This window comes from Cyrtonyx montezumae, unplaced genomic scaffold (assembly GCF_038088225.1).
Source record: "Cyrtonyx montezumae isolate F1298 unplaced genomic scaffold, pur_monq_1.0 scaffold_21, whole genome shotgun sequence".
Classification (NCBI taxonomy): domain Eukaryota; kingdom Metazoa; phylum Chordata; class Aves; order Galliformes; family Odontophoridae; genus Cyrtonyx; species Cyrtonyx montezumae.
The window spans coordinates 907,264-958,112 of NW_027071948.1; the positions used below are offsets into that span (position 1 = coordinate 907,264).

At 51.7% G+C, this 50,849-nt stretch overlaps 3 protein-coding genes across 3 annotated transcripts; 2 read left to right on the forward strand and 1 right to left on the reverse strand.

Annotated features, from left to right (window-relative positions):
- Window positions 1–3,217: 3,217 nt before the first annotated feature.
- WRAP73 (WD repeat containing, antisense to TP73) lies at window positions 3,218–15,420 on the forward strand. The gene is made up of 12 exons (XM_065737904.1): window positions 3,218–3,347; window positions 3,918–4,070; window positions 4,623–4,739; window positions 9,994–10,066; window positions 10,456–10,559; window positions 11,253–11,339; window positions 11,786–11,920; window positions 12,012–12,089; window positions 13,333–13,438; window positions 13,938–14,063; window positions 14,463–14,654; window positions 14,979–15,420. The coding sequence occupies exons 1-12, from the start codon at window positions 3,279–3,281 to the stop codon at window positions 15,086–15,088; spliced, it is 1,350 nt and encodes a 449-aa protein (XP_065593976.1). The 5' UTR covers window positions 3,218–3,278; the 3' UTR covers window positions 15,089–15,420.
- Window positions 15,421–16,179: 759 nt separating this feature from the next.
- Window positions 16,180–18,664, reverse strand: TPRG1L (tumor protein p63 regulated 1 like). Its single transcript, XM_065738264.1, is given in 9 exon segments — window positions 16,180–16,183; window positions 16,617–16,647; window positions 16,650–16,682; window positions 16,685–16,874; window positions 17,468–17,621; window positions 17,833–18,009; window positions 18,264–18,355; window positions 18,433–18,576; window positions 18,578–18,664. Coding segments are annotated over 9 exon segments (912 nt in total).
- A 361-nt stretch (window positions 18,665–19,025) lies between these two features.
- Window positions 19,026–50,483, forward strand: MEGF6 (multiple EGF like domains 6). Its single transcript, XM_065738265.1, has 36 exons — window positions 19,026–19,076; window positions 19,214–19,226; window positions 20,164–20,346; window positions 32,769–32,891; window positions 36,394–36,519; window positions 36,601–36,723; window positions 36,805–36,927; window positions 38,167–38,304; window positions 38,435–38,557; window positions 39,109–39,231; window positions 39,713–39,880; window positions 40,042–40,173; window positions 40,268–40,396; window positions 40,956–41,084; window positions 41,170–41,304; window positions 41,472–41,606; window positions 42,525–42,650; window positions 43,239–43,370; window positions 44,473–44,601; window positions 44,698–44,829; window positions 45,069–45,197; window positions 45,313–45,441; window positions 46,040–46,168; window positions 46,907–47,035; window positions 47,113–47,235; window positions 47,755–47,883; window positions 47,954–48,082; window positions 48,250–48,381; window positions 48,462–48,590; window positions 48,832–48,960; window positions 49,028–49,156; window positions 49,234–49,362; window positions 49,544–49,672; window positions 49,755–49,883; window positions 50,094–50,222; window positions 50,293–50,483. Exons 1-36 carry the CDS (start codon window positions 19,026–19,028, stop codon window positions 50,346–50,348), a joined length of 4,461 nt encoding a protein of 1,486 aa, XP_065594337.1. The 3' UTR covers window positions 50,349–50,483.
- The last annotated feature ends 366 nt before the right edge of the window (window positions 50,484–50,849 follow it).

Here is a 50,849-nt window from a genome sequence, read left to right on the forward strand (position 1 = left end):
TGCAGGGCAGTCGTTCTGATGGGGCAGTCCAGCAGAAGGAAATCACATCCTCCTGGAAGCAGCAGAAGCCCTTGGCACAGGTTAAATGAAAGTGAACCAGGAAGAGCCTCGTGCACTAATTCTATCTTTATGGAAGTATTACTACATGACTTGGATGAAATTACCTCCCAGTGCCTGTCAGCTATGCAAATGGCACAGGGAGGTGACTAACCTGAGGCGGAACACGGCAGCAATGGCACAGCTAGAAAGCAGTCACAGCATAACCAGGCTCTCTGCCACTTCCAGTCTCTCACATCAGCCTGGAGGATATATAGCCTCTGCCATAAAGGCATCAGCTCCTTGACGTCACCCCAGCACCTCTTCCCAGCACAATCTGAGGAGGTAACACCTTGACTTCTGCACAGAAGGATTCTCTAGACAAACTTCTGCCAGCAGGATGATTTCCATGATGGCACCTCCAGAGACATACATCTGCTCCTTAAGCTGATGATCTCTTTGTCTAGGGAACAGTGCAGCAGTGGACCTCTGTCCCTTCTGTCTCTATGCAGTACAGATGCCTTGGGTGAGCAGACTGCCTGGGGTGACATTCAGTGGTGGCTGTGACACAGGACCCAATGGGAGGCTGCAGCAAGGCAGTCAGGCTGATTTACTGCAGGCATTTGGAGGAAGAAAGATGGAAACATGCAAACTAGGGGGCTCATTGCATGAAGCTGATGCTGCTGGTGTGATCTGCTTGTTTACACGTGGGGAGCTGCCTCCCTGCATGCCTTCTCAAGTGATCTCCACCATTCGCTGGATTGTTGCTTCCCTCTGTTGCTAGTTAGTGCATTGCAAGGAAATTGCAAAGTGGGTATAGACAAATGTACCACGTGCATACAGAGGGGAATGAAGCCTTGCTGGGAGGTGATGCCTGGCTGCTGAGTTTCTGCAGACTCTAGAAGGAGCATCTTCGATCTTACCATTAACTTTAAGCCTTAGCTTTGCCTGTGGCTCTTTCAGCAAGTAATAACACATTCAACATAATCCTGCCACCTCTAACAGTCTAAAATGAAATGTGACAAAATTTTTTAGCCACCTTAATGGGAGATAAATGCACACAAACCTGTACAACATGTCTCTTTCTAATTTTTAGAGACTTTTGGCCCAGCCTGAGAGAAAAAGACCTTGGGAACCAAAAGAAGACACACGTGTCAGTAAATCTGCATTGCAAGGCATCACTCTTTTCCCACGCAGTAGAGTGGGCTGCAGTGGGAGCACACAGCTGGGATTGGGACTTCTAAGGGTAACGGTTAGATATTCCTGATTCTCACAACAAAGTGCAGTGTTCTGCTTGACAGTTTGTGAGCTTATCTCCACACCTCCACTCCTCCCCTCAGCTACACACTGGGAACCATCCAGCTCATCCAGCCTGCAGCAAACAAGTGAACATTTGCAAAATACTGGCACATCCCAAGGTCACAACGCTCCATCCTCTTGCTCACTTGAGTAGTAACTTCACACACACAAAACATTGCTTACAAAACTGACCAAAAGTAAAGTGAGCTTTCCAGCAGCACACTCAGATCTCTGTCTAGTAGTATATTAACATCAGCATTGCTGGGGGAACAGGACACAGTGGAGCAGCCTGAGATATCAAGAAAACGACCAAAATCCACTCTGAGTCGACAGACAGGTGCTGTCCCTGCACCAGGCACCACAACCCTGCTGAGCCTGGCAGCGAGCAACCAGCCCCAGCATCCTGTCCGTGCCAATCCTCTTGTCCACTTTTCCATTCCAGGTTTGGCTGCTTTTTCCTCCAAAAGTGCTTTCACTCTGGAGCTAAGGCACTTTGGAGCGAACTATCCAAGATTCTTTAATCTTGAGTAACAATTCCACAAAGAAAAGCACCACAAATCATCTTCCAGCCGCGCCACTGAGCAACTGAGAGAGGTTCTGTGCCGAGGAACACACACACGCAAATCGTAAGGAGTTTCCCTTTGTCTTTTTTCTCCTACCTGCTCTGGCTCCCCAGGCACTTCAAGTTCCCCCGGAGGTCTCCCGCAGACAGGAGCGGCCTGGGATTGAGGATCTGTTATTTACTGCACTACAATCTAGTAGCGTCCCGGTCGCCTAGGCAATGACATTGGAGCTGTTGAAAGCTATGTGAAAAGTGAGGCAAAGGCTTGTGCACTCCCTTCCTGGAATACAAGGCAGTTACAAAGGGGTGGGGACAGCTCAGCCAAGCGTGCAGGGGAGTTAAGCTGGTCACCAGCCCCAAAACGGGGGCAGCAGCAGGGCCACACAGACAGCTGTTGTCAAGCTGGGAAGGAGACTGAAACCACCGCTCCAAAGAAGGCTTTGTACCCCACCAGACTGCTGCTCTGGAGTTGTTTGGATGCTCGTATTGCTCACCAGGCCCAGTCATCCCGCCTGGGGCACAGCAGCCCAGAGATAGTCCCCAGTGAGCAGCAAGGCCAAGAGCCTTCTTTCTCTCCTGAAAGCCCCACGGTATGGATCAGAAGATGGAATATTTGTGTTTAAAACCACCAAGCAGTGGCTTTCTCCACCTGCGGATGCAGTTCTCTGCTCTCTACGCTCACCCAACGTCTGCTGACACCGTTTCCACAAGCCAAAGGTCTGCTTTAGCAAAGCATAGCTCCAGACACAACTTCCCACACTCAACCCCATAACAAATCCTGATTTGCGAGGTCGGTGTGGGGTCATCAGGGGGCAGAGCAGCAGGCCCTGGGTCGGCTTTGGGCAAAGAGTGCGGCCTGCCCCTCCACTCGTGGGTCTTTCTCTCACCAAGCTTTAGGATCGCCTCTTTCTAAACACTCCGTGTACTGGTTGCGACTCATCTGCAGCTCTCGGCCTCTCATTTCCATCAGCAATTAGCCGGGAAGCGGGAAGCACGACTTGGAGCAGGCCGCAGCACGCCGCCTCTCCGAAACGTCTCAAAACCAAATTAGTGGGAAGTCTGCTAATGAGGGAACGGCGCCGATGACTTTGGCGGGCTGCAGGGCGCGGAGCCGCTCTCATTCCATAGCTCATTTGCATAACAATTTCTCACTCGCGGGGACTTCCCGCCGCCGGGCGCTCCCAGACACGGAAACAGCCCTCAGCGCGCGAAACTACGACTCCCGGCATGCTGCGCGGCGCCCCCTTCTCTGATTTGCTGTCCCGACAGGAAGCTACCGCCTTTTCCGCCGGCCTCCGCCCTGAGGTGCGGGCCGGGGAGCGGCGGGCGGAGCGGGCGGGTTTGAATCGGTGCCGCTCCCGGTCCGGCTTTGCGGGTTGCCATGGACTTTTCGGAGCTGTTCAAGCTCTCCGGGCTGCTCGGCAGGTTCTCCCCGGACGGGAAGTGCTTGGTGAGCGCGGGGCGGCGGGGCCGGGCCCGTGGGCCGCGTAGTGGGGGCGGGGAGCGGCTCCCGGCGGTGCCGCGCCGTTCCTCCGGGGGTTGACGAGGTGAGTGGCACGGCCGCGGCCCTGCTGAGGCGGTCCGTCCGTCCGGTTGGTGGCTGGCTGGCTCTGGGAGGCGACGGCCTCGCTCTCAGTGCTGCAGCGGTGTGCGCAGCACTGTTAAGACTTAAGAGGCTGTTAAGAGGCCTGCGGTCAGCACGGGGCTTAAGTTACTGACTCCGAGATGGTTAATGGCGTTCCCACGGGACGAGGAATCGACTTTTGGAAGAGGAGGTTTAGTCGTGCCTAACAAGCAGCCATGGAGCTAATGAGTTCGGTTTTTAAATGACTATAGACCCCCCCTACTGGCTTAACTATTTTTACCGTAGTTTGTGTTAGAGCGCAGCTTGTGTGAAGCCTTTCCTAGGGGTGAATACTGCCCTGTCAGTGGGTAGTGCAGCGTTCTGTGGTGTAGCACATCGAGCTTCTCAGGTCCTGTGCTGATGCTCTAACCCAGCTCAGTTCCTGCTTTTGCTCAGGCTTCCTGTGTGCAGTACCGACTGATCATTCGGGATGTGAATACCCTCCAGATCCTTCAGCTGTACACTTGCCTGGACCAGATTCAGTACATAGAATGGTCATCTGATTCTCTTTTTATATTGTGTGCCATGTACAAGCGAGGGATTGTTCAGGTAAGGACCCAGGCAGAGCTATTTTACGTTCTGTCACGTGGGTGTGAACAGCAGTCACCAGTTCAATGCTTTTGCTAAAGAAATTGAAAATGTTACTGATAATGTGTGGTTTGAGATAAAGCACTATGCTGTAACTTAAAAAGCTGTGACCTCATCTTAGCTTGAAATCAAACTGAGAATGAAAATATGTAGTAAACTGATTTAAACCAAAGCTAGAAAGTATCTTAGGAGTTTCTTCTTTCAGCAGAAAACAAGCGCATGCAAACTTGCCAAATGGTCTAAAGCATGTTTTATAAATTGCTGGATATAGTCAGAATATTTATCAAAGAAAAAGCTTACTTTACAATTTGTATTAACACATAGAGGTCTGGGGCTTACTTTTGTAGTGGAATCCAGCGCCAGTCTTTCATGGCCACGGCTTTCAGAGGTTTCTTGCCCTCTCTCGTCTGTGATGCAGGAACTTTATCTCAGCTGAAGCGTATTCTTGCAAGAAGAGTTTTCAATGAGCTGTTTGTTTGGTGCACTGTCTGCTTGGTTTCCTCCCTGACCTAGGTCTGGTCCTTGGAGCAGCCAGACTGGCACTGTAAGATAGATGAAGGGTCAGCAGGATTGGTGGCTTCATGTTGGAGTCCGGATGGTCGTCACATTCTCAATACAACTGAGTTTCATGTAAGTGTGAAGTCATGATTATTCTCCATGGTATCAGATGTTACTGTCTGCCCTTTGCCTCTTAAAATAACCTGAAGCTCTTAAAGCTGTAGTGGTGGTAAAGAACAGTTTTCTTATATCCCCAGAGGTAACCTATATTAGTTCCAGTTCAGATGTTACTCTGTTAACATTTAATTCTCTGGAGTTTGTTAAGATATAAAATAGACTCTTAACTTATACAGATAAAATCAAGTGCTTAAGTGTAGGATTAACTTTCATTTATGAAAGCAGTTTTGGTAACCAAATATGTTGGTAGCTCAGAGAAATCCACAGACATCCAAGAATGACTTTTTAATTAAAAAAATAAATAAATTAACTGGTGAGTGCTTACAGAAGTGCTTGGTTTTTACACGTAACAGTCAGAGGGATGTTGGTAAGCACTTAGAAGAACTATGTTCTGGAACCTGGGTAAAGATGTAGAGTCCAGATCAGTGTGTGTATGCTGAGGACTTGGAAGGATGTGGAAGTCTGACTCTCCACCTTTTTTAGCTGATGATTGATGGGATTCAGTACAACAAACAGTCAGAAAATAGCTCGGAACCACATGCAAAAAGCTTTTCTGTTTAGTGTCTTTGACTTTTTCAAAACAAGTTGGATTTGAAATGATGCATTGTTGCCCTGAATTTGGGTATTTCTCTGCAGGATTTCCCTTTTTCCATCCAAATATCTATCAATGGGTTACAGGTGGGGGGTTTGTCATCTGTGTGTGCATACTGGAGTTAGTGTAAGTACTGATGCTCTCAAGGGAACCTGTGAAGAAACACACATACAGGGTGGAATTTCCTGGCCAGGATTTTTGGTGCTGGCTGAGGTAGAGATTTTCTGACATTTTAGATCAGGGATGTTATGGAGTGATTAATTTAAACCTGAGTTTATCCAGGAGCAAGCACCTTGATAGTGATTAGAGTTGTAGCTCTGGACTCACATTTTAAGTCAGTGAAGACATGCTGATGGTCAGGCAGGAGTGTTGTTGTCTCTGTAACCCAAACTGAAGGCTGGTGCTATGTGCTACAAATGAGTTCCTTATGGCACATTCGTGTGGGGGTGGACTAGCAAGTATTTATTACCTCCCAATAGAACTTGGTTTGACCTTAGAGGATTTCATTAAGCCTTTGCCAAGTTGGCATCTGTGTTGGGATAAGTTTTCTTTCCAGCTGTAAACAGGTTGCTAAATTAGCTTTGTCAGACAGCTGCCTGGGTTGTAGCAATGTCTGAGTTGTGTTTACTCTATAGCAGGCTAAATCCATGGTCTGGTGGGACAGGCGTTAGCAGTGCTCGGGACAGAAGCTGTCAAGATACTTAATATTGGTGTATTATGTACATTATGAAATTCAGGGATTGCCTGGGGGGCTTTTGGTTTCCTGTCAACCAGTGCAGTTTGGCTTTGGTAGCTTGACATTTTCAAACAGCAACAACTAATTACTCATGCTTGTAATTCTTCAAGTTAACATATGAGCTTCGTTGTAAGCTTGCAAATTACTTTAATTTCTACTAGAGACTTCTTTAACCATATGGTTGTACTAATTCATTTCTAGCAATCCATGCTTATTATTGCAACAGAATTTATTCATTGGCTAACTTGCAGTGAGGCTTTTTGCAGTAATATCTTTACATTTTTGCATAACGTTCATAGCGAATGATGTTATGTTTTCTCTTTTTTAATATGACTGCTGTGCAGTCTCTAACTGAAGAAGATTGCCTGAGAATTCTGCCAGGTTCTGAAATCCATTGTGGCTCACTTATCTTCCGAGATGAGCAGCAATGCTCCCAGGGTATTTAAATTTTAATGTTAACAGAAGTCTGCAAACGTGATCATCTTACTGCAGACAAGTCTGTAACAGTGTGTAGGTCTCCCGAGCCCTAAGAAATATTACACAGTGTACAGTGATGTAGAATGGTATGGATAACCATCTTATGGATAACCACCTTTACATGAACACCACAATAAACAGTATAAGGCAACTAAGTGGTATGGTCTGGTGACCAGGAGCATATACAAACTCTATTCTTTCCCTCACAGTAGTCTGGAATTGGAGGAAGTTGGAACTTGGTATCAGTGTTATTGCTTTGTGTAGTGCCCTGGAAGGCAGGTTGCTGTCCCTTAGCTATTGTTTGTTACTGTATTTTGTAGCAGGTGCTTCCTCTCCTGCTGAAGATGCTCTGTTGTAGTGTATCTAGCACAGCAAGCTGCTTGCTGGAAGAGTCTGTGTTATTGGTTCGTCCTGTGGAAGATGTCACACCAGGTATTGTTCCTCATTCAGAGCTGCTGTTCCACACAATGTGTAGAGTTTAAGCAAGAGCTGCAGATAATACAGAGAAAGCAAATGGGACTTTAACTTATCCCAAACTTGAAGGCCTTGTGATAAAGTGGCTGGAGCTCATCAGCTTTGTTCTAGAGTGTTTCAGTTAAGACCTATGTTTTGAAATGACATGTATTATACTTTCTCTAGATCCACTTTAGTACTGAAGCATTAAGAAGCTTCCTTAGAGCTACAGTGGGAGAAAAAATGTGTGTGTTTCTGTGTATATTGGAGCTAATCCTTAGTAACTGGAAATGGCTACGTTGGTCGAAAAATGCTCTGTGTCGAGGAATGCGCTCTGAATAATCTTCTGAAATCCGGTGCTGACAGACACTGCTATGTAAGGAGGCTTTGTGACCCAGTCAAGTCTGGGACAAAAGTTGACAGTCATTTGAGATGCAAGGTTGTTTAAAAGTGTGTTTTTATCTATTGAAAATCACCAGTCCTACACCTGCCTATAGCTGTCAACATTGGCCATAGTCCTGAACCCAGCACTGGAGACTGTTTATCACGTTACCATCTAAATGCTTTTTATTTCTCAGCTGTTTTTAGGCTATTTTAAAAATGCTTCTGCTTTTGGTTTGATTTTTTTTCCACTGCAAAACAACAGCTGAAAACTTGTCAGACTCTATTATCGTTAGGATTTGGGTCTGACAACTCCAGTTAATGTAGTAACTTATAGTAAAAAGGGGAAAGTACCCCCAAAATGGGCAGAAAGGGATGCCTGCCATGAGCTTAGCTGAGCACAGGCTGTTCTGCTGTGAAACCTATTGTTGCTTCCCCAAAAGCTCTGAAAAATTAAGAAAGAACAACAGAACTTATGTTTGTTTGTTTTAATTTAAGCATATTTGGCTTTCTTTTTTCATCCTCTGTGCATTTTGTTTCTGTCTCTCAGTTCTCCCTGCTAGCTGTGAAATAATCCTTCTCAGACTGGGGCACTGGCAGCTTGGGTAGGACTGTAGATATAACTTTTCAGTTCCACCTGGGAAGGTGAAGGCTCTCCCTTTTTCCTTGTGTTTAATTGTAATCCCTGTTAGTGTCAGATAGATATGAGAGCCGTAGGTGAAGTATACAATATAACTTTCCAGTTTAGGAAAACGTTTATTACCATAGACAAATTGAACAACTCACAAGAATCCTAATTGTGGAAATCAGAACACTTTGCTTTTGTAAGTGTCTAATATTGGTCCCAAACTTTTTAGGTTATGTGTGGTGTGACTTGGACAGGAGGTTGCCATGAAGCCATTGCAGAACTTACACATGGTCTCCAACTTAGTTGGTTTATGAGTCTCAGGCAAGGCTGAGGTGACAGTAAGAGCCCTGTGCTGCTTCTCACTGAGAGATTTCCCTTCTGCTATGCGCTTCAGCAGTAAGGTTTTGCCTTTTTTGAGGCTTGGAGTCCTCCTGTAGGGTCTGGGGTAGCAGCGTGTGTGACACGCAGCAGGCCAGGTGAGTTGACTGGGGCCAAGTGGCAACACAAGTGTGAATTTGGATGCCTTTGTCAGGAAAGATTACAATCCAGACCTCAGCATTCAAAGCTTGCAGCTGCTAAGCTCGTATTAAGTGGCTGTAGAATGTGTTGTGTGTGCTGCTTGTTTTGGTCAAGGGAGGAACAGCAGCAAGTACATTTAACACTGCAATTAATAGGAGCAAGCAGCATATCACTATTGCAGCTGCTGTAGAAGAATGTGAGTAGGCATTGTGTTGGTATTTTTAAAGTAAATCTTGCCTGAAGAGCAGACTAACAATGCTGTATTTTTGTATGTCCGGAAGTGAGCAGTTGCAGTGATAAAACTTGATTAATGTTGTTCATCTTGTGGATTCCACTGGGATCCCTTAAACTTTAAGGTGGTACTATAGATGTCTAGCTGTAATCCCATAGCTGTTAAATAAAGGAAGAGATAATAAAGGCTGCATTAAATAGTGTGGTTTTTTTACACTTTGGGCATATGAAGACTGGAATCTGATATGGCCATTGCTCTTTCCTGTCACATTTTAAAATAGCAGTTTTGTGTATGTGGTCTTCCAAAGTCTTGTAAGTTTCTTAAATATATGTTAGAAATGAGTCAGAACAAAACAAAAAAAAACAGGTAATGATGCTCTTTTGCTTTTGGTTTTCACGTTCCTGGAGAGAGAGAGGCAGTGTTTGTTAGGAATCTGTAGCTTGGTTTGAACACAATCTCAGTTAATGCCCCTGCTGGTAATTGGTCTGCATTGGGTGCAGGTGGGTGATTGAATGGTAGATGGTGCTGAAGTTATACTTCTGTAGTGAATCAAAATTAACTTGTTCAGTGGTCTTGGGAAAGATGGTTTTATGACTGTGGATATTAATTGCAAAAATAGTCTTACCTGTGTCTATTCTAGAATTTCTTACCTTGGTGCAGTAAAACTATAGGAGAACATGGGATGAAAAACATACCCTGGAAACATTCCTTGCTCCAGATATAAATGCAAAGGTTCACATGACATACTGATTAATGCACATATGTCTGGTGTGGCTGCCGTTGCTAAGGGAGAGTAAGTATTTGTTTTTAATTGAATAATCTGCAGATGGCAACACAGAGCTTCCAGAATGCAGGCTGTGACCTTGAAGAGCTGTGGAGGGGCTTGTTTTGCAGCTGACTGCCTTCTTTGCAGTTTTCATGTTCTGTGGATGCTCAAGTCTCCAGGAATACCACAGGCAATGGTGTTTAATGCTGTGCTTTTGTCTTTTAACTCTGATTCTTTCAGTAGCTCTGTAATGTGGCCTTCTTGTGGGTGACTGAGAAGGGAAGAACAAAATGTAAATCAGCTGTCAAAACCGAGCGTGTGGTTGGAAGTTTAAAACCAGAACTAGGTTTTAGGGGGGGGAGTTTATGCACTAACTTTTTCAGTCTACAAGAAGCAAATACTTCCTTGTCTTTTTCTCTCAACAGCTGCGAATAACTGTGTGGTCCTTGTGTACTAAATCTGTATCTTACATCAAGTATCCCAAAGCTTGTCAGCAGGGTAAGTGTCATTGATTTCCCACAGGAATGGGATTGAACACAGGGATGCATTTCACTGTGATGGGTACCTGGGTGCCACCTGCTGTGAGTGCTGCCCTGGGATCCGAGCAGATCCAGAAGAAATATAATGGATCTGTGTGCCTGTTCTACACGTCCTTCTGTTGTGCTCCCTCCCTGGAGGGTCCTGTAAGGCAATAGATTCAGCTGGATGTGTTGGTGATGATGATGACAATGTATTACACAGAAAATAAGAGGGGGGATGGGGACTGACACGTTTTTTGCCTCCCCTCTTACTTCTTCGAATTAGGAGTAACTACACTTTTAATTTTTTTTTTGATGAATCATCAGTTATTGTCTTGTTCTCTCACTTTCCTTTCTGCCCTCTGGCAGGGATTGCTTTCACCAAGGATGGCCGCTATATGGCAGTAGCAGAAAGACGTGACTGCAAAGACTTCGTTAGCCTCTTCGTGTGTAGTAACTGGCAGCTGCTGAGGGTAGGATGTGTCTCTGACTTCCACTGCTTCTGCGTGGGCTACAAGCATCTGTTGCACACTACTTTAAACACCATCACTTTGCTGCTCTAGTTTTAGACTTGCCATTGCATTTTCTAGCCAGCATCTGGCTCCTTTGCTGGCCTGCAGCATGCTTCCATAGCAGAGGGATTCTGTTCAGGAAGCTGTGTGTGCTATGTGTGCAAAGAATCTCTGCTGGCATGCAGAAGTCCCACCTTTAAATGCAATACGTGAACTTATTACCATGGCACTGTTTGGTGTAAATGATAATGGAAGTGTCTGTAATGCTAAATATAAAATATAAATATAATGCTTTCTGTTTAAAAACGTTCTGTGAAGTATGTGCACTAGCATGTTTAGGAAGAATCTGAGAAAATAAAAGCCATTAATGACTAGTCTGTACATGGGGTCACCTCTGGTTCAGGAATTCTGAGTCTTAATGGAATGCAATGGAGAAATCTGAGAAATAAAAAACCAACAACCCAGTTAACAACCAAAAACAACAAACAACCCCACAGATAAACTAAGAATTAATCTCTTCAGTGGTAGTAATTTCTAGGCTAGCATATGGAAAGGCTGTTACATTTGTGGTAGCATTTGGGAGGATGAAACAGGATTATATTTAGTGTTCATTAGTGCAATGCTTCCAGTGACATTTTTCTCTTTTGGGGGCAGCATTTTGATACAGAAACACAAGATCTGTTTGGGATTGAGTGGGCTCCTAATGGCTGTGTTCTGGCAGTGTGGGATACGTGCCTTGAGGTATGTGGAGAAAGATTATTTCAGAGTTGTTTGTTTTTTACAGCTGCTATGCGTGAAGCAATAACTGAAAATGTGTTGTTAATATTTTTCTAAACCAAAGTAAGATGAGCTCAACTCCAAGGAAACATTTCAGAATGTTACACCTGTGTGGGTAATGGGCATCCTAACAATGTGTCAGACTTATGTGGGTCTTTAGTGACAATGAAATAGGTTATTAACATCTAACTTATGCAAAAGTGTATTTGTAGTTTTGATTGGGAACACTGTGGGAGCTGCTATTCAGATAAATGATGAAAGAGTTCTTATGTAAAACAGAGTTACTTCATATTGCATGAGAATTTAAGAAGTGACCCAAAAAGCTAGTCAGGAATATGTAAATGTTATTTTTTCTGATGGCTGTGAAGTTATGGGCATTGAGACCAAACCAATTAATCAATCTGTTTCAGTACAAAATATTGCTGTACTCCCTTGATGGCAGACTGCTGTCCACGTATCGTGCTTATGAATGGTCATTAGGCATAAAATCAATTGCATGGAGTCCCAGCAGTCAATTTTTGGCAATTGGCAGCTATGATGAAAAGGTAAGAAATAGAAAAGAGAAAATTAACCTGTCTAAACCATTTGCAGAATCTTGTCCTGACCACTCTGTCTGGCAATGTCTTCTTGAATTAGGTGCGTATCTTGAACCACGTAACCTGGAAAAAGATCACAGACTTTGAGCATCCAGCAACTGTTGTTAACACAAAGACTGTAAGTATGGATGCAAACTCTGCATCATTATCAGCACTTTGTTGGTGTGGCTGTTTGTTTCCAGAGATGCTAGCAAATCCATTTCATCCTGAAGGCTTTGCTTTTATTTTCTTCCCCTCCTAAGCCCTAAATAGCGTTTGGCAAACTTCTTAGATACTTGAGGTTGTAAGGGAAAAATAAAGGAATCCTTTCAGACTTTCTGGGTTATGCAAACAGTTTTCAGTGTGAGCAACAGGAGATTCTCCCAGGGCTTCTGCCACGTGCCAGTGCATTTTACTGTAGGTGGTGATTGCCTTACAGATTAGGGGATGTGGATCATGAGGGCAAACTGGGGAACTTAAGAGAGATTTCTCATCTTTATGCAATTTGCAGCTTTTAACATTATTTTGACTGAGTTCTGATTAGATCTGTCTTGTAGTTACAAGCTCATCGAGCTCACCTCAAGAGCATTTCCTGTTAAGAATGCAGGCAAAGAGATCTATAGCTCTTGTTTCAAAAATCACAAGCAGTTTTCATTCTTCAGGGTGAAAGGAACACACGGTGCTGCATGGCACTGCAGTTAGGACTAATCTTCCATTGGACAGACACTGTAAGAGTTCACATGGGAGACAGTAGGTCTGTGAAACTCCCATTTCTGTGCTGATGCATCTTAGCCAGAAGCAAGAACTTTTCTTAATTGAAAAATGACCTTTTTTTCCTGTGAAGTATAGAACATGTAATGGAAGACAAATGGAAATAACTCTGCTGATCTCTACTACACAGACAAGAATTCCAGTTGGTATTTTTATCCTGTTTGGAGGATGAGGAGTTATACACATGCTGTGAAAATGGTTTTTCTTCTGCAGTGTTGCATTTTGTGTTTATTTATGGTAACATAAGAGTAAAGGTTTCTTGTTAAACAAATGAATTCTATATTTCCATTGCATTAAAATAATTTATTGCACTGCCAGACGTAGGTTTCAGGAATACTGAATGAGGTGGACTCATTCTTCATGGACTTCAAAATTCATTTACCTGCCAGAATATATATATTTTTAATCATGGTTCCAATAGACAAATGAGTCAGTGAGAATGCAGGACACAGTGTTTGCCTGCTTGAAGCCCATCTCCTTCACTGGTCAGCTAGGGATGCTGAGATGCAATACCCTTGAAAATACGGAGTAAAACACTTGAGTTAGTGGATGTGATTTCTTAATAGCACAAGTTCAAACCCTTCTCAGAACTGTCACTTGTTTCTTTGTAGATCGTGTACAAAGAAGTGGAGAAATCCCCACCTATTGAAACAGGGAGGCTTTCTTTCCCTCCAACAAGAGCATTGGCTAGTTCTGTCTTCAGCACACAAAGTAAATGTAAGCCAAGGTTCAGTGAAGTAAGACACTTGAGCTTGCCATCTGAAGTCTTTCTATAAATAAATGTTTTGTGAACGCTGATATCAGAACAGATTCTCAGTAATGGTCAACAATGCATGATCAGTATTTCTCTACTGTTTTCACTGTTTGTGCTACTGTCAAAGTAATTCACCTTTCCTTGCACTGGTGCTTGTTTGAAATACTAGCTAAAAGATGGTGGGAAAACTTGTTCTTACCTATTTTTCATAGTTTAATCTCAGAGTTGGGATTTCCAGTCCTTTTTGGTTTTTGTAGAAGAGTTAAGAGTAGAAAGCTGACCATAGAAAGGTGCAATGTGTTAAAAACAAACAAACAAAACCTGAGGTTTCTGATTGGAGCATCTTGCAGAAGAGTAAAACGCTGTCGTGTTGTGTCAAAAGTGGGATCTTCTTAACAGCTGGAATTAAATACTTTGTCCATTCAGGCTTGCTAAGTAAAGTACTTTTATTTGCAATTCCAGATGACATTTCCCAGGTGCCAGTCTCTTTCCAGTACATCAAACCAGTTGCTGATAGAGCTAATCCTAAAATGGGGATTGGGATGCTGGCATTCAGTCCAGATAACTGTTTCCTGGCAACCAAAAGTGGTAAGTTCCTTGTGCCCTCTGTTAAAGGAGAAACCTTTCTGTTATACGTGCATTACCTTGAGTTTGGCTTTATTATTTAATAACAGTACCCTGCTCTTTATATTTCTTCAAATATATATGGAGCCACTGTACTGGAGAATGAAGTGCACAACTCCTTCCTGCATGTGTCTCTGGGAAGGCAGAGTTCTCTGTAGCCTGTCATAGTGGGGCTTCTGATAAACACAGATGGTCATGGGGTTAACACTCTATGTTCCCCTTTAACAGAGCATAACTCATAATATGAGAATAATTCAATAGAAAACAGTGAGGACTGGAAGGCAAACTGAGCTCTTCTAAAGAGGCTGTGAGACCTGCTTTTCCTTCAGATATTCAAATGATTTTCTCTTTCTTTTCTGTTAGATAACATTCCTAATGCTGTCTGGATCTGGGATATTCAGAGACTGAAGCTGTTTGTAGTGTTAGAGCAGCTGTGTGCCATCCAGTCTTTCCAGTGGGATCCACGGCAGCCTCGACTTGCTGTGTGTACAGGAAACAGCAAAGTCTACTTATGGTCCCCAGCTGGATGTGTGTCAGTACAAATTCCAACAGAAGGTAAAGCTTTCTGCAGTGCTCTCTGCAAGCCATTATCAGCTTCTTCTTTACAAATTATTTTTTCCACTTTTAATTTGGCCCAGGCATTATTATGTAAAGACTTAGCTGTGACTTACAGCTTCTTACAAGCAGGTATTTCCATCCTTAAAAGAAATTTGTACATTATTTGCACTGGTCTCTGCTGTACAGATTGTCTGCTGTAGCAGTAACAAAATCAGATGTGCTATTTTAGAGCTTCTGAGGTGGGAGGGTATCTTTTTGCAATGCATGCAGCTTACCTAAGAAAAGGTGACTGAAATAAGGTGCTTTTTGCTGTTTCTGCAGGTGAACTCCAGATTGTCTCTCTCTGCTGGCATCCTAGTGGAGATTCCATGGCACTTCTGAGTAAGGATAACTTTTGTGTGTGTTACTTAGAAAGAGAAGAAGTGAAATAACCATCATTGCACTAAAAGTGCTCACAAATCTGAGGAAGAATGAGGAAAGGGGTAAAGCCCAACCTGAAGTGTTTCTATTTATAAATTATTTATTTGAAGGAGCATAACTGAAGTCCAGTCTGTAAAGTGCTGTGAGTGTACCTGAACGATGTCATATCTGAGGTGTGGAAAAATGAGGTCTGGGTTTCAAGCAGACTTTAGTTGTGATGTAATTAGATTTTCTTGCAATTTCTGTCAACTGTGAAAATCTGTTTTTCTAAAACTGTAGCTGAATGTACATAATGTATAGACACTATTTAAATTTGCTAATTTCCAATAAATATTTTGATAATTATAAACTCAGTATGATTCTGACTAAAAAACTGTGCTATTAATTTGACAGCTTCGATCTCTGCAAAATGAATGAAGAATGTGTTGAGGGCATTTAACTTCCCTGAAAGGTAACAGTTAAGTAGACAGCTTAGAAAATGCATTGAGAAGAGCACACAACTTGTTGTGTACTGCACTGTTATTTCACTTTTATGTACGTTTCAGAAACACACATCAAGGTCACAAACATGCTACAGCGGCACAGTATTTATTCAGCTTTGTAGTTGTGCAGACAAAAATGATGTGTATGGATCTCAGACCACGACAAAGCTTGTTACAGTAATCTCTTCTGGCTATAGCATCTCTCCCCTGCTTCTGAAATTCAGTCCTGGAGGTTTGCATGAGGTTAAGTGTAAGGATGTGTAGCATACAATGCTTAAAGTTCTGTCTCTGTTAGGAAGTCCCGTGCTGCTGCTGCCCCAAATTTGAGTGGAATTAAGAAAACTGCCATGAATATAAATGTGATTAAAGTAGGGTTATCCTTATAAAACATACTTCCTATAAAGGCTCTGAAGGAAAATGTTTGCGATGCTTTTGGCAATACTCTCTCAAGACAGCAAAAAAAAAAGGTACAAAATGGCAAGTCAGACTCAGCTGAGAAGGAGCTACTTTTACAGCCAGCTACTAAGTACACTTTCAGCCATGTGCCTGTTACCAAGTAATAGTTCACAGCCCCTGCTTCTGAGCAGGTGCAGCAGTGCAGCTGCAACAAGATTTGCTGGCTATCTGGCAAAGAACAGCTGTTAGGTTTGAAAGCTGTGGCAGTCTTCATCAGAATGCTAAGATTACTGTAACTCTGGGACACTGAAACCTCTAAGCAATACAAATCAATCCCAAGCCCCACATGATTTAGGGGTACAACTGTCACCTGGCATGTGTGCTACACAGTATTTTGGATATTGTTTGTAGCAGATAAAGATTGCACAGGATGAACGGGGGAAAATGTGCAGTTAGAAATGGAAGAGAAAGCAGTGCTGCTTGCTGGCCCCTCTAAGAGCTGTTAGTTAAACACAGAATGCAGGAATGGCAGCACTGTGTGCTGATCTGCCTTGTGCATTCTCCATAACAACCAGGGAGCCCCTGAACTGCTGGCTCTGCAGCCACCTCCTCTCCTTCCCCTGCTGCCTTCTCTTTGCTCATCCAATACTCTGCCCCACACCTGCTCTTCCCAGGAGGATAACATAAAATCACTTTCCCTTAAAAGGATCAAATGCCATGCATTTTAAAACCCAATTTTGCCTCTCGTCATGGAGTAGCCAAGCTTGGCCTCGTTGTTGATGAAGGACATCAAGCCCACGTAAGTCTCAATCAGGAGAGGCCTCTCCAGCACCAGTACAGAGTTGTCCCTTCCTGGCACTGGCCATTCCTTGTGGGCTTTCTTCACGGCTTGGATGAGCTGAGTTTTAAAGTTTTCCAACTGAAAGATAAAAAAAATAACAATCACCATGACAGTTTCTCCATTGCTTAAAAAGCTGCCATGCTTTCATAGGGAAACAGTTACTGAAGGTGTAAAGGGCCAAGGCTAAAGCTGTGGTTGCTGTGACTCTCACATCCCATAATGAACTTCACATTCTGACAATTATAGCTGATGCCACTTACAAGCAAGCGGGCTGGATGTGTAAAAAGATTTCTGTTCTCCTGCCATTAACATTGGTGCTGAAGTTAAGTTACTGTAAGAGCAACCACTGAAAGAAAAGAGCTCCCAGGTGGAGGTTGGTGTTAGCAGCTACGCCATGTGGTTAATTAGCTCCAGATGAAGGTCAGCCCTTTGCCTGCAGGTAAATGAAAGCAGGAATGGCAAAAAGATGCATTTGCTTTTGGTTTGTACGGGACTCCGCACTTCTGAGAGTTTCAGCTTCCCTTCTGAGTGAACCAGCTGGCCCAAACTGATCCAGCAGAGGACAGGAGGATGCCTCCTGCAGCTGAGTCCTCGGGTTTAACTGCTCCTGCGTGAGGAACCCACACCACGACACCGACAGCCACGTGGAGCAGCGGAGGCCGTTCCCTTACCAGGCACAGCGATGCGACCTTCTCGGCAGCGTCTGCCATCGGGTGCTCGGTGAAGGTGGCGTATGGGACGTTGGTGGACCACGGGTTCCATCTGTTGAGGAAGGAGGCACGGCTCTGCTTGTCCCACTGGATGCGGATCCCCACTCCTTCCCTCCTGGTGTTGAAGACAGCGGTGTTAATGCAGTACGACCTCAAGCAGAGGTCTGAAAGAGCCCTCCTCAGAGCTGGCAGCTCCAGCGAGCTCCTCCATCGTCTGATGGCGGCTGAACAAACAAAATTGGTGAGCAGCAGCAAAAGGGAGAGCTCTCAGGGCGAAGGCTGCCAGCACGACATGCTACAGCCACACTGAGGCTGCACCAACTTACTTGTTCAGAGATTTGGGTGGGAACTCGAACTCTCCTACAGAGATGGTGTCAACGGCGCTGAGCGCGATCCTGGTGACGTGCTGGCACCGCAGGCCCACGAAGTCGTATTTGCAGATGAGAAGGGACCGATCGGTGATGAGCACGAGGCGCTCCTTCTCGTTGTTCCAGTGGTCGATTCTGGTAAGGAGGCAGAAAATGGAGCTTCAGCTGCCTAGGAGCACATCACTGAGAGGAGAGCTGCGACGCAGAGCACAGCCAAGCCTCTCTACTGCTCTACCTCCCATCGTCGCCAGGCCCCAAAAAATCAACCCCGGCTCAGAAACGGCACAACACGAGAAACAGAACGCCCTCCAGCCTCACCGCCGCGCTTTGTGCGCTATTAACTGCGTTCGTGAGTGCAGAACAGAGCCGCGGCCGCCCCGGGCACTCACTCTGCGAGCAGCCACACGCTCTCCACGTCGCCGTCCTCCGTGGGCATCACGACGGCGCGGATCTCGCTGACCGCCTGCTCGATGGTACCCGGCTGCGGGGGGAGGAAAGCGAGAGGTGAGCGGAGCAAAGGCCGAGCGGGCTGCGGGGCTCCGCCGGCCGCGGCCGTACCCGGAACACGAAATACTCCTTCAGGCGGCCGGCACGGCTCGCCGTGCGCACGTTCAGCGGCCGCAGCTTCTGCCGCGGGGGCACCGCGCCGGGGGGGGCGGCGGGGAACGGCGGTTCGGGGCCGCCCGGAAGCAGCAGTGCTGCAGAACCCACCCCCCTGCCCCCCAGCCCCCCCCCCCGCCGCCGCCTCCTCGTCGGGGCTGCCCTCCTCCGGGTCGCGGAGCTGCAGCATCGCGGCTGGAAAGGGCCGGGCTGTGCCGAGCGGAGCAACGCTGTCTTCCGGGGCGGGCGGCGGGAGGGGCTGAGCCGAACCGCACCGCCCCGCACCGCCCCGCACCGCCCCGCCCCGCCCCGCACCGGGGAGTGGCTGCAGAGGGCGGCGGAGCCGTGGGAGCGTGGGCTTTGCGGGGCCCGGTGCGTGCCGGGCAGCGCTGCGAAGGCAGTGCGGGTTGGACTCGATGATCTCTGGAGGTCCCTTCCCACCCCTACGATCCCGTGATTCTGTGAAGCTGAAGCCGTGCGCGGAGCCCCACGCAGCTTTAAAGCCGCTCCCGGGGTAGCGGCTGCCGGCGTCAGTGATGCAATGGCACGGGATGCCCAGGGAGGCAGCGGGGTCAGCGTCCCTGGAGGTGTTCGGGGTGGAGGTGCGGCCCCCAGGGTGGGTTGAGGTTGGACCTGATGGTCCTAGAGGTCTTCTCTTTATGGACCCAACAGGGAGCTGGGGTGGGCTCAGCTCCAGCAAATCCCCCATCAGCTCCTCTGGGTGTGCTTTTCCCTGTAGGACGAGGACTGTGGTAGGAGAAGGCAGGCAGCGTTCCCATCCTATTCCAGAACTGCGCTGTGGGTCTGCACCTTCCCCTCCAGATTCACAGAGTCTCCATGGGCAGACATGGATTGTTTTCTGCTACGGTTCATAGGAAGACCAAACCTCAGTGGGATCTCCAGGTGTGCTGGAAAGGGGTGTCTGGGAGCTGACCTTGAGTACTAAGCAAGAGTTGTTTTTTGGGAGAAAAAAAAGCCAACATTATTTCTGCTGTTCTGTAGGTCGTCCCCCTCCTCTGGTGGGGCCGTGCACAGCTGTGGGAGGGGTTTCTGCCCTGCAGCACGGAGAGAAAGGAGTGAGCATTGAGTATGGGGAGCTGACCTGAGGGGGGGGGGGGAGCTGAGCCTCTTCCCAACCCTTTGGGGCTGCACAGGACAGGGCCCAGCCCTGTGAACCCCCAGAGTTTCTCACCATGTTGGGAAGCAGCTGTCAGGAAGAGAAGTCACTGTTTTTCCCTGTGAGTGAAGCAGCACCAGCAGCCAGGTTTGCTGCTGGCTCCCACCCAGCACCGACGTGTGCTGTGACGGTTTCCCATGGACTGCACTGAGCTGAGGAAGCACCCGGGGGGGGGGGGGGGTGGATGTGGTCTGCTGTGACCCCCAGCAGTAACGCTGCAGAGGTGCTGCCATGGGGGCTCCCGTGCTGGCACTCATCCTCGTGCTGTGGATCTCTTCCCTTGCTGCTGGCACCGAGCTGCAGCCCCACATGTGAGTAGCAGAGAGCATCAGGTGCTGTCGTGGGGTTGGGGGCTGTGTTTCAGAGCTGAGGGTGCAGGGAGGCAATACGCTGCTCTGAATGAGAGGGAGCACCAGAAGATGACCCATGGTGACTTCAGAAGTTCTCTATTCTGATATCTGTGCACACAGTGGGGGAATAAAGCACCCTCAGCCCCATTGCACCGTTCCCAGGAATAAATCCCCACAGCAGCGGGGTGGAGGGGGGGGAGGGGAGAAATGGTCATGGTTTACTGGTGGCTGCTGTTTGCTGTTGCAGGACCGGGTACCGGCGGCTGTACCGCCTGCAGCACCGCACTGCACAGCACTGCTGCTTGGGCTGGACCCGACACCAGGGGGACACCGTGTGCCTGCACCGTGAGTACAGGAGCTGCGTTCCGCTGCCCAATGCTGCTGAGTGTTTAAAACCGAGTGCAGAGGGGTGTTTGAAACGGGCACCTGGAAGGCAGCATGCAAACGTGGAGTGTGCGTCTCCTTTCTCAGCCCCGCAGCTCCGCCTGTGCCCAGGTCCCGTGGGTGGCCGAGTTTGGGAGGCCATAGGCTGATTAGGGATGTGGTTCTGTGCAGGAAGATCCTCATCTCATCTCATCTCATCTCCAGAGCAGTGTGGGGTTAACATGGCTGGGGGAAATCCGCACTGCTGTAGGCTTGCACGTAGGCAGCCAACGTGCATTGATTTCTTCTTGCTTCGATGTGATGCTGACAGACAGCAGGCATGTGTAGCTAGGAGAATGGGCTGAGCACTGGGTGGGAAGATGATGGCTTTCCAGAGTAATATTTCATCACCGCTTCATTAGTTAGAGTAGATGAGTATGTGAGCTTCAATGCTGCCTTTGTTTTACTAAATCTTTGGGAAACAGAGAATATTTTCCATGTTTCATCGGCTTTAAGAAATGTATCTCCCTGGAAAAAATCACGGCCTTGCTTGTAGCCCTATTGAGGTGCTCTGATTTCAGAAGCCTAATTGAGCATTCTCCCTCTCTGTGTTCATTTTGCACTTCACTGGGTGAGAACAGAGGAGCAGGGCTGCTCGGCCTTCCTTCACTTTAGCTCCATTTCATCCCCCGGTCCCCTCGGAAGGTGACACACGTTTGGATGATCCAAGAGCTGTGGCTTTGTCTGCTTTTGTTTCTCCTTTACAGATGCTTTCAGTTCCCAAACAAATAACCTCTCCCCTCCCGTCGTGTGGTGCGTCAGCTCCTGGCCTTCCTCCTTTAGTTCTGAGTCGGTAACGGAAGGGGTAGAGATTGAGAGACGCCGTTGTTTGAGCTGCAGAACTGCTGTGCACTTTCTTTGGCTGCTGCTTGTGGAATTTGGTGTTTGGAGAGGAAACATTTATCACTCCCTGCAGTGATGCATGGCCCCGTGCTGCCCCATTGCTTTGGCCGTGGGCTGTTTTGGGAAGCCAAAATTGGGAAGGCTGTGTTTTATTTTGGAAGACAGTGAGGTGGCTCTCCTTGCACCCAGAACCAGACAGCCCAGCAGCACATGTGTGCACCAACCCTGCTTTCAGCTCAGGGCATTTCCAGCCCAGCCAGAACCCAGCACTGGGTTTGGAAGGTGCCGTGCTGAATGTTTCATGGTTTTACAGTCCACGAGGCCAATTTAAAATCTGTTTCTGAGATTAAATAGCAGCAATTGTTCCTCAGCTGCCAGTTCTTTGGATGGGTTCCACCATTAGTAATACCCAGGCTCAATGAAGCAGAGCACTTTCCCTCCAGCGGCCAAGGAGTCGGGACGCTGCTGTTTGCAAGCAGGTTTGGCACTCTGCTGTGCTCTGTGCACTTTTTGAGGGCTGTCTGCTCATCAGCACTGGTTTGTGGGACTGGAACTTCTTAAGGTTGGCTGGAGGGCAGCAAAAAGCACCTTGGATGAGTGCTGTTGTGTTTAGAGCTGTGCAGCTCCATCCGTAAGTGTCACCATCCCGTGTAGATGCCATGGTTTTATGATTTGCATCCAGCCATGGGTTGGTTGGGCAGAGCATCCCGTGTAGGGCATCCAGCCATACGTGTAATGTAGAATCCAACCTGTCCTAGTTGTTCTGAGCTGAGATTTTTCAGTCCTTGCACGGTTATTTCCTCCCAGCCGTGCTTAATTTTATGGGACTTGAGTTTCTTGTGGTTAAACCTGCACACACAGACACAATTGCTGTGTATAGTTGTGCAAACATTATTTTTTTGCATAATTTAGTGTTTGTGGGGCCTTTGTAACAACCTTGATATCCCCATTGGCTGCAGGGACACCTGTTAGACCCTCAGTCTCTATAAACCAGCCAAAAATCTCTTCTGACTGCCAACAGGTGTTTCTAGTTTGGTGTGTGAGCACACGTTGACCTCCTTTCTGTCCCCCTCCCTGAATAAAATCTCATCTGGAAGTCCTCCACCCAGCACCAGAGCAGCACGCAGCCCTGCTGTGGGTGCCAAGAAGCCCATGCGTGTTAAAACAGGGGTTTTCTTTTTATTTTTTGTGGGATTTAAATGGCTTGCTTAGATGTGGATGGAGCTCCAAACCAACTCCTGGCTCTCATGTGCCGGAGTCGTTGGTGATGGAGGTCAGTGCTGCTGTTCCACGGCCCTAATCTGATTGTGTGAGATCAAAGGGCCCTATAGTGCTGTCTGCACTAATAAGGGAGCAGTGGGAGCTGGGTTCCCGTGCTGTGCCAGCAATGCAGCGTGCAGTGGATGAAGGGGGAGAGTGGGCCTCAAGAATCCAGGGGGTGTTGTGCCATTCCTCACACACCGCTGTGTCTGTTAGCTGATGGGTGCCAGGTACATGCAATCAGGGGATCCCTCTTTTCACAGCTGCACGTCGTCCATCCCATCCTCTGCTCTATGTTTTCATCAAGAGAAGACTGAATTCTCACAGCCTGCTGCCATGTCAGCCCTGGTAGGGCTTCTCTTGAACTGGGAAATCACGGGTGCGTGCATCCCGACCCAACCACATGTGGAAATGTCAAATAGCACCACCTTTGGCTTTTTAATCTAAATCTGCGAGTATAATAAGAAACAAGCAGTGATGACCCCATGGTTAGAGATAAAGGAAGCGTGTATAAATGTCTTCTGTGCCTTGGCAAGAAACTTGCTGAGGACGACACAAAACGTGCTCATTAAACGGCCTTTCAGCAGCGTTGCTTTTTGTTTTCAGCTGGTGCATCCCACCATTAATTGCCTACCACCAATGATGGTACAAACAAGCTGTGATTTGTTATTGTAACCTTTCTGTGCCTTTCTCTGGGTTTTTGCTCTTGACACCTATTATCCATCTGGGAACAGAAGCAGCTTTTTGTTGTGAAATCTAAATAATGAGATCAGTAATCAGTGGTCTTACAGAGACAATCTCGTACTATAAATGCTACTCCAGCTCTTGAGAGCTCTACCAAGTGCTTCCCCCCTCGGATACTTTGTAGTATTGACCTTAATTATATTGAGACAAAGCGATGGGGAGAAAGATTATTATTTCCCAGGAACTCTCCAGTTCTCCAGGACAGAATGTCTGCTGCCATTGTGCATTAGGAGCTGAGTGAGCAGCCTCCAGAAGAGCTACAATTGGCATTAGTGCTGCATGTGAGCCTGAGTTTGCCAAGTGCCTGGAAGGACTGTGGCTCTGACCTGTCACAGCACAGTGTTCTGCTTCTGAGCCTTCTTTTCCTTGAGCATGTAATCCTCTCTGTGGTATTTCATCGCTCCTGACTCTGTTCCAGTCGCAGAGTGGATGTTTGCTGGCAGCCAACGCCGCTGACCTTTGGAAGATGCTCGGTGGAGGATTCCTGCTGAACAGAGCGTGGCTGCTGTCGCTCCTCACTCGTGTGAGTTAGCTGAAATCCCCGAGTGGCAGAACAGCTCTTCCAGGGCCTAGAGCCTTTGTGTCTAACTTTAAAAACATTGTCCTCTGTCATTGCTGCTCCTGAAAATGTGCTGTCAAGCCTTGGCTGCCCAGCGGAGCGCTCTGTGCCAGGCTGTTATCGCTGTCCATTCAATGCCACAAGTCACATTCTGAGCTCTTGATCCTTAAGCCATCCTGCCAACGAGGCCGAGGATGGAGGAGCTCAGTGCAAGCACCTGGGAGATGTGTGGGTTGGTGGGGTGAGCTCCTTGTGGGTTCTGTTATGTCTCTGATTTTTGAATTGGCCAAAGGAGGGGTGCTCAGCAGATAGGCTTCGAGTGGATTGACAGTTGAATTTGCTTTATTCATGCTTGTCTGTAATAACACCTTGACAAATCACTCCCGTGTGTGCCTAGGGCAGTGCTGAGAGCTGGTGGCTCAGGTTGCTGCGTTGTCTTCAAGCATAAATTGTGGGGCCTGTGTTGTTAGCACTGTTAGAGGCTACACAGAGATGTATGAGCCCTCTATCAGACCACGTCCTCCTTCTGGAGAAAGACCAGAGCTGATGACTGAGAACTCAGGGAAGAGAGCTCAGGTCTTAATAGGCATCATCATCTTAACAGGCCATAGAGTGGGGAGGAAAAGACCCCATCAAACACTGCTGTGTTTGTTGGGCTCCCCGGGGGAAGCCACAGCATGCTGCCAAGCACACTACGTTTTTATGTTGCATCCATTATATTAAAGTGTCAAAGAAGAATTCTCTCCATTACAGAGAAGTATTTATAGACTGAGAGGAAAAGCCAAACCTTACGGCACAGCTCAGAGGCTCTGCTGCTCTTGCTGTTGACACATGGACTGTTTTTTCCCCGCTTTGAAGATCCATCCCGTGCAGGCATCCTTTGTCTGAGGTCCTGGAGAGCTGTGTGTCCTGGGATCAGGAGCACTCTGTGCTTTGTTTATGGCTCTTTCGGGGGGAAGGAAGTCTCATAACGCTTTGATAAATCCAAGCTCTCACGTTTCTGACAGTGTTGTTTGCAGAGTGTAACTTCTTTATACAAAACATGAAGGGAGGAGGCTATGCAGAGTCTCCTCTCTCTCTGTTCTTGCAGGGAAGCTTACAGCATGGGGCAGCAGCTCGGGCTGTGTCCATCTGAAGGATTGCTGCACGTGTCACCTGGCAGTGTGCAGCAGCTCCCAGCAGGACCGGCCGTGTGAGTGCTGCCAGCTCTTTGATGGAAGCAGGAAGGACTCTAACGGATGGAGTCACTTCCCAGTTGGTTTAAAGCACGGGCTGATGTTTCAGAAGCAGTCAGGGAGTGCTGAGCCCAGACTAGGCGTGTCAGCCCGGGTTGATGAGGATAAAGAGTGTGGAAGTGATCAATTAGGGGCTAACGAGATGAGTCTTTTTCCATGAAGCCCTTTGCACGGATGGAGGCAGCTGTTAGCAGGATTCCTTATGACCCTCGTGAAGTGTTTGTTGGTAGGATTACCCCCGGAGCCATCTGCTGCCCGCTCCCACTGCCGGCAGAGGGCGGCGGTGTCCCGGCCGTGTCCCCGCGGCAGAATACGGCCCGCGATGGGAGCAGATGGGAGCAGGGAGCTCCATCAGCGCTCGGTGAGCTCAGGAAACACAAGATCTGTCTGCAGTAGCAGGAGGAAATGTACAGAGTGCGGTATGGCTGAAGCACATGCTTTTGGCTGCAGCTCATCGCTCTCCCATCCGGCGTGATGCCTTAGATGCATTGTCTCCATTTTTCTACTTTCTTTTGAGAAGGAAATGCTTCTCAAGCACAAATACATGCATAGAGCACCTTGCTTAGTGCCAGATGTCGAGAGCTTGCCAGCAGCTGATACATCTTTCTGCAATCTCCCCATATATTTCACATGTCTGACTGAAATGCAGCACTTCCTAACTTTGACCTTGGTCTGGATGTGGAAAATAAAAGGTGGCCAAACCTCGGTGCAGTTCCTGCTGCTGTTCTGGGTGTGGGCTCCAGCCCAGCCCAGCCCAGCCCTGCTCCTCGTGCTCTGCTGGCTGTGGGGGGCTGGGATTGAGGGCAGCTGGCTGACGAGCAGCAGCATGCACAGCCCGTTCTGTGGGACTAATCAAAGCAGCTATCGTGTCTGTTGGTGAGGTGTGAAAATGCTCGGATGGAAAGCATCTCCAGTGCTTGCTAAGAGCTTCCATATGGGGTTTGGGGTGAGAGTGCTGCTTCGTTCAGAAGAGAAGTCTGGGGCAAAGCAGGGTGTCCGTGCAGGACACCCTGACCCCACCACACTGCTTTGTTATTGCCCAGGGATGGACTTTCAGATGATGATGCTGACTGAAGGTGACAGAAGGAGCTCAGCAGCAACATCTGTCCTATTAAATAGCTGTTTGTTTTCCATCCCATCACATGAAATGAATTTACTAATTGTCTTCTGCTTAAATTACTGCTAATTACATTACCACGTGCTTAGCCTGGATCCTTGCCTGATGCTGCCCCTTTTGGGACCATCGTGGCTCCGTGGTGGCCTTTACACTTATTGCAGCTTTGACTGGCTTAGCAGAAGTCCAAAGGAATTCCAAACCATGAACAAAACTTACTGACAAACTGGGAAAGAGCTGTGGATACCGGTCTGGACATCAGAAAACTCTGTGGAGGAATGTCCCTTCCTTGCCAATTTGGTACATTTGTCATGTTTTGTTGAAAATAACAGAAGTATTTCCTGGCTCCGTCCCACTGCAGAGATGTGTGAACTGAACAGCTCTGCCCTTATCTTCGCCAAGCTGAAATATTTTTGGTTCCCCCCGAGCTCCCTGGGAGGGGATTAACTCCTCGGCTGATTAAGGACGTCGGGGTTTTGGTGGAAACAAACAGCCCTTTGTTCCCCCCCCCCTTGTATTGTTTTTAGGGGAGGCCCCACCAGGACCCTCTTAGCAGAAGTGCTGGTGGTGTTTGACCAAATCCAGGCCTGGGATGGGCAGTGCAGGGCCTGGTGTGCCCGCTGGATGCGACCACAGAGATGTCCCCATGTGGCACCTCGGAGCTGCAGGGCCAGCAGTGCCCAGTGGGCACCCCCAGGATGAGGGCCCCCTCGGTCTGACCCACAAAGCAGCAGCAGCATTTGGCTCTGCGCTCTGTTTTCACTTCTGAGCTAGCAGTATTATATTTAGAAAGCAAATCCTCCGTGGATTTATTCCGTCCTGGGCTTCTCTGCTGATGAGGAAAGGAGCCAAGCAGCTCCCGTGCCCATCTGGGAGCTGGCTGACGAGCTCACTTCATGCCAGCACCGAGTCCCTTCGTGGCACCAGCTCCCATCTGTGTTCACTCAGTCTGAACCCGAGCTAGTGAGCTGCAGTGAATGCGTTCTGCGTGGTCCGAGCTCTCGGCTGGTTCACCATTCCCAGGGCCGTGCTGATTCAGGTGCCCGTAGAGCATCGCTGCTTTGTTGGCTGTGGCTCGTGGCTGCGAGGTCTGCTCGAGCTCTTCTGATTTTATCTGTAGCAGAAGAGCCTCCTGAAGTGGCTCGGGTGGGTGATGTTTTTTGGTTTGTTGGCTTTGCTTTTTTTTTATACAGGAAACAAACTGGGTTTCTGTTTCACACCAATCTTGGAGGTTCAACCTCTGCGCCGTCTCCTCGAGCTGCTGTTGTGTGATGTTTTCTGATACGGACACGGAGGCTGCAGGAGCCTTTCCTAAATCCACACCAGATCAGATTGAAGCCCCATCCTGGTGATGGGAGCTCATGGTTGCAGTGGCATTAAGTCATTTCTCATCCTGGGCTATCACCCCAAGCTTTATTCCTTTGATGTTCACATTCTCTCTTTGGCCATTTCGGTGTAGAACGGTCAGAAGAAATGTGGTTCAGGGTCTGGGTGGTTCTGGGTGAGATTCATCGACCCATGTCTGTGTGTGGAGTGAACCTCAGCCCTTAGCACACTGATGGACTACAAATTCTTCACCTTTACTTTGCTTGGGCTCTTGCAAGGATGTAGTAGGGCCAAGACTGGATGAGAAGGCAATTCCATGGGAACAGCCCGGGCACTGCGTACAGAGCTCCTCTGGTGCTGGTGGTCCCCCAGCCAGGATGCCAGCGCGACCTGCTGCTGCTGGCAGCGTGCTGCCATATCCAAACCACCCCCTCGTACTTCATCAGCTGCAGTAAATGAGGTGAGGAGGAAGCTCGGGCTGGCTCAGACCTGGCCAAGCATAACTGATGTCATACGTTTCTGTTCAAGCCTGAGGAGCTCTCGGTACACTCGGTATGAGCCGTCCAACAAAGCCTTGCATGGCTTTTTTAGCAGCAGTAATAAGAAATGTGAGATGGAATGAGTTTGTCACATCATTTGTTGAGCAGCAGCAGCTCCGATAGCGATTCTGTCAGCGGGATGTAAACGGGGAGCCCTGCCTGCCCAGGAGGGGTCCCCAGGCTCTGCAGGGGGGGGAATGACCCTCTGGTTTGTGTTTGCTGGAGGGGGCACTCCCAAGGAGAGGGTGGGGGCAGCAATGACAAGCTGTGACATCCTGGGGAGGGGGGGGGGGGGGGTTGCTGGGCCCAGCACTGGGTGCTCCACGGTGCGCTGGGAGCTGTGTGTGTTTGGGCTGCTGGGGGCTGGACCCCCCACCCTTCCAGCAGCCCCCAGTGCTTTTCTTCCAGGACTCAGCTCCCCTCCGTGCTTCAGGACTTTCTGTGGAATGCTTTTCCTTGCAGCCTCAACCACAGCTTTTAATTTGGAATTTCGCTGCAGCCAAATAAGACTTCTAAAAGCGACAGCCCCCCCCTCCACCCCAGCTCAGCCCCACGAGCTCATTGTTTCAAACCATTCCAGGAGCTCAAGGAGCCTTCTGAGTTCGCCTCTGGAAAACGCAATGAGCTATTCTTGCTAATGAAAAGGAGTAAAGTAAGATCCTAGGATCCTCGGTGTGGATCTCCCTGCAGAGCGGCTCCTTGGCTGAGCTTGGCTGTGTCGGTGAAGACTTTTTAGCTTCCAGGAAGGTGCAGGGAGGCTTTGCACGTGCCGGCAGGTTGATGGAGGTGCGGGGCTCGGGGCTGATTGCCTAACAGGGGACACCTGAGCTGGGGGGAGGGAGCAAAATCAGCCCTTTGGGGGGTGGGGTACAGCACAGGGGTTGGGCTGGGGGCTGCCTGCCGGGTACCCGCGTCCATTCCTCCATCCTCCTGTCCGTGCAGGCTGCCTCCCGCCCCGGCTCTCCGCCAGCCCCGCGTTTCCCATCGCGAGGATTGCGGGGTCCCGGCAGTGGGGGGGGGCGGTGCTTCCCGGGGCGGCTCTCACCTGCGGGGGGGGCGGAGCGGAGCGCTCCCCGCACGCTGCGCCTTTGCGGGCTTTTTTTTTCCTGTTACTTTGCTTTTTCTTTTGTTTATTATTTTTTATTTTTATTTTATATTTTCATTTTGGCTCCCGCAGCCCGACGCCGTTCCTCCCTTAACTCGCTGCAGGAGCGCACTTTGTTCGGTCGTTTCGGTTTTCATTTTTCTTTTTTTTTTTTTTTCGGTCCATCCGTTTCGCCTCTTTAACTTCCCAGCATGGGGCAGGAGCACTTTCGGATGCTGCTGTGGTGCTTTGGCTTTTTGGGCGGCATTCCCGGTGCTGCCGGCAGTCACTACCGTTTCCCGTGGAGGAGCTGCTATCCTTGCTACCTGGGGCGTGCGGGATACGGCGTTGGCCACGCCGAGATGCGACCAGGTACGTGATTTCTGGCTGAGGAAGGGGAAGAACTGAGAGGTTTCTCTCTGTTGGTTGCTGTGTGGTTCCGTGGCTTGGTTAAACACGCTGGGATGTATTTGAGTATTTGTGTGATGGTCAGTGGGGGTCAGTAACTTCTGTCTCCTCATCTCTGCGTGCTCAGCTTGGCTGCAGGTGCTGGAAATAACGGAGAGGACGTGAAGTCTGCTGAGGGCTTTGGATATTTGTGAGCGGTGTGGGTGTGAAGGAATGTTATCTTATGGATAGATAATCCCAATAGATAACCGACCCAAGCTGTCTGACATGGAAGTGATATCAGTGCATGCGTGAGATGTGGCAGAACTCTGGAAATGGGGAGTTGTTATTGTGTGGAGGTCAGAGCACAGAATCACAGAGCTCACAGTGCAGTGGGTGCTCCCATCCCTGACTGTGTTGGTTCGTGTGGTTCCTCCCTGGTGCTCAAGCTTTGCGTTGGGTACGGACTTCTGCTCCCTAAAGCAAAGAGAGCCCGATGAGCTGCTGCAGGGGCATCTCGTGGGCAGCCTCCTTGTGCAAACAGGGGATGAAGAGGTGCTTTGTGTAATGGCAGTGTGCGTATAATTGGAGTCTTGAGTGCTTTAAAATCTGTTCTGTGTACACACAGCGCTCGGTTGGATCCCTGTGTTTGCATCGAGTGGCTAATTGCAGTGCTGGGGATTATGTCCTCGTGCAGCCAACCTGTGAAGGAGAGATCATTACTCTCTGCTGGGGTTTTATGTGAAATCATGGCACCTGGAGGCCCCTATTCCTTTGCTGCTCCTACGAAGTGCAGCAGAACCCAGCACAGCTGTGTGCTCTCCTTTTGTTCTATGGCTGTGAGTGCCTTTGGCAGTGCCCCCTGGTTTGGACACCAAGGATGGTGCCATGCTGCCTGCATTCCCTGCCACGTGCTGCTCGTACAGCCCCTGTGTGGGGTTATATTCTGTCCCAGTGGCAGAGAAATGGGATAAAGTGAAGCTGAGAAGAAGGGTTTGAGCAGACGAGCGTGGCAGTAAGCTGGGAGCTGGCTGCTGGCTTGTTGTTACGTGCACCTCTGTTCCACCTTGAGTAATGCCCAATTATCAGCACCATCAGGAGACTGAAACGTGAGCGTGGCTCATAAGGGAAAGCTGTGCTTGAAGGTGAAGTGAGGACAGAGAAGGTGTTGGAGGTAAAGTAGCTGCTGGTCCCTGTACACTGCATCTGACTGCTGTCAGAGCATCTGCTCCTGAAATGCCCTTGGAGACTTCTGCTGCTGAGGTTGGTGCAGGAGTTGTGCCTGGATGAGAACTGAGCACCTCTGCTCTGCATAGGAGTGGCTGCCATGGAAGTCCAGCAGGCCTGGAGCAGCCCTGTGGAGCTCAGGTTTGGGGTTTTTCCCCCCCCATCACAGCCTGGTATAGGAGTGTGTCCTGATCCTGAGCACCCCAGGGTGGCTGGGCTGTATCTTTCCAGCCTCACTGCTTGGTGAAACTGCTGGAAGCAGCTCTAATGAAGTGGTACTGAAAAGATAAAGTAGCTGAATCCCACACGGGCTCATCTTGATGGATTTTAATTAACCATTTCCCTGTCCTGCTCAGTAATCAGGCTAATTGCCGCAGGGGTTAAAGCCTGGTTAGCTGCAGAGCCAACCCTCGCAGCTATCAGCTGCCTCTGCCTGCAGCTGGGATTCCTCTCCTCAGCCTCTTGCAGGAGATAACTGCCTCTGAACAAAGCTCTGTCGTTTGCAGAGCTGCTGATGCTGCTCTCCTTCCCCTCACACGGAGCTGTTGCTCGGGATCAACCTCAGAGCTGTGTGTGGCACTGCAGCCCCTGCACTCTGCCCATGTGAGGCTGCAGCCCTTCCCATCATCCCACAGCCACTGTGTGGGGTCAGGAGGAGTGATCCCATTAGGGGACACTGTGCAGAGCATCATCTGCTGCTCTGCTGTGCCCATGTCCACGTGGATGGCAGCGTGAGCTCCTGTTTCCTTACGCAGCCAGGGGTTTTCCTAACCCTGTGCTGATTTTTGCCTCCAGCACTTTCTGTGTTGGGTTTTGGCACTGCTTTGGGGCATTTTGGCCATGCCATTCCCCTACCAGTGCTGGCTGGCACTGTGCTGTGCTCCCAGCAGGGCTGCTCACTGCCTGCTCAGGGGAGAAATGTGCGTGCTTCTTATTTCCCTTCCTTGGCACATTAATTCCAACCAGATCGTGTCAGTTCTCCACTAAGAAAATCACCCCAGCATGTCATGGAGCACTGCCATTGCTGTGCTCCTTGTGCCAATGCATTGTGACCCACGAGGGTGCACAGACCCTGTCCTCGTTGCACTCAGTGCCATTGCTTTTTGGGTTAGGGTTGAAGGGAAGTGGCAGAATGCTCCCTGAAATTCAGACCAGAGAGCTTTGTTACCCCACGTGAAAGTTACCCAGACCTCAGTTTTTGTGACCTTGAGCAAACTCAGAATGGGAAATGTTGGTCCCCAAAAGAATGAAGGGGAATTCCACTCCTGCACTGACTCTTTCCATCACACGTTGGATCTCCTTTGAGCTTTACACTTCTTCTCAGCTCTGGAATTGAATCCTAGCATTTAAAGGCAATGTAAGAGCTGTGAAAATCTGGCCAGCATTTGGCAGAGGGATTTTCTGGCACGATGAATGTCTTTTGTTTGAGGGCATGCTGACTGAACAATAGGATCAGACACGTGGAGCTCTGCTGGCCAAGTGGGTTGCTCAGGCTCACGCTGGTTGGGGCTGGGAGCTGTGGTTGGGATGCTCACCTTTGGGCACTAATGCTGCCCCTGCAGCTCTCCGTTTGCTTTGCATCCTTCCTCCTCCCTCCTGCCCTCGCTGTTCAGGTCACAGGCTGACTGCCCATGGTCTGGATGGTGGATCTACCTTCAACAGAGAGCAGGGGAACGCAGAACGTTAGCGAGCCCGCGTCCTTCAGGGCGGGTGGCTCTTGGAAGGGCTGCAGCCATGTGCTCATTGGTGACATGGTGGTGTGCCTCCATCTGGGAGAGGGGACTGCTGGAAGTTGAGCAAGAGGAAGGATGGTTTACCCTGGTTGACAAACAAGATGCATTTTTTTCTGATTGCATGCTCGTCCTTGAAATCTCTTAAGTCGTTTGGCTGCTTAAACCTGATGGAAATAGCAACGCTGTTCCTGAGGCGCTCATTCCTCGGATCTGGAGTCACTCAGCAGAGGATAAATAATTCTGACTTCGGATACTGCCATGCCCACTTCTCTGACGTTCTTTTCCTTCTGCAGATGTTGATGAGTGCCAGGTTCACAACGGGGGCTGCCAGCACAGATGTGTGAACACCCTTGGGTCCTATTACTGTGAGTGCAAGCTGGGCTTTCGCCTGCACTCGGATGGCAGAACCTGCATTGGTAAGTCATAGATTCTTGTTTCCTGGGAGTGCCCAATTCTTCATAGCCCTCCTCGCAGAGTGGTTGATGTTGGCTTACACTCCTGCATCGTGGTCTCTTTCTCAGTGATAGGATGAGAGGGAATGGCCATAAATTGCTCGGGGGGCAGCTTGGCTTGGATGTAATGAAGCATTTCTTCTCCAGAGCAGTGGAGAAGCTTTGAAACAGGCTGTCCTGGGAGGTGGTGGAGTCTCCCTCCGTGGAGATGTTCGATGTGTGGACATAGCACTAGGGCACGTGGTGTGGTGGGCACAGTGGGAGTGGGTTAGGGTTGGGCTGGCTGGCATGGCTCCTTTGGAACAGCAGAGCTGCACTGAACACTGATGGCTTTTGTTCTTGACACTTTTGCAATAGAAATACACATCTATGTGTGTATGTGCCCTGCTGTCAGCACAGCTCAGTGCGGCCCATTAGGGCAGTGGTGCTGAGGGATGGAAGTAAACATCTTTTTCCTGTAAAAGCTCAGAAGAGGTCCGTGGATCAGCAGTTATTCCCCTGCCCAATGCTCAGCATCGTGCAGGGAAGGCTGCAGGGCTGGCTCGTGCCTTGCCCCTTCATAGTCAGTGTTATGGATGGTAAAGCAAGGTGTAATGCAGGGGGTAAACCAGCACAATCTTTCTGAAATTCCCCGGGCACCTCTAAAAGCAGGTTGTTAGGGGTGTGCTGTGGGTCTGCTCAGCACTTTTGGTTGTGCACAGTGTGAGGTCTTGCACTGCCTTTGTTGTTCCATCATAGCAAATCTCTGATGAGTTCAGTACAGAAAGGAGGGGAGGAAAAGGGAGCTGACATTTCCGCTGAAAGTGAAATAGAGCAAAAAGAGCCATTGGACGTCCTGAGATCACCCCTCTTTATCAGAACCACATGGCAGGAGGCAGTGAGCTGACATCTCGGGGCCTTCTCTGTGGTTCCAGCATGGAGGAGAGACTCCAGGGCCAAAGCGAGGGGTTTGATCTGAGCTTGTTGCTTGTGTTGGCCAGCAGAAGGGGGGGGATGGTCTGCATTAAGACAGCGTGGCCCTGGAAATGGACTGAGGTTGGAATAAATTGGGCTGGGATTACGTGGTGGAGCCCTTTTTTTTGTATTAAGAGCATTCAGATGAAGAAATCTTGAATTTAGCAGGGGTTGATATCGTGCCGTAAGGGTCTGTGTGGGCTTGGTGTATGTGGTGGGATCCTGCTGGGATGGGAAGGCAAGGTGGTGTGGATGGGACTGGGTGCCTCCATCCTGCAGTGCATGCACCTCCATGCCACCCAATGTCCTGGGTGCAGGTCCAGCACAGCTCTGCAGCTGCAGGGCTGGCCTCAGTGCTCTGCTTGCAGACGATGAAACCTCATCTGTGGAAAATCTGTCTGAGCTCTAATCACAAAAAGCTGCGTGATGCACAGGATGACACTGGGTTTGGCAGCTGCGTCGCAGAAAAGCTGAGCTACGGAGAGCATCTGGGAATGGAAATATTTTTAGAGCGGCTCTGTAAACAAAGAAAGAAAAGGAGCAGTAATTAGAACAAGAGCTGTGGGCTGCACTGTGCCAGGAGCCAGCTGGGAGACCCCGAGCACATGGAACAGCACCCAGAGCACTGTCAGCGCGTTTCGTTTGTTGTGCCTCGCTGTTCCTGCTCTGAAATGGGGTTTGTTCCTCTTGCAGCAAAACCAAACGCCCTGGCCCATGCACTGTGCTGCTCTCTGCTCGTCCCCATGTGCCACGTACAGCACGAGTGTGCTGGCAGGGCTGTGCTGCTGCTCCCCGTTACCCGTGGTGCCACGTGGAGCATGCAGGCTCTCACTCACTGCCTGCAAGCCAGGAGCACGAGGCCCCAGTGGGGTCACTGGGCTCTTAACACATCCCTAAAGACAACCTAAGGGAAATGGTGATGCCCACCCTCACAGCATCTCCATCAGCATCCTCTGCAAAGTCGTGTTGTGGAGAAGAATCTGAACTTTGGGTTTTTCCACTCTACAAACTTGTCTTCCGAAAGTATGCAGAGAAGGCAGTTATTCAGGCTGTGAACTCATGGGATCGCTGCATCCTGGGAGGTTATTTTAGACATTTAGATGCGTTGGCTGGTTATAGATTGGCCAAACATTTTTCCCATAAGGAGGAATATTTTGGCAAGCTTCAGCAGTGTTTTACTTCTTTTATTAAAGGAAAAAAAAAAGGCACTCTGAGCACAGCTCCATTATTTATGGATGTTTTTGAATGTGCATTATTAAACACTTCAATAAAGCAGGAATGTTTGCTGACCACCCACCTCTGCCCTGTAATTCTGACCCATAGCTCTGCAGTCACCTCAGATATTCTGTTGTCTCCTTCCAAATGCATTACAGGAGGCGATGTCAGCAAAGTAATGTGGGCTGATAGCTCTCACTCCAGCCCTGCACTGTGTATGGCCGTGTTCTGACCCTACGGAGTCGTATTTGTTCACCACGCTGTCTGTTTGGTCACTTAAAGGCATGCAAAGGGAGGCTAGCTGTTTGATAACACAGACAGAGGGCTGTATGCATCTGACCTAAAAGCAATGCAAGCGTGAAGCTGACCCTTCATTTAATCTGTCAGACTCCATAGGATCTGATCCTTGCATGTGACACTCTCCATCAGTGCCCACAGTGTCCCTCTGCAGGGCTGTAGCTTCGCTGTGGGCCCCTAAGCTTCCTTATAGGGTTTCTCAGAGGTGGGACTTGGAATCCTCCTGCAGAGCAAAGAATGGGTCAGTGGAGAAACCCCATTGGTGACAGAAACCAGGTGCAAGAGACCGAGCAGAGCTGGGAGGTTCATAGGGAGGATGTGATGCAGTTCCTTGTAGGGTCACCTCCCCCTGTATAGGTGCTGGTGCTGCACTCAGGTTGACATGAAGCTGCTGTTCCTGCGCTGCTGCAGCACTTATGGCTGCAAGGTATGCCCATCTCCAGCAGCACTTCACCCCCTGGTACCCATTATCCTGCAGAGCAGTCTGGGATTATAAAAGCGAACGAAACTGCTATTTTAAAGCTAGTTAATCACAGTAAGATTCCAAAGAGCGGGGGGAAAAAAGAGAAGGGAATCCACATCTTTGGCCCTAAGACGTTTTTTCAGCTGTAACCTAGACAAGCCCTCTGTTTTCTGCCTGTTCGAAATCCTCTGGGAAACTCTTCTCCTTGAACGCTCCCAGAAGAGCGGACGGTGCCCGCGTGGCCTCGCCCCGTGTAATTGCTGTCTTTTGCACGGCTTGGAGCCAGGGACCTAATTTCCCGTGTTATTTTGTGACAATAACATTGGAGCATGCCTGAGTGCAGCTCTCTGAGCAGCAATTAAGTGGAATTAGCAGCAGTGTTGCACTTGCACCGTCTGAGCGAAGCTGGGAGGATTTGAGCGCTGCCGTAGCAACGGCTCGAGGCTCTCCCACCTTGGGAACTGAAATAGCTCTTCAACTTAAAGCCCTCAGACGGCGCTTTCGGGTGATGGTCCTTGTGCTTTTCCCCCTCCCCAGCGCTGAACTCGTGTGCAGTGAACAACGGTGGCTGTGAGCACGACTGCGTGCAGCTGACACCGAACCAGCACCGGTGCCGCTGCCGCCGGCGCTACCGACTGCGGGAGGACGGCCAGCACTGTGCCCGTGAGTGCTGGGCAGTGGGGGGAGGGATGGCAGCCCCACATCTGGGCCCCCGTGGGTCACTGCTGCTTCTCTCACCCCCAGCGAGGAGCCCCTGTGCTGAGAGGAACGGGGGCTGCATGCAGCTCTGCCGCGATGTCCAGGGAGCTGCACGCTGCCGGTGCCACCCTGGCTACGGGCTGGGCCCTGATGGCAGAGCCTGCCAAGGTGAGCTCCTGCAGGGGTGAGCAGCGTCGCTTTGGGAATTGATGGGGTCAACTTTTTCTCGGTGCTGTTTCCCATTTGCAGATGTGGATGAGTGCTCGGTCGGCCTGGCCGCGTGTGCGCATCGCTGCCTGAACACCCACGGCTCCTTCGTGTGTGCCTGCAAGCCGGGCTATGAGCTGGGCGAGGATGGCAGGCAGTGCTACCGTGAGTGCTGCGGTGGGATGGGGGTCTGTGGGGCAGAAGAGGGGAACAAAGGGGGGTGAGGGGGGTCCTGGGTACCGCCTGCTGAGAGCAGGCTGAGTCACAGCAGGCTCCGTGGGCAGTGGTCGGGGCTGTTTGCTTTTGCCACCGAGGGATCTCATCCTCATCTTCCAAGTCACCGTTGCACCAATTCAGGTGGTTTACGTGGAGCATTTGGCTCCAAATGGACCCAGTCCTGCTCCTGGGGACTGCAGTGGATGCGTTTGATCAGCTGTAGGTCTGTAACCGAAGGAGGAATTGAGCTAATGATCACATCTGCTCCCGTCAGGAAGAGAAACAAACACAGTTCTGTGCAAGAGTGAGCCAGCTTGCCGTGTGTCTTTGCTCTGAAGCAAAGCAGCTCAGAGCAGTGCAAAGAGCTGTGTGCCATTCAGGAGCCTCTCCTCCTGATGTGGGCATGGCTGATCTCACACGGTGTGCTCTGCTAAGCAAAATCCTGCAGCTCAGCTTTCGTAGCATCCACCTCCACCTGCTGGGGACGAGCAGGTCCTGCCAGCAAGGTCCTTCCCTGCAAAGCCCTGGCTGAGCACACACACGTTGGCAGGGAAGGGGAAGCCATGCATGTTTTGAAATCTGGAAGTTAGCTTTCCACCGTGGCATGGCTTTTGTTTTCTGCATGCACAGACCCCTGGGGAGCACCGAGCTCCTCTTCTTTCATCTTTCTTGAGCCCGAATGCACCAAAACCTCAAGAATGTTCATGTAGGCGGCAAGTATTTTTCTGAGGTTCAGGAGTGACTCAGAGCTCTGTGGTGCTTTAAGCCTAAGGAAGTTTTGTTAGCTAGGCTGGAGTTTACAGTATCTTTGCCAAGCTGTGAAGACGTGTGGCTGCTGTTGATGCTTACCCCTTCCTTTTGGACGTGTCAGTCACTGCCTTTCCTAGCTGCAGGCATCTGGATGCTCAAAGTGCTCCACTGCTCCCATTCCCAGCTGGCATCCGAACAGCTCTGTGCTGGGAAGGCTGAGCCAGCTCTGGTTGGCAGCACATCCTGCAGCTCGTCAGGAATGGGAGCAGCTCTGTCTGCAGCCTGCTTCATCTCAGCCTGACCACGAGCCCGTCCCCGAGGGGCTCCGCGGGGTTATTTTTGTGCAGCCCAGCCCAGCATCTGTCCCCATCCCATCCCTTTGGTGGAGCACTGCTCTGCTCAGCGTGGTGCTGGATGCTGGTGGCGTTCCTTCTGCAGGGATAGAAATGGAGATTGTGAACAGCTGTGGGACCAACAACGGGGGCTGCTCCCACGTGTGCCACCACAGCAGCACCGGCCCCGTCTGCGCCTGTAAGTCGGGCTATGAGCTGCAGGACGACCAGAGGACGTGTGCTGGTAAGGCGAGGATTGCTCCTTGTTCTCACAGAGCTACCCCAAGCCACGAGGGATATGTGTTAGGCAGCACGAGGCAGTGAGCCCTGCAGGCACTGTGCTCTGACACGCAGCACCTTCTGCTTTTATTCAGACATCAATGAATGTGAGGATGGCTCTCACTGCTGCCAGCAGGACTGCTACAACTACCCTGGGGGCTACGAGTGTGCCTGCCACGCCGGGTACCGGCTGCACACCGATGGCTGTGCCTGCTATGGTGAGCAGGGTGTGCACGGCGTGGTCCTCTTGCTGGCGTTGCCATTTGTCCTCACTCCCGTGGGTTAACACCCATCCCTTGGGCCAGTGCAGCTGTGGGGCTTTGAATTCAGTGGCTTCATGTCGGGTTGTCTCAGAATTGCTCCAGGGCTGAGTGCAGCCACAATTTGCACACGTTGTTTCTTCATTTTTGGAGTGAGCATTGCCTGTAATTTCCATCCTGGTGGAGTTGCAGGCAAACACAAGCACCTGTATACAACACAGCTAACTTGGGACAATTAATGATAATCTATTAATAAAGAGAATTAGTTCTGCTTGATGGTCAGCAGCCAGGCACCTCTTCCAGTTGCTCCCAGCTCATTCCAGTTACAGAGCCATGAAATCACTGGAGTGGAAAGTGACCCTTAAAGAGCATGTGGTCCCACTCCCCCGCAGTGAGCAGAGGCTCTCCGTCACTTGAGCAGTCTCCCTCAGCTTTTAGAGCTGGTTGCTTCATGTACCCAGCGAGGAGGGGATGCTGCCTCCTGCTTGCTGCCCCTCTTTGTGTTCTAGATGTGGACGAGTGCTCCTCCAGCAATGGTGGCTGTGAGCACTCATGCCAGAACCAGGCAGGATCCTTCCAGTGTGGCTGTCCCATCGGGTACAAGCTGGGTGAAGACCGCAGGGGCTGCATCCGTAAGTGCTTCGTGCTGAGCACCCTGTGCCCATCCCCCTCCAGCAGAAGCAACCTGCACCGTCAGGAGCATCAGAGTGCCTGCCCTGCTCATCCCTGATGCTTTATGGGCTGTGCAGCCCCTGCCATGCTTAGCCTGATGGTGTGGCTGTTAGCCCTGCAAAGGGAGGGAGCCAGTATCTGTAGCTGACGCGTGCTCATTCCAAAAGGAGACTGAGCTGAAACACATCCCTTAAGTTTTGTTGGGTGAGCAGTTTGCCCCCAAACAAACCAGCAGGTTGGAAAAGGCCACGTGGGAAGGCATGGATCACTGCTGCAGAGGTGTCAGTGGAGAGATGAATGCTGAAGTGGATGCACCAACCTCGTGCTGACATTCTGGTTTCCCTTTGTTATGGCAGAGGTTCTGCCCTGTTCCCTACCTTCGGATGAGCTCTTTTCCGTTTTCTCCCCCTGACTTTGTGCTCTTGGTGGCTGCTCCCCCAGCTGTAGGGGACCCGGTGGAAGCCCTGGATACCCAGCACGCCATCGTCCGCCCCATCCCCCACGTCACCATCCTGCAGGATGAGCTCACCCAGCTCTTCAGCGACGACTACGAAGAGGAGGAGGAAGAGATGGAGGCAAGAGGAGAGCACACGCTTTCAGAAAAATTTGGTGAGCGTTTTGTGGCCGTGGTCCTTTTGCTTGGAAGCCTCCAGGTTGAACTGTGGGTGCTGGGTTTGTGCTTGCTGGACACTCCAGCACCTCAGGCTGTGATGTTGGGGTGGCTGGGTGTAGTCCTGGGGAGGGCATCTCACCACCTCATCTCGTTGCAGTCTGCCTGGAGAACACCTTTGGCCATGACTGCAGCCTGACATGTGAGGACTGCCAGAACGGGGGCACGTGCAATGCAGAGGGGAACGGCTGCGAGTGCCCGGCCGGCTGGAGCGGGCTGCTCTGCAACCAGAGTGAGTGCTGCTCCACGCTGACCCCAGCGCATCTCACTCAGTGCTCAGACACACAGATGTGCACGCTGTTAAATCCGTGTCCTCTGTCTCGCAGCCTGCCCGCCTGGAACCTTTGGCAAGAACTGCAGCCAGCTCTGCCTCTGCCAGAATGGGGGCACCTGTGAGCCCAGCACTGGCAGCTGCCACTGCCCACCCGGCGTGGCTGGGACCCACTGCGAGGACGGTGAGAGCCCCTGGGTGGAGACAGCCAGGAGTTTTCCCTTGCCAGAGCTGTGAGCATTTCTGGCAGGTGTTCCTGATGCACTGCTTTGGAGCCTTCCCTATCTGCTGGTCTTGTTCCCTGTGCAGCTTCTCTCCTGTCTGAGGGTGTTCCTCTCTCCCAAAGAGTTTAGATCTGGGGGATGCAGAAGCAGTGAGACAATGAGGGATTCGGCTGCAGAGGGAGAGTTAGGGTCATATGGAAGCTCCTTCTGGAGGAGGACAATATAAAGGAAGGCAGGAGATAGCTGGAGCTTTTCTTTCTGTAGGAAGGAGGTGGTTGAGGGGTGTAGAGAAAAAACAGGAAGGTGAGATTAAAGCCAGCAGTGCTGTGCTGTGCCAGGTGGCATTTCCTGCCCTGCTGTCACTTGGGGAGGGCTGTGCTGCCCGGCCTGGTGCTGCTGCAGCTTTGTGTTCATTTGTGATGATGTGCTCTGGCTTTGCTACGTGTCTTTCCTGCCAGACACAAAATTACACACCCCAAACACATCCTGCTCACAGAACAATCTCTCACTATCCACCAGGGTGCCCGAAAGGATATTTTGGGAAGCAGTGCAGGAAAAAATGCAACTGTGCCAACCGAGGTCGATGCCATCGGATCTTCGGAGTGTGTCTGTGCGATCCCGGCTTGTACGGGCGGTACTGCCACTTGGGTATGCCTGCACTGTGGGCTGCATGCCTCCATCGGGCAGGGTGCCGTGCCAGGAGGGTCACTGCTGCCCTGCCCTGCCCCTGCAGCGTGCCCCAGGTGGGCGTTTGGCCCCGGCTGCTCCGAGGAGTGCCTCTGTGTGCAGCCCAACACTCAGGACTGTGACAAGCAGGACGGCTCCTGCCACTGCAAGCCCGGCTACCATGGTGTGCACTGCGAGAGCGGTGAGTGTCCTGATGATGGCCCTGGGGGGCTCGGCTCTATCCTGAGGCTCTGAGCCTCTTGTTTGCTTGGTTTAGGAACTGAACGCGCTCTCAGATGCAGTGTTGGGAAGTTTTGCTTGCAGACTCTGTGTGGGGATGCACTCAGCCAATGCTCTCCTTGTCCCCAGAGTGTGAGCCCGGCCGCTATGGGGAGGGCTGCAGGAAGAAGTGCAGCTGCTCTCCGGACACACAGTGTGACCACGTCACCGGGCAGTGCTGGAAGGAGTGTCCCCAGGGCTACCACGGGGAGAACTGTGACCAAGGTGAGGCACACGGGTGGTTGGAAGTGGCTTCCAGTGGACCAACAGCGGGAGCTCAGTGGGAGGCAGGATTCTCATGCACAGAGATCCTCATTTAGAAAAGGAAGACAAGCTCTTGCTGCATCCTGCCCCGTGGGCATCCGTGCTGCTGTAGGTGAAGGTGACAGATATCGATCTGTCTTTTTTCCTCCCTTTGGTACCCTTTTACCTCCCCAGGAGATCAGCACTGCGTTTCCCCTTCGGTTCTTTCTCCCCTGCTGAAGTTCTGTTTGATCCTCAAGTGGCAAATTTTGTACTTGGTGCACATGAGGACTTTAAGTTCTGCCTCTTTATGAACTTCCCAGAGTGATTCCTCTCACTGAGCTCCATGCTCACCCTCCCTGCTTTCCCACTGCTGCCAAATGGGGCAGCTTAGCTTCTGCTCTAACAACCCCAAGCCTGCAAGTGGAAGTGTGGGAGGCTCTCACATCCCATATTGCATCCATTCATCCCAGGAGGGCTTTCCCTCTGCTGCACGAGGCAGTGCTGCAGCAGCACTGCAGCTCCCGGGTGCTCAGCTGAGGATATTTGTTAGAAGGAATAAGAAAGGAGCTGGAGTCTGCGTGGGGGGGGGAGTCACAGGAAATAACACAAATATTTGTACAGAAATAGGAGGCTTTGGGCTGTTGTTGGGACCTGGGAATGATTAAAGGATGAAGAACAACATCTGCCATCAATTAGCACAGAGCAGGAATAACAAAAACTCCACTGTGTCACTTGAAATTTACGAGCTAGGGCGCTTTTTCCTGTGCTAATTGTGTGTGCTGGTGCACGTGTATCTGCCAGGGCCTTGTGTGTTTCTGGGGGCTCAGAGGGGTCTGCAGGAGCTCGGGACTGCCTGCAGCTCCATGACCCGTAGCTCTCACTGCTGTTTGCATGCAGAGTGCCCGGCGGGGCGGTTCGGGGCCGGCTGCTTGCTGCTCTGCTCCTGTGGTGGAGCTCCCTGTGATGCAGTCAGCGGGCAGTGCGTGTGTGCACCGGGATGGACGGGGCACGACTGTGCCCAAGGTGAGCTCTTCTCGTGCCGTGTGACAGCAGTAGGAGCCACTAGCACTGTGCTGATGTGCTGCTCCTTGTAGCTGTGCATACAGTGAGCTGGCCCTGTCCCCGGGGATGCTGCCCTGACCAGCCCCCGGCAGTCTGCATCCCTCGTGCAGCTCCTGCAGGGTGCTCCTGCTGGGAGCACTGCTCCCCAGCAGCAGATGTACATCTTGAATTGACACGAGGGCCCTGGCAGGCTAGTGCTTACTGAGGCTGTCTATAAAACAAACACGCTGATGTTGTCCTTACTGCTAGCAGCGTATTCCCAACAAAAGCATGTGAACTACATGGGATGTGCACTACCATGCACAAGGAATTAGACATCCCACCCTGCCCTTGTGGTTACCAGCTCTCTGCACGGGGGTGTTGCAGCCCCACGTCCCTGTCCCAGGGCACTGAGCCCTCAGGTGTGCTCTCAGGGCTCAGTCCCAAGGGGCTGTGCTACTGCTGCTGGAAGAGGAACCAGCCCAGATCCAACCCCAAGCTGGCAGCTCTCTGTTCTGCGCTGCTTATCAGAGGCACTGAGCTGCCCCTGCTCTCTTTGATTTGCTGCAGCCTGCCCAGAGGGTCGCTGGGGCCTCGGCTGCCAGGAGCTGTGTCCTCAGTGTGCCAACAATGGTAGCTGTGACCCCACCACGGGAGCGTGTGTGTGCCCACCGGGCTTCACCGGCAGCCGCTGCCAGGACGGTGAGCGCTGGGTCATGATGAGTGTTGGGTCATGGTGTTGGGTCCGTGATGATGAGTGTTGGGTCATGGTGTTGGGTCCATGATGATGAGTGTTGGGTCATGGTGTTGGGTCCATGATGATGAGTGTTGGGTCATGGTGTTGGGTCCGTGATGATGAGTGTTGGGTCATGGTGTTGGGTCCATGATGATGAGTGTTGGGTCATGGTGTTGGGTCCATGATGATGAGTGTTGGGTCATGGTGTTGGGTCCGTGATGATGAGTGTTGGGTCATGGTGTTGGGTCCGTGATGATGAGTGTTGGGTCATGGTGTTGGGTCCGTGATGATGAGTGTTGGGTCATGGTGTTGGGTCCGTGATGATGAGTGTTGGGTCATGGTGTTGGGTCCGTGATGATGAGTGTTGGGTCATGGTGTTGGGTCCGTGATGATGAGTGTTGGGTCATGGTGTTGGGTCCATGATGATGAGTGTTGGGTCATGGTGTTGGGTCCATGATGATGAGTGTTGGGTCATGGTGTTGGGTCCGTGATGATGAGTGTTGGGTCATGGTGTTGGGTCCATGATGATGAGTGTTGGGTCATGGTGTTGGGTCCATGATGATGAGTGTTGGGTCATGGTGTTGGGTCCGTGATGATGAGTGTTGGGTCATGGTGTTGGGTCCGTGATGATGAGTGTTGGGTCATGGTGTTGGGTCCGTGATGATGAGTGTTGGGTCATGGTGTTGGGTCCGTGATGATGAGTGTTGGGTCATGGTGTTGGGTCCGTGATGATGAGTGTTGGGTCATGGTGTTGGGTCCGTGATGATGAGTGTTGGGTCATGGTGTTGGGTCCGTGATGATGAGTGTTGGGTCATGGTGTTGGGTCCGTGATGATGAGTGTTGGGTCATGGTGTTGGGTCCGTGATGATGAGTGTTGGGTCATGGTGAATGTTGGATCCGTGGTGGTGAGCACTTGGGTCCATAATGATGAGTGTTGGGTCCATGGTAGTGAATGTTGGGTTCATAATGGTGAGTGTTGGGACCACGATGCTGAGTGCTGTGCCTGTGGCTGTGAGTGCTGTGCCCTGACCTCACTGCAGAGTTGCAGTTTGTGTCCCTGCATTGCAGTGTGCCCACCTGGGTGGTTCGGCCAGGACTGCCAGCAGATCTGCAGCTGTGGCAACGAGGGACATTGCCATCCTGTGACGGGGACGTGCAGCTGTACGTCCGGCTGGACGGGACACGACTGCCGGAGAGGTACAGTGCCTGCACCCATCGTGTGCCACCCCTAGGAGACCCAAGCTGTGCAGTACCAGGCTCCTTTGCCATCCCTGTGCCATGCCTCTGTTGCAGCCTGTGCTGCAGGGCGCTGGGGCCCGGGCTGTGCCAACGTCTGTGAGTGCAGCAGCAGCACTGGGAGCTGTGATGCGGTGACGGGGCAGTGCATCTGTGATCCTGGCTACACGGGCAACCGCTGCGAGGAGCGTGAGTGTGCGCTGCGATGTGTTTGGGCTCAGGTTGGTTTCCCAGAGCCCTGTGGGAAGGGTCGGTGCTGTGGCAGTGGAAATTCAGTCCCCATGCTTGGGAACAGCTGTGAGCAGCAGACCCTTGTTTTAAACACGAGGCGGTCAGATCCTTCCGGACCCTTTCCATCCCACCCTGAGCTCTCACCGTAGCACAGCATCCCAAGGACTGCTCCTCAGTGCTCTCTGCTCTCTCCTCAGTGTGCCCAGCAGGACGGTTTGGGCTGGGCTGCCAGCACTACTGCCAGTGTGAGCACGGGGCTGCGTGTGACCACGTCAGCGGGGCGTGCACGTGTGCTGCAGGCTGGAGGGGGACTTTCTGCGAGCACCGTGCGTACCCCAGGGCACGGAGTGGTCCTCCGGTGTTTGCTCACCCCCTGTGCACCCCCAGGAGCCCTCTGCTCTTCTTGCACACCCTCTAGGCTGTTTGCTTTGTTCCCCACAGCCTGCCCGGATGGATTTTATGGTATTGAGTGTCAGCGTGCCTGCAACTGCCAGAATGGAGGCCGCTGTGACCACGTCACCGGGCAGTGCCACTGCCACCCGGGATGGACCGGACCCCACTGTGCCCACGGTGGGTGTCCCCAGGGTGGGATCTGTGCATAGCTCCAACATTGGGTGTGCAGAACAACTCCCTTAGCTTGTGCTGGGCTCCCTCTGCCATGCTTCAGTTCACGTCCTTTTTTTTTGCTGGTGTTTTTGCTGCTGAGAACAGCAGAGCCCTCACCCCACATCTCACAGCACTGAACTGTGGCGGTGCCCCAAGGGAGGCACCGAAGTGCTGACGGAGCTGTTCTCATCCCAACATCTGTTTCCATGCACGGTGCAGTGCCAGGTTCTGGCTGGGCTCTGAATTCTGCATGCCAAGAGGGCATACAGCTATTCCTGTGCCAAGGAGGAAATACCAAATCTCTCCAGAGAGGCTCTGTTCTTATGTGGCTCTTAGCCAATCTTTGCAGACTGAAATGGTCCAAAGATGCTCTGGACGTGGACTGGGGTCAGGCTGGTCACTGGGGTCAGGCTGGTCACTGGGGTCAGGCTGGTCACTGGGGCCAGGCTGGTCACTGGGGTCAGGCTGGTCACTGGGGTCAGGCTGCTTGCTGCTCCTGCCTGCAGACAAAAGGACATTGCTGGCAAGGATTGTGTTGCTAACACTCGTGTCTGTCCTGCAGCGTGCCAGCAGGGCAGGTTTGGTGAGGGCTGCAGCCAGGTGTGCAGCTGCTCCAACAATGCCACGTGTGACCACGTCACTGGGCGCTGTCTGTGCGCTGCTGGCTGGATGGGACCCACGTGCCAGCAAGGTAATGTGCCCCATGGCTGCCCAACCTAGCTGCAGGGGCTAGAAGTGCTGTTGCTTGGGATAAGCTGTGGATTTCAATGGGGGTAGCAGATCCAAAACCCTGAGACAGACGATAGCAAGATGGCAAGTGAGACTGCCGTCACTTCCCCACTCATTCCCATGGATGCCATGAGGTTGCCCTCTCCCAGAGCAGCAGAAGTTGCCCTGGCTCTGGGGGTTTGGCTGCTGGCTGCAGTGCCTCTGGGCACAGCTCGTTATTCGTGTGCTTAAATGGACTTTTGTGCTGCTGCCCTCACCCAACGTTTTTTGGGCTATGTGCCACCATCAGGGCTGAGACATTTCTGAGGGACCGGGTGGTCTGGTGGGGTATATGAGTTCCGTCTCCCTATTAGCAGTGGTGGGACACCCAGGGTGGGGACTCAGAAAGCACCAAATGTTTTTGCCACACATCAGAATGTGTGCTTAGTGTGGGGCTGTTTGTTCCAGCAGTGTCCAATCTGCTTTAATTACAGCCATCACCTCTGGCCACAGGCTTCTTCTTGTGCTCTGTTACTCAGCTTGGCACGGGGTTGGGAGAAAAATGGGTGCTTTTGGGGTTTGGTTTCAGATTTAGGGGATTTGGGATCTTCACTCCACGCCCTCCTGTCCCTGAGCATGCTGCTGGAGGCCCAGCTTTGCCTTTGGCACATGCCTGGAGCAGATTTCTGATTGATTGCCTTTTGGTTTGGTTTCCCCACAGCATGCCCAGAGGGTTTCTATGGGAAAGGCTGCCACCACCGCTGTCTCTGCCAGAATGGGGGGACGTGTGACCCCACCACGGGGCACTGCACCTGCCCTGCAGGGTGGACCGGGCTGGCCTGCGAGCTGGGTAAGGACGTGAGCTCTGCCACCATTTTGGGGTGCTCTGCCTTTGGGGTGAGAGCTGTGCTCTGTGCTCTCTCCTAGAGTGCTCCGAGGGGCATGGGGAAGGCTGTGGGCAGCACTGCTCCTGCCTGAACGGAGGGGTCTGCGACCCACAGGGACAGTGCCACTGCCCACCCGGGTGGAGAGGGACCACCTGCGAGAGCCGTGAGTGGGGGCAGAGGGATGGGGGGGAGCAGGGGCTGCTCGGAGCAGAACTGGATTGCAGTCTGGATTGCAGCAGCTGGAAGGTGCCATGGTCGGGGTGGGTGCCATGGTTTTGGGGTTGTTGCCATGCTTTTGGGATGGATGCTGTGGTTTCTGGACAGCTACCGTTGCTTGGAGGTAGCAGCCGCGACGGCCGAGCTCCCAGATTTTTGCGGCTGTAGTGCTGGCTTCTGGCTAACGCTGGTACTGCAGATGCTCGGTTTGCAGCTGCGTTGGGTACTTCAATGCCAACAGCGGCAAAGGGAAGAAACTGCAGCCAGGGGTTCTGCCAGCACCCAGCTCTCGATAGGCAGTGCTGGCAATAACCCCTCCAAAAACCTTTGGTGCAGTTAAGATGACTCTTTCACACCAACTCGGGCACGAGTCTGTTTGCACGAGGGCTTGGCCGTGCAGCAAAAGGAGCCCCACGTCCCTTTTTTATTGCCTAACTTGCCATCTCTGCCCTGCTTGCACCCCAAGCCTGTCCAGAGGGGCACTTTGGGTCAGGCTGCCAGCAGCACTGTGACTGTGGGGACAAAGGGCTGTGCCACCCCATCACTGGAGCCTGCCACTGCCCACCTGGATGGAGGGGCCGGCGCTGCGAGAAAGGTGAGCTCACGTTGGGGTCCTGGCTCCTGTGGGGTGGGGAGAACCTGCCATATCCCCCGTGTCCCCACAGCCTGTCTGCCTGGAGCGTTTGGGATGAGCTGTGCTGGCCGCTGTGCCTGCCCCCCAGGGGCACCCTGCGACCACATCACCGGGCAGTGCAGCTGCCCAGCGGGCTTCACCGGAGCTGCGTGTGACACACGTGGGTACCCACAGCACTGCCACAGCTTGGGGGGCAGCAGGGGTCACGGCACGGGAATGGACAGAGGGCTGTGAGCACGTCGCTTTGCCAGGGGGCTGCGGGGGGGTGGTGATGTCATTGCACGCTGGGAGAGGGTTGGCAGGGATGCAGTGCCCCTCCCCCCGCAGCCTGCCCGCCTGGCACCTTTGGGGAGCACTGTGCCCAGCGCTGCCACTGTGTGGGACCCAGCCAGGACTGCCACCCCATCAGTGGTGCTTGTGTCTGTGCACCCGGCCGCCACGGACCCGACTGCGAACTGGGTGAGCCCGCAGCCCCGGGTGGATGGATGTGATGCCCTCACCTCTCTGTGCTGCCATGTGATCGCTGCTTTGCCGTGCAGAGTGCCCCGTGGGGTGGTACGGCCCCGGCTGTGAGCGGCCGTGCGGGTGCAAGAACGGGGCCCGGTGTGAGCGCAGCGTGGGGACGTGCCACTGCCCAGCAGGATACATCGGTGCTGACTGCAGCATTGGTGAGTGCACGAGGATGGGGGGGAAAGGGTGGCACAGCCGATCTCGTTTGCTGTCTTAGCCCTGGAAATGCTGTCTCGCACCATTTGTTGAGGGCCAAAATGATGTGTCCGTGCTGCCTCATCAGCTTTTGTCTCGGGGTGGCTGCCTCTCTGGCAGAGGAGAATGCAAAAGCTCTGCCCTGCAAGCAGAGCCTGCAGGCACTGCGGGGATGGAGGCAGCTGAAGGTGTCCCTCCCTCCAGAGTGCCCCACCGGCCGCTACGGTACAGACTGTGCACAGCTGTGTGTCTGTGGGGAGGGGGCCACGTGCCACCACGTCACCGGGGACTGCCTGTGCCCACCAGGAAGAGTTGGCCCCACCTGTGAGCAAGGTAACTGCGAGCTGCAGGGGAAAGGTCCCAGAAGGGAACCTGTTCCCCACCGTGCCCTGTCCCACAGCCTGCCGACCGCAGCGGTACGGGGTGGGCTGCCAGCAGCCTTGCTCCTGCCAGAACGGGGGGCTGTGCAATGCCACTGATGGGTCCTGCACCTGCGGGCTGGGATGGACCGGGAGATCCTGCGAGTTAGGTACAGCTGCTCCACGCACACAGCCCAGCCTGCTCCGTGGCTCGCTGCCTGCTGAGCTGCCCCACTGTGCCCCACAGAGTGCCCACCTGGGAGCTTTGGTGCTGGCTGCCATCTGCACTGTGCCTGCCACCACAATGCCACCTGTGACCGCACCACCGGCGCCTGTCGCTGTCCCCCAGGACGCTATGGGGCCCTATGCGAGCACGGTGAGTTGTGGGGCTGAGGGGGTGGGCAGGGGCATGGGGCCCTTGTGTTCTCAGCGAGCTCCACAGAGTCCGTTCATGCCCTGTGTGCATGAGAGCGGTGCTCAAAGCCATCTGGGGCCACCCAGCAGCTGAGCACGTGGACTCGTTTCAGGCCCCGTGCTTGCAGTGTTCTCCCTTCCAGGTTGTCCCCCGGGTTTCCATGGGTCCGACTGCCAGCAGCACTGTGACTGTGCCCACGGAGCTGCCTGCGACCCGGCCACCGGCCACTGCCACTGCCCTGCAGGGCTGCGGGGTCCCCGCTGCCAGGAAGGTACTGTGCTCCCACCTCCCCCTGCTCTGCTGTGTCCCAGAGCCGTTTGGCACAGCCCTACCCCTGTCCTGCCCCAAACCAGGCTGCGAGGAGGGGATGTACGGCGAGGGATGTCAGCAGCGCTGTGACTGCGTGGGGAACGTGCCCTGTGACCCCACCACGGGGCACTGCCTCTGTCCTCCGGGAACAACTGGCCCCCAGTGTGACTCAGGTGAGGATGGGCAGAGAGGTGAACAGGGGAATGCAAGGGACACAGGGGGGGCGGGCTGAGAAACAGCAAGCATGTCTTGTTGGAGCTGATTCTCAGGGAAGAGCGCTTTCTGTTTTGAGCGCATCCCGTTGGAGAGATGACCCTTCCCACCCCAAACCCCACCCCACCATGTCAGGGTAGTGCAGCAACCTGATCCCCTCTGCCCCACAGAGTGCCCCGTGAACCACTACGGCCCCAACTGTGCGCTCGTGTGCACGTGTGCCAGCAGTGCCCAGTGCAGCGCCCGGAGCGGACGGTGCCACTGCCATCGTGGGACCATGGGCTCCTCGTGCCAGGAAGGTGAGCCCAGCTCTGCTCTGTGCACACTGCCTGTGGCACAAGGGCTGAGCACTGTCCCCTTCTCCTCCAGCTGTGCCTGCCCAAGTGCCCACCAGGTCCCCAGTGCTGCAGGGGATGGAGCAGTAGGTCTGGAGGTACACGGCCCAGCTGGAGGACTTGTTCCCAAGCCACTCAAGTGACAGCAGCTCCTGGGAGCTGGGTGCTGCCTGGGCTGGACGCGGGCTGCAGGACTGCTGCCCTTCACCTCTGGGTGCTGGGGTTGGAGGGAGGGGGTTGGCATTACAGTTGAAAATAGGTATTTATTCAGAAATATTTATGGCAAGCTCCTCCTGAAGCGGGGAGAGCTGACCAAGGACATGCAGCCCCCGAGCTGGACACATCTGCACAAAGCCATGAGAGGGCACAGCCCTGCAGTGGTGGTGGCACAGGACCTGGTCCTGAGCACGCAGGGAGGGCCCTGCTCCCACAGGGGCCAAAGAACTGTTTCCTCTCTGGGTGAAATTTCTTTTAATCTGTGAACGACCTGTAATATTTTTTTTTTTACTAATTCTTTTCCTATTCCTTCCTTGATACTACTTTTTTTTTTTTTTTTTGCATTACATAACATTATTTCTTCACCATAATGAT

What these genes read in the sequence shown, in the direction of transcription:
- WRAP73 (XM_065737904.1), top strand. Translation starts at nt 3,279, where the DNA reads ATGGACTTTTCGGAGCTGTTCAAGCTCTCCGGGCTGCTCGGCAGGTTC. An exon ending in TGTGGGATACGTGCCTTGAG is followed by an intron (nt 11,340 to 11,785) that starts GTATGTGGAGAA and finishes AATCTGTTTCAG; the next exon opens with TACAAAATATTGCTGTACTC. An exon ending in TTGGCAGCTATGATGAAAAG is followed by an intron (nt 11,921 to 12,011) that starts GTAAGAAATAGA and finishes TTCTTGAATTAG; the next exon opens with GTGCGTATCTTGAACCACGT.
- MEGF6 (XM_065738265.1), top strand. Translation starts at nt 19,026, where the DNA reads ATGCCCAGGGAGGCAGCGGGGTCAGCGTCCCTGGAGGTGTTCGGGGTG. An exon ending in TGATGGCAGAGCCTGCCAAG is followed by an intron (nt 36,724 to 36,804) that starts GTGAGCTCCTGC and finishes TCCCATTTGCAG; the next exon opens with ATGTGGATGAGTGCTCGGTC. An exon ending in AGGGACCACCTGCGAGAGCC is followed by an intron (nt 47,236 to 47,754) that starts GTGAGTGGGGGC and finishes TTGCACCCCAAG; the next exon opens with CCTGTCCAGAGGGGCACTTT.